Consider the following 72,089-nt stretch of genomic DNA (forward strand, 5'->3'; position numbering starts at 1 on the left):
TTCACAAGTACTTTTTTTTCAAATAGATGCAAATTAATGTTGATATTATTGAAAAAAGAGCTATACTTTTCTGACTAATTAGATATCTCAATTTAGTAAATAATTAGTTGTACCTAGAGCCATTAAAATAACAAAAGATTTATAACATAATTATGAAGTGCCTTTGGTATTTGCCTTAGTTATATTAGCTTAGATAAATTTCAATGACTACAAATCTGTGAAATTTATCTGAAAAGTTAAAATTAACTAATTCTTCGTTCTCTAAATATGAGAAAAGGGCCAAAGAATCATGAAAGTGAGTAAATTCTGAAGTCATTAGGCAGATAGATGTTATAGCGAGGGTTGCTAGAATACCTGTCATTTTGTTGACATTATTCATGTTACTCATTTGTTTACCAAATGAATTAGAAATTTTGATGATTTCAAGAATTCATTTCAATGGTTTCAAAACCATTTAGGTAAAATGTATAAAGATGGAAAATTTTGAATAATCAATTTGAAGATCATTTAATTGAACTTAGAATTGAGATGTTATCTCAAACTCAAAGTAATCATCTCTTGGACACTAATTAAGTAATGTGTAGTTGCTAAAGCGTTATCATAATCAAATGTAAATAGAAATAGCACTATCTTAGCTATAAAATTCTATCATCTCGAAATATAGACTTTTGGGTTGATGATGACATTTTTCTAATGTATCGACATCTTAAATTATTTCCAAAATATCATAAGAACTATCAAATGATAGAAGACCTAATTTACATCTTCATAATACTACTTGAATAGTGCCCCACTATCGTTCTAAAAAAATATAAAGAGAACTGGAACTACGAACTATTAGAATATTTCTAATTAAAGAAATAAAATAATATTATTGATTCTGATAAATGAATATTTTATATTCATTGAATCTGGACAGAATCAATTGCGTAATATTCTATATATGGTCAGATTTTTATATTCATTACCTGATTTGATTTCCTGAATTAATTGTCAAAATATTCTGACAATTAATGTGGCACAGATACTGATGGAGTATCTCACCTATAAATATAGGGTCTCGGTCCCCGAGCTCCTCACTCATTCTGTTCATAACAGCAAAATCCATCTAAAGAGAGTTGAGAGAGCGAGGAAGCCCGATTACCCACATCAACCAGTTTCCTTTGCAGATCAAAGCTTATGTGGGTTTGAAGCTCAAGAATCAATGGTTGGAGGTATTTCGATCCTTATTCATAGTGTATATATATTTGTTTAATTCCGCATTTTATATACACATACATATATTTCAGTTTATACATATAAATTGTCTAACAGTTGGTATCAGAGCGGATTATATATCTCTGCCTTGATTTAGTTTGAGTTTAATATATATATACGTATATACGGTGTTCATATATATATATATTATATATTCGTTTTCGGGTTCGTATATACATTCATATTATATATATATTCATATTATATATATACATTTTCATACGTATATACGTATATACATTCAGTTTATATATATATTCATATACAGTCTATACATATATATAGATATTTTTTTCATTTCATTAGGTATATATATTGTATATATATATATATGTTCATATATTCATTATATCATATTGTTTATATACCTAAATGCTATATATAAATATATACATATATACATTTCATGATTATATATATATACATACGGTACATTATTTTATTTTCTGTATATATATATATGTATATATGTTTATGTATACATTATACATTCTGAATCAATACATTCATATATTAATATAGATTGTTCTAATGCATGAAAACTCATTTTGAAAAACAAAGAAATCTCCAAAAGAAAAAAAAAATTCGGACTCGAAATTTTTGGTGATTTTAAAGTCTTTGTTTTACGTGTTTTCGATACATGAAATCTATATGAATGGCTTAATTTTTTCATTTAGATCATTTTGGAATTGATTTCATGAATTTTGGTCGTCGATGTCGTTTTTCAAGACAGTGCATTTTTCCAAAAAAAAAAAAAGGAAATATTCCGAATTTTTTATAAATTTTTTATTTATTTGGAATATTAATTAGTTTCCTATTTTGTGTTAATTTAGTCCATAAATTGCATTTAGTCAATTTTCTATTTTTGTTTAATACATATATCTAGTATAAATTGAAAATAGAAATTTGTTTTAATTTGGTAATTAATTACATGATTTATTTAGGCATGTAATAATTGTGCAATTTGTATAATTGTGCATCTAATTATTTATTACCAAATTTATGTAATTTATTGTTTAAATTAAAATTTGAAAAATCTGCCATTAAGTACATTCTTTAATTTTGCATTTAATTCATTTCATATAATTAATTGTACTAATTTGTATATTTACCTTATTTATACAAATTAATTATTAGTGCAAATATTTAAGATATTATATGGTCATAAATGCATAATTAATTATATATTATGGAATTAAGCATTTAATTTCTTATCATACAATAATTGTATTAATTTGTATTTATTTGGCAAATTTATGTTTAATGCAATTAATTTAGATTTGTATGATTTAAATGTTATACATAAATTCCTTTTATAGTGCTAGATATATTTAGCAATATTCAAACATTAAGATAGGTTGAATATTTTATTATAGCACATTAAGTTTCATAAAACTTCATAAAATTATTCATAAAACTTCCTAAAATGAATAAAATATGAATAAAATGTAAGTAATTTTGTGGTTTGACATAAGAAAACATGAATTTGTGACAAATGCTCATATCTAGAACGGTTTTTAATGATCTTCGGACGACCACACTAGGAGCATTAATCTCAGTGATTGTCTACTATGTTAATAACGAAATTACTTTTAGGTAGAGCCCAATACCTAATGTCAAAGTGAAAATATAATTTTATATAATTAGGGAGTAGCCACAGCATCCTTATTTGTATAAAATTATATATTAATTAAAATTCACCTTAATGGACATAAGTTGTAATTAATTATATAGGTATAATAATTTTACCCCAAAGGGATTTTATTATATTTGTATAATTAATTAGGATAATATGTTAAATTAAGTTCTCTTAATTTACCCCACAGGGAGTTATGGGGATTTAATTTAATAGTGTTATCACAAATTTAATTAAAGATAGATAATAAATCTTCATTTTCCAAAACTAATTGTTTGATTAAATCTATCATAAAGTTCATCTAATTTTATTAAATTTAAAATTTAGCCCACAGGCAATTTTGGATTTAGTAAAATTTTAATCTTCAGTTTATACTTTGGTGTCTAGTGAACCACATAATTTTAAATAATTAGGGAGTAGCCACAGCATCCTTAATTATATAAAATTATATATATTAAGTGGATTAAGATCACATAATGGACATGAATAATGTGAACATAATAATCTTACCCTACAGGGATTTTATTATATTCACATGATTAATATGTTAAATTAAATTCTCTTAATTTATCCCACAGGAAATTATGTAGATTTAATTTAATAATTTTATCATAAAGTATAAAATTTTGAAACATTTATAAATAATTAAGTGTTTCATACATTTCATTGAGATAGAAATATTAAACTTTAAGTTTTTCATAAATTGTGTAAATCTATCATAATCTACATCTAAATCTAATCTTATTAAATTAAAAATTTAGCCCACAGGCAATTTTTGTTTAATAAGATTTCATATTTAAGCATGTTTATTCATTGGTAAAAACATGATTCATTTAAACCTCAAAACTATATATGTAATTTTATTACATCACTATTCATAAATTTCTTCCATACTCTTTATAAATTTCTTCCATACCAGTAGAAATTTCCAAAATTTATTCAGATAACTTCATCCAAAATGTACAGTTTTTACTGTATAATTAAGAAAAATAAATCACACTTTATTATCACCAATAAATTTTAATTTATTGTGTATGAATACATTCTAATATAGTTAATGTGATTATTAACACACAGTGGATTATTTTAGATTGTTATTCCACATTCATAATTTCTTGCAAGGTTTACAAATAAACCTGAGAAAGTCAGTAACTGTGAGCAAATCTTATCCACAGACAAGATAAGTTCTCACATTTAGAAGTTTAAGGAACAAGCAATATAGTAGTGGCCTTGTTTTAAAATTGGCAAAGACCTTTATGTTCCAAGATTCTATTGAAACTTGATTTAGACACATTTAGAGGTCTTTACTACAAATGATGTCACTCATAAAGATATGTAAGTTCAATCTGACAATAAGAAATGTGTTATTAATAAGAATTCTTCTACATTATAGCACCAAAAATTATGGAACATATCTCCATAAATAGAATAAATGTTAGTAAATGGTGGGGATATTCATTACACTGATTTTACTAACTTTATTTAGAACTTGTGTGAAATTCATTAAGAATATGTATTCTAACAAGTCAAAATCGGTGCATACTAGAATTCTATCATATTAGAAATCATACAAGTCAATTAATTTTGAAGACATGGACTCAAATTTTGCATCTCCTTTTTAACGATTACTCACATAAATAATTTTTCTACAAAAGTATAGATTTATATGTTTCAAAGACATTTAAATCTTAAGTAGAGAAATAGTGCATTTTGCATATTACGATAGTGAGATCAATTATAAAATGGAGAATACTACATTAAAATTCGTGAGTATGGATAAACTCCCAGTCTATTTGCAAAGTTTCTTTAAAAGCATGGGTTCATTGCCCGATACATATGCTTGGTACACCCAAATTATAGTGTGTAACAGATTTAAGAAACTAAGCATTCTTTGGACATGGGGTGGAGCCTACATAGCAAACTCCAATCTTTCCTAAATCTTTGTCTATTGATACTCAACAATGGGGTGTACATATCGAATCGTGTTCTAACCAAAGTTGTTTCTCAAATATATTTTGAGTTGTGATAAGGTTGAAAACCGACTTGATGACATGTACACATTTTATAAATACCCATATATAGTTAGAGTACAATTGTCAAAAGATTTGAGCCCAAAACCATAAATGAGCATATTTCATTTGAAAAGCTATAAGGTTTAAGGGTTACATATTTTATTATCCATCTCACAACACTAGAATTGTGGAATTAAGAATTGACTTGATCAGTGGGAGTGATCAATCTAGGAACCTAGTTTCTGAGAAAGATCATTCATATTTTCTCAAACTTCTACCTCAAGTGTTAGATTAATTATGATTCACAACAACCCTTAAGATTACTGGTTATTGAGAATTCATAACTAATCATTAATAATATACAAGTCATTGGTAAAATTCTAATAAGTTATGTTATTTAGTAATTGCTTACCATTTCTAACATAACATGCTATTGAACCATTTGCTCTTTTAAGAGTTTGTTGGTCCATCCTTAAGATGACTTATTAGAACAATAAGATCAATGTTTTCTAGTGATTACATTTTGTACAATAAGAGTTCAACTACAATATTAATTTGAGACATAAATTAAATTATAGAATGATAAAGAATTGAAGTTGTAGTACAACATGCCATGAATGAAGAAATAAATATCTTAAAGAGCGATTAATAAAGTTTATCTTTAGTAAAGTTGCCTAATGGGGTGGAGAACATTAATTAAGCATAAGTTTTTTCACCAATAATATTCATTAGGCAACATTGAGAAACATAAAGATATAAAAGAATATTCATTGCTAAGAAGTTTATTTTGAACTAAGAATCAATAACAAAGGAGATTTACATTCTCACTTGTTTTTATAAATGATTCTATTATAGACCTTGGCATTTGTTGCTCGTTTCAATTCATTAATCAGTTCCAAACAGTGAACTAGAGGAGAATGTATACAGACTGCCATAAATTTTTCCTCTAATAGTGGTGAACATATGCAAGCTTAAGGTGTCTACCTGTAGATTAAAACAAACATCTCACAAATTGGTATTATATCATCTTTTTCTTTAGGTTTGAAAAGAGAATTATTGAAATAATTATATACCAGAAGGTTAGTGGGAGTAATATTTGTTTTATACGTAGACAATATGTTACTTGCAAATGATGATAAAAGTTTTCTATATAAGTTAAAATAATTCATATCTCAAATTATTATTTTGAGATAAGGAATATAAATAATATATATAATTTTAATTAATTAGAGAGTAGCCACAGCATCTCTGATTAAATAAAATTATGTATTATTCATCTGATATAACTTTTATCTTTAAGTGTGATAAATTCAACTCGAACCAGCATCTGAAAAATGATCTGGAGTGAGAATAAATTAAGAACATTCATTCGCTTCTATTTTAGAAGCCTAATGTATGCCTAAGAGTCTGAATAAGACTTTGCATTACATTTGTTTCAGGATCGTTAAGCAGTATCAGAATAACTAAAGTTAAGACCACTTTATTCTTCATACAAAGTGATGAGGTGTCTTTAAGATACTAACCCTGAACTAAAGTTGTAGTACAACATGCCATGAATGAAGAAATAAATATCTTAAAGAGCGATTAATAAGTAGTATTGAAGTTGTAGTACAACATTTACTATTGCTATCATAAAGGTTTCTAAGAATAGATTGCTAAGCTTCATACTTAGTACAAATTTGTAACAGAAATAAGTAATTATCATGATAATAGGGTATACTTAGAAACTACATTTAGTTCAGAATAGCATTATAGTACCTTATATAGTGGGAGAATTTTTAAGAAACCCGACATACAATACTTTGGAGAAATCAACTTAGTGGTTGGCGACACACGAAATGATGACAAGTTGTTCTGAAAAAATTTTTTTTGATGAAAAGCCATGAAACAAGAAATGGAGTTCAAACACTCTAAACTCAAATTTGGAATCTTGTAGATGTAACTAGTAACTTTGATGTTATTAGATGTACAAGACGAAGAGAAGAGCTGGTGGATATATGTCGAGGCTTTCGTGACTCAAACATTGGGTAAGGCTATTGCCCAAAGAGAAGAAGTTAACTTTATGGAAATTTTTAATTTCTTCTACAATAGCCATAACCGATTAGTAAACTTTTCTTAATTATGGTCAGATTTTAATTCACCATATAATTTATTATCCAACATCATTATCTCTCTTATTAATATAGGGTGCAGGTTTCCAAGTTCAATACTAGTTATTCTGTAAAAACAGTAAATCTATCTAAGAGGAGAGAGCTCGAATGCCCATGTATTTACACTAACTAAGTTTTGTTTTTTTCTGTAGATCAAAATTCGTGTGGGAACAAAACTCAAAACAATCAATGACTAAAGGTATTTTGATGCTTTCTTCGTATTGCATATATGTTCGATATTTTTGCATTCCATAAACAATTGTATATGCTTTATATTTTTCATATAATAATCTTAAAAAAGAAAAAGCAAAAGTTAGCATAATTAATGTGAGTATTTTGTATTGGAAAAGTTATCATGTGTAGTAGTGTCTATTATTTTGGTTGTTAAGCATGGTGACTGCGAATTTCTAAAACTCAATAATACAATTGTATATTTTTTTTTATTGAAACTGATCTAACTGGTTATGTTATTGTGCAGCTTTGCTGTTATTTAATATGTGCTGTTAGGGTACGTTTGACCTGACATGTGAGACCATAGATAATTAAATCAATTAAAGCCCTTATATTCTTTCATATATATTTTATTGAAAATGAAAATGTATTATCACAATTAAGCGTTGACAACTAAGTTTTAATTTGGAAATTCTTCAATCTTGACATATTATTTATGGCTTAGGTCTCTGTTGTTGCTGTTATTTGATGATGCTAAAACTGGAGAGCAAAATCTGGTGTAGTTTAGTTTCACAACTATTGGGATTATTTAAAGTTTCGATCTTGAGGGAGATTCTCAACAAATTTAATCTCTATTTTTATGTAAAGAATTATTAGATCATGTAACTCAAGAATGAAAATACGTAGCTAGGCTAGGATTATTAATTAATTAGTGGCAATTAAGCTTGATTATTTCACCTTTCATAACGGGTTGCACCCATATAATTAATATCAAGTAATAAACATACTAATATATATAGACAATTACAAAAACTTTAACCAGATAATTAATAAAAAGAATGCAAATTAAATCTATTAAACTTACACAACACAGATAAATATGATCTAAAAAGCTATAGTCCCACACAGCAACAACTCTCAACCAAATTTATTTCAGTGTTATTATTAAACCAATATATCCCAGCCAAACAAGTGTACAAATTAATATGAACAAGAAAGATAATAAATATGGTGCAAAAAAAGTTATAAAATTATTCCTTCATGCAACCATTAACTGTGAATAACCTAACATTGGATGTGGAGATAACGGAGAAAGAGGCGGAACATTAAAAATTCCCTTCCCTTCCTCAGACTCACAAACAGCCGTCCAATCTGACGGCGTTAACGGCATGTCCTTTATATAACTGATTGCCTCATCAAACTCCGTTAACTTCTCCTTCTTCACAACCACAACCTCATCTTCATCCTCACGACGTCGTTTAAAGTTTCTCGTTTCTAACGGAAAATTGAGTATGGCTTTGGAGCCACGAAGCTTAAAAGCGGCTCGGTCGTAAGCTTTAGCAGCATCAATGGCTGTGTCGTAAGTTCCGAGCCAAACCCGAGAGCCTTTCCGGTTCGGGTCTCGGATCTCCGCCGCGTACTTTCCCCACGGCCGTCTCCGAACCCCTCTGTAGTGAGCCTGGTCTTCCTCGCTAGCTTTCTCCTCTACAGATTCTCTCGGGTTCGGATCTCCGAATTGAATCCACTGCGTTGTTTTCGAAGGGAGAGAAATCGAAAGCGATGGTTTCCGGCTCCCATGGCTGACTATTTGGGGGTTAGACTCGAATTCAAACGAATTGCTGATCGTTTGATAGATAGGTTGGAATTCAAACTGAAAGGAGCTATGAGTATTGAATAAATGGATCGAGTGTGGTTTGGGTTCTTCAAAATCGTTGGAGCTGGAGGAAAATGAATCAGAAATTTGGCATTGATTTATTTGGTTGAGATTTGAAGCATTATTATTATTAGTAATAGGAGAGAGATCACCAAGAAGAATTTGCTTGATGTATTCAAGCTTAGAAGCATCGTTCATGGCCGCCATGTGTACCAATTAAAGAACCTTTTCTTGTAATTTATATAAATGGTGATTTATTAAAATAGAGAATTTTGACATAAAAAAAAAAACTTAGAATAATTTTATTAAGAATTGGGAGAAGTAGGAAATGAGAGTGGAAGAGAGCTTTATTTATAGAAGAACTGAACAACTTTCTTCCATCTCATCCATTCTCTTAACATTATTATATAATTATCTAATTATATATTAATATTTAGTTCATTCTGCAACCCCACGATTTAATTTGTTGTATTTTAAATATTAGATGAGACTGGAGAAAATATATTTTGTACAATGTTGTGGTAATAAACAACTCATGATTCATTATTTTTATTTATCTAAAAAATAAACAAATAAATTAAAGTATAATTAATTGAATATTAGAATATTTTTATTTATGGAAATTATTTTCTAATTAAGGAAATGATTTTCTATTTAAGGAAATAAATAAATAATTGATTTTCTGATAAATGAATATTTTATATTCATTGAATCTGAACAAAATCAATTATGTAATATTCTATATATGGTCAGATTTCTATATTCATTACCTGATTTGATTTCCTGAATTAATTGTCAAAATATTCTGACAATTAATGTGGCACAGATACTGATGGAGTATCTCACCTATAAATATAGGGTCTCGGTCCCCGAGCTCCTCACTGATTCTGAATCCATTCAGCAAATTCCATCTAAAGAGAGTTGAGAGAGCGAGGAAGCCCGAACTCCAATACCGAAGCTATCGCAGGGATTGAAGCTCAAAGATCAATGGCTGGAGGTACATCGATCCTTTCATTGCATATATTATTGATATGATTACATTTTATTTTCCGCATTTCATATCATTGTATATGCTATATTATATACACTATATATATAGTCTAACAGTTGGTATCAGAGCGGATTTATCTCTGCCTTGATTTTATTTGAGTTTCATATATATATATATACATACATATACTGTTCATATATATACATATTTGTTTCGGTTCTGTATATATATATATTTATATTCATACCATTTATATTATATATACATTATAATCAGTATATACATATATATATATCTTTTATTGTTCATATATACATATATATTATATACTCATACATTCATACTCGTACGTGTATATATATATATTTTATATGTATATATGTTTATATATATATATCGTATATTATATATATGTTTTGTCACATAATAATAATCATAATATTCATTTTTTTATTATGTGATATATACATGCATATATATATATACATGCGTATATATAATCACGATCGGTCCATGGTTTTGTTTTTTCCTTTTTTCATTTTTCGGTGTTTATTTTGAATTCTATATACATTACTATATTCGTATAGTATTATAGATCGATCTAAGCATTGAAAATCCATTGAAAAACTTAAAGATGGAAAAAATTTTCAGTTAAAACTTTTTCGGACCCGATTAGTTTCGTGATATTAAAGTATATATTTTTTTCGTGTTTTCGTGCATAAAATCTATGTGGATCTCTTTATTATTTGATTTAGAACATTTTAGATTTGAAAACACGCAATTTGGTCGTCGGAAACGCAATTTCCGATCGGGTTTGGGTCGGGTTCGACGGACCCGCGTGCAGAAAAACGGGTCAAATTCGACCCGGTTTGGCTGGAGAAGACGACACAAACGACATGTCGTTTGTCAAAAAACGACGTGTCGTTTGTCAAAAAACGACGTGTCGTTTGCCCAAAAACGACGTGTCGTTTTCCAAAAAACGACGTGTCGTTTTTCAAAAACGACGTGTCGTTTGAAAGGCTTCAGTTTAGCTGTCGTTTGAAAAACGACATGTCGTTTTTCACAAAGTGTGAAAAACGACGTGTCGTTTGCATTCATTTTCAGCCCTTCAAATTTTGGAAAAACGACGTGTCGTTTTGCTTTTTGCAAAAACGACATGTCGTTTGGCAGGATGGTTTTTTCATAAAAAAAAAAAAGGAAAAAAAGTCCGAATTTTTTTTATAAATTTTTATTTATTTGGAATATTAATTATTTTCCCATTTCAGTGTTAATTTAGTCAATAAATTGCATTTAGTCAATTTTCCATTTTTGTTTAATACATATATATAGTATAAATTGAAAATGGAAATTTGTTTAAATTTGGTAATTTATTACATGATTTATTTAGGCATGTAAAAATTGTGCTAATTTGTGCATTTAATTATATATTACCAAATTTCTGCAATTTATTGTCTAAATTAATTTTGAAAAATCTGCCATTAATTTCATATTAAGGAATTTGCATTTAATTAATTATCATACATTAATTGTATTATTTTGTAATTATTTGATAAATTTATGTGTAATGCAATTACTTTAGATATGTATGATTTAAATGCTATTCATAAATTCCTTTTATAGTGCTAGATATATTTAGAAATATTCAAACATTAAGATAGGTTGAATATTTTATTTAGCAATTAAGTTTCATAAAACTTCATAAAATTATTCATAAAATATTCATAAAACTTTATAAAATGAATAAAATATGAATAAAACGTAAGTAATTTTGTGGTTTGACATAAGAAAACATGAACCTGGGACAAATGCTCATATCTAGAACGGTTTTTAATGATCTTCGGACGACCACACTAGGAGCACTAATCTCAGTGATTGTCTATTATGTTAATAACGAAATTACTTTTAGGTAGAGCCCAATACCTAATGTCTAAAGTGAAAATATAATTTTTATAATTAGGGAGTAGCCACAGCATCTTTAATTATATAAAATTATATATTAATTAAAATTCACCTTAATGGACAAAACTTGTAATTAATTATTTGGATATAATAATTTTACCCCACAGGGATTTTATTATATTTTTATAATTAATTAGGATAATATATTAAGTTAAATTCTCTTAATTTACCCCACAGGAGTTATGAGGATTTGATTTAATAGTGTTATCACAAATTTTAATTAAAGATAGATTTCATTCCTCCATTATTTCTAAATTAAATACTTCATTAAATCTATCATAAAGTTCATCCAATTTTATTAGATTTGAAATTTAGCCCACATGCAATTTTAGATTTAATAAAATTTTCATCTTCATCATGTTTCTACATTGGTAAAACATGAATTCATTAAAGCCTCAATTCTTTTAACATCTAAATTTTTGTAATCCTATTCTTTATGTGCCTATTTCATCCACCTCTAAATATGCTGAAATCACTAGTGAAATCCCTGAGCTTAGGAGTGACAACTTCAAAATCTGGAAGGAACGAGTTCTTCTCCACCTTGCTTGCACTGACATGGATTATGCAATAAGGAAAGATGAACCAGCTGCTATCACTGATACTAGCACCGCCGCCGAGATTGCACCGCGTGAAAAGTGGGAGCAATCTAATCGTCTCTCGCATCATGTTCATTATGTCCGGAATTCCTATGGGAATGCGTGGATCGGTGGAGCCACCCGAGAAGGTGAAAGACTTTATCAAAGTTATGGATGAGCAGCTTGACACTTCGTATAAATCCTTGTTCATCAACCTCATCCAAGAGTTCTCGTCCACAAAACTCACCGGTGTTAAAGGAGTTCGAGAACACATTTCTAAAATGAGGGACATCACTGCTCATTTGAAGAAACTCGACGTTATCATTCCTGATACCTTCCTGGTTCATTACATCCTTCACAATCTTCCTCCACAGTATGGGCCTTTCAAAATTTCCTACAACACACATAAAGAAAAATGGACTATCAATGAATTGATGACCATGTGTGTTCAAGAGGAAGCCAGGCTCCTACAAGAGCAAGGAGAAAGTGTTCACCTGACCACTCAACCTAAGAAACGCAAGCCATTCAAGAAGAACAAAGGGAAAAAGCCCATGGCTCCCAAGGCTGCCATAAAGAAAGATTCCATCAAATGTTTCTTTTGTAAACAAAAGGGACATGCGAAAAGGGAGTGCAGCCAGTTCAAGAAATGGATGGATGACAAAGGTAATCCAATTTCCTTAGTATGTTATGAATCTAATATGGCTAATGTTAATCTTAACACATGGTGGATTGATTCCGGTTCAACAATTCACATAACAAATTCCTTGCAAGATATTCAAAATCTAAGGAAGCCAGTGGCAAGTGAGCAAAGCATCTTATCTGGAAACAAGATGGGCTCACATGTGGAAGCTATTGGAACATGCAATTTAGTTTTAAGTAATGGTTTTATTTTAAAGTTAGAAAAGACCTTTTATGTACCAAGTTTCTCTAGAAACTTGATTTCGATTTCAAGACTTATACCCTTTGGTTTTTCCTTTACATTTTCGTACAAATATTTTAATTTATATTATAAATGCGAATGTGTTGGAAATGGTATTTTGTCCGATGGTCTTTACCGCCTTAATTTACAAAATAATACCACTAATAATGTTATGCATGTTCACGCCGGCACTAAAAGATGTGTTATGAAAGAGGATTCTGTACATTGTGGCACCTGAGATTGGGACATATCTCCATTGATAGAATTAAAAGGTTGGTAAAAGATGGGGTACTCAATACCTTAGATTTTATCGACTTTGATACTTGTGTGGATTGCATTAAGGGAAAGCAAACCTCCAAGTCTCGTCAAAACCGGTGTCCATAGGAGTTACGAAATATTAGAAATCATACATACCGATATATGTAGTCCGTATATGGAGTCACATGGTCGAAATACTTCATCTCATTCATAGATGATTACTCACGCTACATGTATATCTACTTACTTCATAATAAAAGTGAAGCATTAGATGTCTTTAAGATATTTAAAGTCAAGTAGAGAAACAATGCAACAAGCAAATTAAGATAGTGAGATCGGATAGAGGAGGTGAGTATTATGGTAGATACACGTAAGATGGACAAGCACCTGGTGCATTTGCGAAGTTTCTTGAAGAAAATGGGATTGTTGCCCATTACACCTTGCCCGTACACCCGAGCAAAATGGTGTTGCGTAAAGAAGAAACCGAACATTAATGGACATGGTGCGGAGTATGCTTAGTAGCAACTCTAATCTTCCTAAATCCTTGTGGATCGAAGCATTAAAGACATCCGTGTACATATTAAACCGAGTTCCAACAAAGGCGGTCTCAAAAACTCCTTTTGAATTATGGAAAGGTTGGAAACCAAGTTTGAATCATGTACGCATTTGGGGATGTCCATCTGAAGTCAGAATATATAATCCACAAGAGAAGAAATTGGACCCAAGGACCATAAGCGGATTCTTTATAGGGTACGCTGAAAAGTCTAAAGGTTACAAGTTTTATTGTCCATCTCATAGCACAAGAATTGTGGAATCAAGGAATGCAAAATTTCTTGAGAATGCCTCGATCATGGGAGTGATCAATCAAAGGACTTAGGTACTGAGAAAGATCCTTCAGAACCTTCCACTTCAAAAGCAAGATTGATAATGGTTAACACTCCTGTAGTTCAAACGAATGTTGAACAACCATTACCAATCACTGAAGATCCACAAGTTGGTAATGATAATCCAAGAGATCAAAATGTTCAAGAGTTCCACCGCAATCGTTGAACAACCCTGCCGAACTCCGCCGCTCCCCAAGAGCCTCGTTGGTGAAGTCTTAAGAAGATCTACTAGACCTATCAAACCAAAGATTTACAAAGACTATGTTGTGTATTTATTAGAATCGATATTGGAATTGGAAATGATCCAAACGTTTTTACAAGCTATGAACGTAGAGAATCAAAATTGTGGTACAATGCTATGGATGATGAAATGAATTCTATGAGGTGCAATAGAGTCTGGGAACTTGTAAAGTTGCCTAATGGGGCGAGAGCCATTGGCTGTAAATGGGTCTATAAAACTAAGAAAGACTCATTAGGCAACACTGAGAGGTACAAAGCGAGACTTGTTGCTAAAGGATTCACTCAAGAGGAAGGAATTGACTATACGAGACTTTTCTCTCCGTATCAAAGAAAGATTCCCCGAGAGTCATCTTGGCATTAGTTGCTCATTTTGATTTAGAGCCGGAGCGAGATGGATGTAAAAACCGCTTTTCCGAATGGTGATCTAGAGGAGGAGGTATACATGAAACAACCGAAGGATTCTCCTCTAGTGAAGGTCAGGATTTGGTATGCAAGCTCAAGAAGTCCATCTATGGATTAAAACAAGCATCCCGCCAATGGTATTTAAAATTTCATGATGTCATCTCTTCCTTTGGATTTGAAGAGAATGTCATGGACCAATGCATATACCTGAAGGAAAGTGGGAGTAAAATTTGTTTTCTTGTTTTATATGTGGACGATATTCTTCTTGCATCCAATGATAAAGGGTTGCTACGTGAAGTGAAACAATTTCTTTCAAAGAACTTTGAGATGAAAGACATGGGTGAAGCATCCTATGTCATAGGCATTAAGATTCATAGAGATAGATACCGAGGTATCTTAGGTTTATCTCAAGAAGCCTACATCAACAGAGTTTTAGAAAGATTTCATATGAAAGATTGTTCACCGAGCGTTGCTCCAATTATGAAGGGTGATAAATTAAATTTGAGCCAGTGCCCAAAGAATGATTTTGAAAGAGAACAAATGAAGAACATTCCTTATGCTTCGCCGTCGGAAGCCTAATGTATGCTCAGGTGTGCACCAGACCCGACATTGCTTATTCTGTCGGAATGTTAGGAAGATTTCGAGTAACCCGGGGATAGACCACCGGAAAGCCGCAAAGAAAGTTATGAGGTATCTTCGGGGTACTAAGGATTACAAACTGATGTTCAAACGAACTGACAATCTAGAAGTAGTTGGCTACTCGGACTCGCATTTCATTGGTTGCACCGATTCACGTAAATCTACATCCGGTTACGTGTTTATGTTTGCCGGTGGAGCCGTGTCCCGGAGGAGTAACAAACAAACCTTGACTGCTACTTCTACTATGGAGGCTGAGTTCGTTTCTTGCTTTGAGGCTACATCACATGGTGTATGGCTAAAGAGTTTCATTTCAGGCCTTAGAGTGGTTGATTCCATTGCAAGGCCGCTAAAGATGTTCTGTGACAATTCAGCTGCTGTTTTCATGGCTAAGAACAACAAAAGTGGAAGTCGAAGCAAGCACATCGACATTAAGTACTTAGCTATTAGAGAACGTGTTAAGGAAAATAAAGTGGTCATTCAACACATTAGCACTGAATTGATGATTGCCGATCCTATGACAAAAGGCTTGCCACCTCATAAATTCAAGGATCATGTAGAGAACATGGGACTTGGTTCCCTTATGTAATTTGTACAAATAAAGTTATTATTAATGAAACTCTTATTTTGATTTTTCTCATATTTATGCGCATCTTAATTTTACATTTGAGAAAAATTTCAGAGGACCTGAATAAACATAAGGTTTAGGGTTTATTCACTTAAGTACATTGCCACATAAAGTACATTGTTATATAATAAATGTATTGTAATACATGGAAGATAATACTCGATTCATAATGAGGACATGTCGCTATGATTCGTATGTTTATTATATAATGAGGAACGTTGGGTTTGAATATTTTAGTTTAAATGCTGACCAAGTGGGAGAATATTAGAATATTTTTATTTATGGAAATTATTTTCTAATTAAGGAAATGATTTTCTATTTAAGGAAATAAATAAATAATTGATTTTCTGATAAATGAATATTTTATATTCATTGAATCTGAACAAAATCAATTATGTAATATTCTATATATGGTCAGATTTCTATATTCATTACCTGATTTGATTTCCTGAATTAATTGTCAAAATATTCTGACAATTAATGTGGCACAGATACTGATGGAGTATCTCACCTATAAATATAGGGTCTCGGTCCCCGAGCTCCTCACTGATTCTGAATCCATTCAGCAAATTCCATCTAAAGAGAGTTGAGAGAGCGAGGAAGCCCGAACTCCAATACCGAAGCTATCGCAGGGATTGAAGCTCAAAGATCAATGGCTGGAGGTACATCGATCCTTTCATTGCATATATTATTGATATGATTACATTTTATTTTCCGCATTTCATATCATTGTATATGCTATATTATATACACTATATATATAGTCTAACAGCTAGGTTGACTTTGACTTTTTAACTTTAACATGAATTATTACATTTTGACTTAACTATCAGGTTTTTAACTTTTTTTCTTGCCCGTCGGTCATTCTTGGGCTTACGCGTGATTTGGTTAAAATATGTAGTGTTGTTACTGCAATTAGATTTTTACTACTCCAATTAGTCTTTTCTTTATAATATAATTTTGAGTGTTTTTAATTTAAGTTAATACTATTAGTCTTGTTTCTATAATATAATTTTATTTTGTTTTATGATCCTTATTGGTTAGTCCTTTGATTCTTCTATGACTTGTCATCAAATCGATATTAGTAGTACGGATTAACAAGTTTTTTGCAGCTGAATGTGTTATTAGTAGTGCAGTTACGTACCTTGCACAATAATTGAGTGCTCAAACTAAGGGATTGTGTGAACCTGTTGCAACAGTTTCTATTGTTGTATCTCCTGAACGGTGGAAGAATCCGAATATAGGTGTTCTTAAGGTGAAATGTGATGTTGCAAACTTTTTCATCAGATTTTATTTTAATTTTTTTGTCAAACGATTCGGGAATCAGGCAGCCGATTTGTTGGCTTTTTTTTTTTTGAAAAATTTATATAATAGGGCAAAAGTTTGAAAAATTATAGAAGTACCCTCTCACGAAAAAATCTTCATCTTTACTTTTTGAACTTTTTTATTTACAAAAATATCTCTTCAGTAAAAATAATAATAATAAAACCATATAGAGATGAGAGAGATACCTCTGAGTTTGAATATGTTGTGGCCTTCGACAAGAGAGAGAGAGAGAGAGAGAGAGAGAGAGAGAGAGAGAGAGAGAGAGAGAGAGAGAGAGAGAGAGAGAGAGAGAGAGAGAGAAGACCAAAGAGAGACGAGATGGTGGGTCGTATTCGACTAGAGGGAAGAGACAAGAGGGATGAGATGGGGTGGTCGTAGATGAGGGAGAGAGAAAGAGAGAGACATTTAATAAAATCAAAATTGAGAATTTTTAGGTTTTATGTAGCACGAGAATCGTCAGGTATAGTATCTCCGACATTTAAAAATTATTGGGTACAACAGTTTTCTTAATTTTAAGGTAATACTACTAATATTAAAGAAGATAAATGACCATTTCAAAAAGAAGAAGAAGATAAATGATAGTTAACTTATTAACTATATATATAAATAACTACTTAATGGTTATATTTTTATTATAATCATGATGGTTACATTTTCTTTTTACCTGTAATAGCTGCAGGTTAACAATAACTAAAAATCTCTTATTTAGATTTTAATTAATTACTTTCTTAAAATAATTAATTTTTAATTTAAATATTTAACAAAACCCTTTTAACCATAAATATATGTAAACAAATTATTTTTATAATTAAGTCCTTGCTATAATTTTTTTTAACAGTTAAACCATTAATTAACTATGATATTAATGATAAAATTCTATTATTTTACAAAATTAGAGTTCCACCCTTTCCAAAATATGTTTTTGAATAATTAATTTTTTTAAAAATGACATCTAATTATTTTTTCCAATAACTGCTTGACCTATCTTCCTCTCTTATAAAAAAAAAATCTCCAATTTCAAAACTTAAGATTTCAGTCTGTCTTTATCTAACATCATGTAAATTTTTCACTTCGATACAATTTCCTACATCTCTGCCATAAGCTCATTACTCCAATCCACCACCTACAGTTAGATTTCTCTTTAGTTTTTAGTGATTTGCTTGTTAGTTTTATACTGTTATGTTTATTTGTGAAAAAGAAGCAACAATCTCAATTAATTGATAATTTACTTTGGTAATTTTTTTACAATCTCTAAATTGAAGAAGATGATTTTAACTAGGAGCAAGAATAGTTAACTAGTCTTTAATTTTGTAATTATTATTATATTTTAAACTATTTTAATTTAATTTTCATTTTTTTTAAAAAAAAAACTAATATCTTGATCAATCAATTTGGAATCGACGCACTATTTGGCACTTAAAGACATTGAAAATAAGATTGAGTGTAAAATTAAATATAATTAGAGGTCATTATTCTTACTATTTTTTATTAATTAAAGTTATGTGTGTAATAATTTTAAATTATAAAGAGTTTTGTTACAAATATTTCAATTATTTAAGTTCAAAAAAAATTAATTTCTAAAAGATGTTTACTTTGTAATAAATTGTATAAAATTAATTAATAATTATTAGTAATTTAATTTTAAATATAATTAATTTAATTAAGTTTTTATAAGAAAATAAATATTAGATTACAAGTTATTTATTATTTATTTTCTTTTAATTTTTAAATTAATCACAACCATTTAATAGTGATTTAATAACCACAAATAAATATAACCATAATAGTTATATATTTGATGTAACTATTAAAATCTCAACTCATATATACATTTCTATATAGTTTCTTAACTTTCAAATCGTGATAATTATTATTGTTCAAGCAATTTTGTTGCTTAATTGTAGACGTTTTATTATAATGGAAATTCTACGAGACATTTGACATATAAAAAAAATAGTTTATTTTTTCTTATGGTCGTGTTTGTAGTTATTTAAGACACCTTGCAAAATTTTAAAAAATTCGGAAAAATTTAATACGCTGAAAATAAGGTTTAAACAGTTTGTTGCAGTCATGACTCTTTTATTTTATGCGTGTGTGATATAGATTGTTTAAACATTATTTTTTTATATTATAAATTATTCTAAATTTCTCAAATTTTTGCATGATATCTTAAATAAGTATAACATACACGAATATAAACAATTGGACTAAATTTATTGTTGATTGCCGAAACAGATAAGAGGTGCATCAGTGCACATTTTTTTAAGGGGTGAATTGCAGAATCACCCTATTATAATTATCTTAATTGTTATAAATAATATATGGTAAGTCTACAGTGCATCTCCTGTAAAGGAGTTTTTCAGTAGATAATCTATCTCTGTTTCTATATCCAGGAGGAGGACTTTTTATTCTAAATTATTTTTATGATCGCATACGTTGTAGCTATTTAAAACGACTTTTTTAAAAAATTTCCGAGTACTTTACAATGTTAAAAATAAAATTTACATATTTTTTTCACACGCTACTATTTTTCGTATATACGTGATAAGTAACTATTTAAACCTTATTTTCGATACTATAAATTATTCAAAATTTTTAAAAATTTATAACAAGTTATCTTAAATAGCTACAACGTATGCGCTCATGAAAAAAAAATACTAAAAGTGAACCAGATCAATATACTAGAAAGACGGGCTCATATTTTTATATTTATCAGCAATTGAAATAATGTTAAGAAAATTATCTTTCACTTTCATTTTATTTTTTCTTACTCTTCATTTGAAATTATTTTATAACATTAATTAATTACGTTCTCCGTTCAAATAATAATAACGTGATATCTATATATATATAGTGAGATAAAACTAAAAGTAGGAGATACATGCACATGAAAATCAGTCAAAGTTTGGACGAAAATAATTAATGTCAAATTACATAATATTAATTGACATTTTCATAAAATGATACACGATCACCTCAGCATGCGGAGTGGAATTAAATAAATTAATAGGAGACATGTTCAACTATCAAACTTCCTTCTTAACATTCTTCATCCAAAATTTGCATTGAATAATTAATTAATTAAGTATATATAGTGTGTCTGATCTATGCCAAATTAATAAACGACTTTCTTCATCGTTGAAAAAATCACTGTGTGATCAAATCCATATAAGAATATTTTTATTTAAGGAAATATATTTTTATTTAAAGAAATAAATTTTTATTTAAGGAAATAAATAAATAATTGATTTTCTGATAAATGAATATTTTATATTTATTGAATCTGGACAAAATCAATTATGTAATATTCTATATATGGTCAGATTTCTATATTCATTACCTGATTTGATTTCCTGAATTAATTGTCAAAATATTCTGACAATTAATGTGGCGCGTATATCGATGGAGTATCTCACCTATAAATATAGGGTCTCGGTCCCGAGCTCCTCACTCATTCCGTTTATAACAAAGAAAATCCATCTAAAGAGAGTTGAGAGAGCGAGGAAGCCCGATTACCCACATCAATCGGTTTCTTTTGCAGATCAAGCTTATGTGGGATTAAAGCTCAAAGATTCAATGGCTGGAGGTATTTCGATCCTTAAATTATAGTACATATATGATTTATTAATTCCGCACTTTATTCATAATCATGTATGTTTTAGTCTATACAAATAAATGTCTAACAGTTGGTATCAGAGCAGATTATATATCTCTGCCTTGATTTAGTTTGAGTTTAATATATATATACGTATATACGGTGTTCATATATATATATATATTATATATTCGTTTTCGGGTTCGTATATACATTCATATTATATATATACATTTTCATACGTATATACCTATATACATTCAGTTTATATATATTCATATACTGTTTATACATATATATAGATATTTTCTTCATTTCATTAGGTATATATATTGTATATATATGTTCATATATTCATTATATCATATTGTTTATATATCTAAATACTATATATAAATATATACATATATACATTTCATGATTATATATATATACATACGGTACATTATTTTATTTTCTGTATATATATATGTATATATGTTTATATATACATTATACATTCTGAATCAATACATTCATATATTAATATAGATTGTTCTAAAGCATGAAAACTCATTTTGAAAAAACAAAGAAAGCTCAAAAAAAAAAAAAAAATTCGGACCCGAAATTTTTGGTGATTTTAAAGTCTTTGTTTTACGTGTTTTCGATGCATGAAATCTATATGAATGTCTTAATTTTTGCATTTAGATTCATTTGGAAAAAAAAAAATTGGAGTTTTTTGTCCGTTGGTTGTTTTATTTCATTTATCTTTTTTCGGTGTTTATTTCGAATTCTATATACATCACTATATTGATATAGTATTATAGATCGATCTAAACATGTGAAAAATCATTGAAATTTGAAAATTAATTTTTTAAGAACTCATACGGACTAGAAATTTTTTATTAAAATTAAAGTCCAATTTTTACGTGTTTTAATTGCCTAAAACCGACATGAATCTCTTTATTTATGCATGGAGATTCAAATGGGAGAAAGGAAAATTCCAAATTTTTATTTATTTGGAATATTAATTATTTTCCTATTTTGTGTTAATTTAGTCAATAAATTACATTCATTCAATTTTCATTTTTAATTTAATACATATATTTAGAATTAATATGTTATTTAGTATAAATTGAAAATGGAAATTTGTTTTAAATTGGTAATTAATTACATGATTTATTTAGGCATGTAATAATTGTGCGTTTAATTATTTATTACCAAATTTATGTAATTTATTGTTTAAATTAATAAAAGTTGAAAAAAAAAAATCTGCCATTAAGTATATTCTTTAATTTTGCATTTAATTCATTTCATATAATTAATTGTACTAATTTGTATATTTACCTTATTTATACAAATTAATTATTAGTGCAAATATTTAAGATATTATATGGTCAGAAATGCATAATTAATTATATATTATGGAATTAAGCATTTAATTTATTATCATACAATAATTGTATTAATTTGTATTTATTTGGCAAACTTATTTTTAATACAATTAATTTTGATTTGTATGATTTAAATTCTATACATAAATTCCTTTTATAGTGCTAGATATATTTAGAAATATTCAAACATTAAGATAGGTTGAATATTTTATATAGCACATTAAGTTTCATAAAACTTCATAAAATTATTCATAAAATATTCATAAAACTTCCTAAAATGAATAAAATATGAATAAAATGTAAGTAATTTTTTGGTTTGACATAAGAAAACATGAACTTGGGACAAATGCTCATATCTAGAACGGTTTTTAATGATCTTCGGACGACCACACTAGGAGCACTAATCTCAGTGATTGTCTATTATGTTAATAACGAAATTACTTTTAGGTAGAGCCCAATACCTAATGTCAAAGTAAAAATATAATTTTATATAATTAGGGAGTAGCCACAACATCCTTATTTGTATAAAATTATATATTAACTAAAATTCACCTTAATGGACATAAATTGTAATTAATTATATATGTATAATAATTTTACCCCACAAGGATTTTATTATATTTGTATAATTAATTAGGATAATATGTTAAATTAAATTCTCTTAATTTACCCCACAGGGAGTTATGGGGATTTAATTTAATAGTGTTATCACAAATTTAATTAAAGATAGATAATAAACCTTCATTGTCCTAAACTAATTGTTTAATTAAATCTATCATAAGGTTCATCTAATTTTATTAAATTTAAAATTTAGCCCACAGGCAATTTTGAATTTAGTAAAATTTTAATCTTTAGTTTATACTTTGGTGTCACTACTACAAAAAGGAAATTTAGCAACAGTTATGTAGCAACACTACAAACAAAAGTGTTACTAAATATGCTATTTTTTTAATTATAAAGACTTGTTTGAAAAAAGTGTTGCCAAATCTCTATTTAGTTAGATTTTTCATTTATTTATTTATTTTAGTAGTTTATTAAAAATATCAAGTACAACACTTCTAAATAAGCGATGCGATTTCAATTTACACCATTAAAATAGCAACAGTTTTTATAAAAGTGTGTCTAATGATATTTTTAAGTAATTTTTTTTCTAATAATAATTAATAATAATATATTTTTTTAAAACTAAATTAAGAACACGTACTCAAGTACATATTCTAATAACTGCTCATACTTCTTTCGTGCTAAATTTCCCATTCCTGCGCATAAAGAACTTGGTTTCCTCTGGTTTTTTTTATGCTGCTGGTAAGCTCTTTTGAAAGTTTTCAAAGCTTCATCCTCACTCTCCCATCAGAATTGAAGGTGAGCTTCTTTAGAAAGGTTGAAAGGTCACTCCCATTCAACCCTTCTCTGGTTTTTAAACTTTTTCTTATTTTCTCGTATGTCGTATGCTTAGGGTGTTCTACTTTTTAGTTGAAAATTGTAAGTTTAATATTTATAATGATTACTTATAATTTTTACTAACCATGGTTCAAAGAGACAGTGCTTCTATATTTTACGAGGACTATTGAGGAAAGAAGAACAAATTAAATTTAAAGAATGAGAGACAATAGAGCAGAGTAAATTTCAAACCAATTAAAACTAAGCAAGGTAAACCCTTAAGAATAAAGCTCTATATATCAACTTTTTCTTGTCGAAGTTATAAATTTAGGACTATTTGAATTTCTTCTTACACAACAACCATTTTGGATTTTAATTATGTTTTAGTTTCTGCATTTATTTTTCTTAATAATTAATTAATTATTTTTCTCCATGATTCATTGATCATTGTATGATTAATTGATTACCTCATTTTTTTTCTTAAAATTGTTCTATTTGATGTATCTATTAGTTGCTTTCAATATATACATATGATTGACTTACTGTGTACTTTTCTTATAAGCAACATTCATTTATTCAATTTTTGAAAGTAAATGCATTTTCCATGGCGGCTTCACTTGACTATTAGTCGTCCATTTTATGCAAAATAATGTGTCTAAATTCTAATAGTGAAATTTATTATAATCTAGTGTTTTGATGGATGACTTGTTTCCTACTTTTTGTTCAATAAAGAAGTCATTCTAGTTCTTTATTTAATATCCATCGAAATGTGCCCTTGGATCATGTTAGATTAGGAATGACTTTTTCTAGCGTATTATGTTCTTAAGTACAATATATTGGCTTACCATTAATGTGGTAACATGTCCACTAGATTTCATACTGTCAAATGGTAAGTAATACATAGTAGCTAAAAGTACTCAGCAAACTGAACTATCAAAAGGCTGAATTAACTATTTCATCCATTAGAGATGGCTTTCTCTAATGAAATCTCAATATTAGTTCATGTAATCATAACAAAAATCAATATCTATCAATAGGTTCAACATTATAATTTAAAACTAAGAAATACACTCATATAATCTATGAAAATAATTTTTTTGTGAGAAGTGTCAATAATATATCAAATGAAATAAAAAAAAATGGCATCTTGACCATTTATGCTTAACAAGCCTACTTGAATATTATTTTCTAGTTGATTTATATTTTGTTCGTACTTTGTTCTTTAATTAATTTAGTCTCATTATCTTTTCTTTTGTTTTCTATGAAAAGAAAATTATATTAAACTGAAAATTTCTAAAAACAGGGCACAAGAAAACAAGTTCAAGAGGATATGATATAATCCACCTCCACAGAGTTCAGAAAAATCAAAGAAAGACACAACAAAGCCCATGCAGCAAGCTTGTGAGCATTTACATTAAGAACTCTATATTATCTTGGTATATATGCTTGTTGAATGTTGTTTCAATATTGTCTTCATCAGTCTAAGTGGTAGCATGGTATTATAATTTATACATTTTTAGAAATTGAAAGATGGACAAGGATAGAATTCTAATTATGAAAGAAACATAGAAGTTGTAATTGAGAGATTGATAATTATAGTAAGGAGCTAAGTTAATTTGCTTCATATAACATTCTAGATTGTGTTATTGATCAGGGAACAAACACTTAAGGGATAGAAGGTGAGGAGCTCTAAACCTGAAATTTCGTTAAGTATTGTGAAATAAATTCATAAAAGAAATAAGGATATACTAGTTGAAGTAAATTTATAATGTTTAGATAATACTTAAGATTTTTAATTTTCTTAGAGTACTACGTGATTGGCCACTCATTGAAATGACATAAGAACCCCAAGCTTACTAGAACTGTGAATCGAACCTCCTCCTAATATAAGTTTCCTCTGTTTCTAATTTTATTTAAAAAGAAGTATATTTTTGCACCATGTTGAAAAATAGGTGAATTTCTTTCTTTGTGATTATGCATCTTGTTTTAATTTCTCTATTTATTATGTATTTACACATATAGTTCAAGTCTTAGTCGAAGAAATATATTTCTTTCGTCAAAATATATTTAAATAATATACATACTTGTGTGCACTGTCTTTTTGACTCTTTTTGTGTATAATAACTCACCAAGTGTCGATTATCTTATTGAGGAACATTACGATTTGTTGCAATGATCTATTATAAGACGGCATGTCGAGTGATTCTTAGAACGTGCATGTCGAGTGGTCCTTGTAGCATGCATGCTTAGTGACTCTCGTAGCATGCATATTAAGTGGTTCTCGTACGATGCCTGATGAGTGACCCTTGTAGCTTGCATGCCGAGTAGTCCTCATAGCATGTATGTCGAGTGACTCTTGTAGCATACATGCTTGGTAGCATGCATGTCGAGTGGTCCTCGTAGCATGCATGTCAAGTGTAGCGTGCATACTGAGTGGCCCTTGTAGCATGCATGTCGAGTGACTGTGCCAACATGCATGTTGAGTCACTCTTGCAGCATTCATGTCGAGTGAGTCTTGCAACATACTTGCCAAATGACTCTTGTGGCATGCATGTTGAGTGACCCTCATGAGCATGCATGTCGAGTGGCTCGTGAGCTATATATATATACATGCCAAGTGTGTACAGTCATACCTAACTTTGGAGGCTAATCTCGGTAATCTTTAGAATAAATCATTAGCTGATCTCGAAAATTGTCTTTGCTAACTTTTGGGGTTAACCTACACACATACATATATCTTACTTTTTTTCAATTCTTCAATCATATATTTTTACTATTATCTTTATAAAATTATAATTATAATTTTTATTTTTATTTCACATATTTATATATTTAATAAATAATTTTAATTTATTCTCATATATTTATTTATGTTAAATTTATATTTTTCTTTTCTATAAAAATAGATATAGTTTTTTTATTAATGTAGAAAAGAAATTTTTGTCTCCCACTGTAGATATATATATCTTTTACTGGTTGATCTAAATAATTTATCTCTAATAGTAATATGTATTGTACGTTATAGTCAAACTTATTATGGTAATTGATCCCAATGTTTGTACTGTAGCAAATATTAAAGTAAAATTTCTAGCAATGACAGATTAAAAATGTATGCTATGATGAGATATTTTTATATGTACTAAACATGAAATCAGATTTAATTATACTTGATTCCAGATTTAATATTCTTTTAATGCATTTATATCACTATATAAGTTACTAATAATAAATATATTTTTTTTTGTGCAGTGCCAGTGATTCGGATGGACTAATTGCAGTTTGATGAAGAGAGTGGACAACACATTATTTCTATGAATTTTTTGTTTTTATTTCATTTAATTGTCTTGCAAATCAAAGTGATAAATTAGAAATTCACATTGTCGATATACACAATTTGACATATTTACTGTCTTCATTGTAATAGTTTATGTAGAGCTTTGTAATACTTAAATAATTTTGTATTAATTTTAAACTATGCCCTATAACTTTTACATTTAATGCGAAAAAATTTATGCAAATTCTATTTGATGTACGTATTTGATTTTTTATTTATTGTTTTCTTTTATATATATATATTGGGTGGCAATACTAATACTAATGTATGCTCGGTGAAAAATTCAAATTTAATTATATAATAATTTTTATAATACAACACTTAAAGAAAAAGTGTTGTTGTATGCTATATTCCATATTGCAACGTTTTTTAAAAAAGTGTTAGCTATATATGTTTATAAAAGCATTAAAAACTAGGGAAATTTTATTTACACCCCAAAATTTTCTAAAGGCACCCTATTTTAATAATTTTTATTTTATATAAAATTTATATCTTTAATTGTACTAAATTTTTTTAACTTTTTTTTTCCAATTCATATTCTTAAAAAATATACATATCAAACAAAAATAAATTATATTTTAAATATTATGAGAAAAAAATTAAAATAAAAAATTATATGAAATTTTCTTAGAAAAAATTAAAAAAAAATATACATGAGTTAGAAAAAATTATGAAAATAAAATCAAAATAAGTATTGAAATTAACATGAAATAATGTGAGAATTTTTTTTAAAAAAAATATTAAGAGTAATTTTTAAAAATTATTTAAGTTTATATTTTTTTTAATAATGGGGTGTACTTATCATTTTGTGGGGTGTAAATAGAACTCCCCTAAAAACTATCTTAAGACAACACTTATACAAGTGTTGTCTTATGTTCTTATTTTTTGGCAACGGTCTAGGAGGTAACACTTTTAAAAGTGTTGCTATTTAGATTTACATAGTTAAAAAAAAGTGTTGCCAAACATCATTTTTCTAGTAGTGTGTCTAGTGAACCACATAATTTTAAATAATTAGGGAGTAGCCACAGCATCCTTAATTATATAAAATTATATATATTAAGTGGATTAAGATCACATAATGGACATGAATTATGTTAACATAATAATCTTACCCTACAGGGATTTTATTATATTTACATAATTAATATGTTAAATTAAATTCTCTTAATTTATCCCACAGGAAATTATGTAGATTTAATTTAATAATTTTATCATAAAGTATAAAATTTTGAAACATTTATAAATAATTAAGTGTTTCATACCTTTCATTGAGATAGAAATATTAAACTTTAAGTTTTTCATAAATTGTATAAATCTATCATAATCTACATATAAATCTAATCTTATTAAATTAAAAATTTAGCCCACAGGCAATTTTCGTTTAATAAGATTTCATATGTAAGCATGTTTATTCATTGGTAAAAACATGATTCATTTAAACCTCAAAACTATATATGTAATTTTATTACATCACTATTCATAAATTTCTTCCATACCAATAGAAATTTCCAAAAATTTATTCTGATAACTTAATCTAAAATGTACAGTTTTTACTGTATAATTAAGAAAAATAAATCACACTTTATTATCACCAATAAATTTTAATTTATTGTGTATGAATTCATTCTAATATAGCTAATGTGATTATTAACACATAGTGGATTATTTTAGATTGTTATTCCACATTCATAATTTCTTGCAAGATTTACAAATAAACCTAAGAAAGTCAGTAACTGTGAGCAAATCTTATCCACAGACAAGATAAGTTCTCACATTTAGAAGTTTAAGGAACAAGCAATATAGTAGTGGCTTTGTTTTAAAATTGGCAAAGACCTTTATGTTCCAAGATTCTATTGAAACTTGATTTAGACACATTTAGAGGTCTTTACTACAAATGATGTCACTCATAAAGATATGCAAGTTCAATCTGACAATAAGAAATGTGTTATTAATAAGAATTCTTCTACATTATAGCACCAAAAATTATGGAACATATCTCCATAAATAGAATAAATGTTAGTAAATGGTGGGAATATTCATTACACTTGATTTTACTAACTTTATTTAGAACTTGTGTGAATTTCATTAAAAATATGTATTCCAACAAGTCAAAATCGGTGCATACTAGAATTCTATCATTTTAGAAATCATACAAGTCAATTAATTTTGAAGACATGGACTCAAATTTTGCATCTCTTTTTTAACGATTACTCACATAAATAATTTTTCTACAAAAGTATAGATTTATATGTTTCAAAGACATTTAAATCTTAAGTAGAGAAATGGTGCATTTTGCATATTAAGATAGTGAGATCAAAAATAAAATGGAGAATACTACATTAAAATTCGTGAGTATGGATAAACTCCCAGTCTATTTGCAAAGTTTCTTTAAAAGCATGGGTTCATTGCCCGATACATATGCTTGGTACACCCAAATTATAGTGTGTGACAGATTTAAGAAACTAAGCATTTTTTGGACATGGGGTGGAGCCTACATAGCAAACTCCAATCTTTCCTAAATCTTTGTCTATTGATACTCTTCAATGGGGTGTACATATCGAATCGTGTTCTAATCAAAGTTGTTTCTCAAACATATTTTGAGTTGTGATAAGGTTGAAAACCGACTTGATGACATGTACACATTTTATAAACCCATATATAGTTAGAGTACAATTGTCAAAGAAAAGATCTGGGTCCTAAACCATAAATGAGCATATTTCATTTGAAAAGCTATAAGGTTTAAGGGTTACATATTTTATTATCCATCTCACAACACTAGAACTGTGGAATTAAGAATTGACTTGATCAGTGGGAGTGATCAATCTAGGAACCTAGTTTTAGAGAAAGATCATTCATATTTTCTCAAACTTCCACCTCAAGTGTTAGATTAATTATGATTCACAACAACCCTTAAGGTTAATGGTTATTGAGAATTCATAACTAATCATTAATAATCTACAAGCCATTGATAAAATTCTAATAAGTTATGTTATTTAGTAATTGCTAAAATAACATGCATATTGAACCATTTGCTCTTTTAAGAGTTTGTTGGTCCATCCTTAAGATGACTTATTAGAACAATAAGATCAATGTTTTCTAGTGATTACATTTTGTACAATAAGAGTTCAACTGCAATATTAATTTGAGACACAAATTAAATTATAGAATGATAAAGAATTGAAGTTGTAGTACAATATGCCACGAATGAAGAAATGAATATCTTAAAGAGCAATAAAGTTTATCTTTAGTAAAGTTGCGTAATGGGGTGGAGAACATTAATTAAGCATAGGTTTTTTCACCAATAATCTTCATTAGGCAACATTGAGAAACATAAAGATATAAAAGAATATTCATTGCTAAGAAGCTCATTTTGAAATAAGAATCAATAACAAAGGAGATCTGCATTCTCACTTGTTTTTATAAAAGATTCTATTATAGACCTTGGCATTTGTTGCTTGTTTTAATTCATTAATCAATTCTAAACAGTGAACTAGAGGAGAAGGTATACAGACTGCCATAAAGATTTTCCTCTAATAAGTGGTGAGAATATGCAAGCTTAAAGTGTCTACCTATAGATTAAAACAAACATCTCACAAATTGGTATTATATCATCTTTTCCTTTAGGTTTGAAAAGAGAATTATGGAAATAATTATATACCAGAAGGTTAGTGGGAGTAATATTTGTTTTATACATAGACAATATGTTACTTGCAAATGATGATAAAAGTTTTCTATATAAGTTGAAATAATTCATATCTCAAATTATTATTTTGAGATAAAGAATATAAATAACATATATAATTTTAATTAATTAGAGAGTAGCCACAACATCTCTGATTAAATAAAATTATGTATAACTTTTATCTTTAAGTGTGATAAATTCAACTCGAACCAGCATCTGAAAAATGGTCTGGAGTGAGAATAAATTAAGAACATTCATTTGTTTCTATTTTAGAAGCCTAATGTATGCCTAAGAGTCTGAATAAGACTTTGTATTACATTTGTTTCAGGATCGTTAAGTAGTATCAGAATAACTAAAGTTAAGACCACTTTATTCTTCATACAAAGTGATGAGGTGTCTTTAAGATACTAAAATTATATTTATACATATTTTGTTAAGATGAATTGACCATCTGAAAATATAGTTAACCAATCAGATTGTAACGTACTTCACTGGTTGTATTGATTCACGTAAATTAATATTTTATTACAACCTTAAGATTACCAGTAAGTTATATTGTAGAGAATCTTGATTGTTATTTCCACTATAGAAGTCAGATTCATTTATTGTTTTGAGGATACATCTCCTATGATGTATTATAGAGTTTCATAGTAGGCCTAGAGTTCAGAATTACAGTTTCATTAGGCCATTAAGAAAATTTTGCGATAAATTCAGCTACAATATTTATGGCTAATAACTATAAAGTACTGGTCGAAGCTAGCATATCGACATTAAGTATTTAGCCATAAAAAGGCGTGATAAGTGGTCATTAATCACGCAAACTGAATTAGGTGATCGCATATATCCTTGACTAAAGGCATGCCGCAACACAAATTCAAGGATCATAAAGTAAATATGGGATTCAGTTAACCTATATGCAGTTTTTTATATTTGTACAGCCAAAAATTATTCAATGAAACTCTAATTTCGATATTTTCTTATATTTATGTGCACCTTAATTTCATCTGAGAAAATTATCGTAAGAGGACCTGAATAAACATAAGGGTTAGGGTTTATTCACTTAAGTATATTGCCACATAAAGTACATTGTTATATAATAAATATATCGTAATACATGGAAGATAATACTCGACTTATAATGAGGACATGTCGCTATGATTCGTATGTTTATTATATAATGAGGAACGTTTGAGTTTGAATGTTTTAGTCTAAATGCTGACCAAGTGGGAGAATATAAGAATATTTTTATTTAAGGAAATATATTTCTATTTAAAGAAATAAATTTCTATTTAAGGAAATAAATAAATAATTGATTTTCAGATAAATAAATATTTTATATTCATTGAATCTGGACAAAATCAATTATGTAATATTCTATATATCGTCAGATTTCTATATTCATTACCTGATTTGAATTCCTGAATTAATTGTCAAAATATTCTGACAATTAATGTGGCGCAGATACTGATGGAGTATCTCACCTAGAAATATAGGGTCTCGGTCCCCGAGCTCCTCACTCATTCTGTTTATAACAGCAAAATCCATCTAAAGAGAGTTGAGAGAGCGAGGAAGCCCGATTACCCACATCAATCGGTTTCTTTTGCAGATCAAGCTTATGTGGGATTAAAGCTCAAAGATTCAATGGCTGGAGGTATTTCGATCCTTAAATTATAGTACATATATGATTTATTAATTCCGCACTTTATTCATAATCATGTATGTTTTAGTCTATACAAATAAATGTCTAACAATCCAAACACTAAGTAAAACACACAACTAAATGACTAGTACATATCTACAATTAACATTTATTACCTTTCATCACCCATATATAATTTAGTTAAATCAATCAACAAATATAGTACTTTATTTACTTTTTCAAAGGATTTAACTTTATTAAATATTAGTTTACATTTAAAAAAAAAACAAAAAACAAAATCAATTGAGGGGAAGCCACAAATTACATACTACGTATATATTATTTGCATAAAGATTGCCGATCTATCTCCTTCCAAAATAGCTTTTTTTCAAGAAAAAAAAAATAGTCGAACGAGTTTATAATATTTTTTTTTATAAAATTAATGATATGATTGATTGTTTAACAATTATTTGTATAGTCTTAATAATGTAAGTTAAGTTATATTCTTGACTTAATTTTGGTAATTATGTAATAGATAATCATTCTCACACAATTGTAGTAGCTATATTATAAGGGTGAAAAATCAAGGAAAATTATGCTCCCCTTCAATATATGTACACTATATATAAATGGATAAATATTATTTTGGACCCTGTGTTCTGCAAAAGTTACAGATTGGACCCTGTATTTTGTTAAATGATAAAATAGACTCTGTATTTTCTAAAATAGTAAAAATAAGACCCTAAGCTTAATTTTTGACAACTTTTTTTTTAATACAACCAACTCGAAGACAATGCTTAATACGAACATATACAATAAATGTAAATAATTTTGTCATAACACTTTTAGATCGGATTATAATTAAACTTTATTTTGACAAAAAATTAATTCAGGGTCCTATATGTACTATTTTAGAAAATACAGGGTTCATTTTGTCATTTAACAAAACACAGGGTCCAATTGGTAACTTTTGTAAAACAGAGAGTCCAAAATGGTATTTACCCTATATAAATATACTTATGTATAAGTTTTTTTTTCTTTAAGCAAGCAAGCTAATGTAATTTCATATTGTTTGTTTGTCTTTTTGTACGTTGTTAATGTTATATTTTTTTTTTCTTTTATAGGGTGTTATTTAATGTTACTTTTGATGGTTTTTTTGGAGATTATTTTTCATTTATTTAAACAGAATGTATAACTCTACTTATAGTATTGGATTCGGCTCTTATTATTGGTCTTTCTTTATATTTTATAGAGTCACAGTGTTTAGCCGTTGTTAATGCGTTTTCTAAATGTTCTTCCTTCCTTAATGAACTTTGTTCTTTATTAGAAGATTTAGCAATAGTTTAATGTCAAATTTTGTTAGAGTGTTCGTAATTTAATTTATGTACATCGAACAACCATATAAGACTGCAAATGAATTATCTCAGCATACTTTCCAAGTGAATATAGAGAGCTTATATGGTTTGAGGAGACTTCTTTTATACTGAAAATTTTTAATAAAAATTGTATAAATTTATTTTTCAATAAAATTATTCATTAATGCTAAAATATATATAGAAAATTCATTCTCGGAAGCGCATGTAACAATTATATATACATAATTTACACACAAATAATTATATATGCTAGAAAAATTAACACACTTATTGAAAAAAAAAAACAGAACACTAATTATTACTGCAATAGTTTTAATATTTTTTAATATAACCTTGTATAATAGCACTGAACAAAGAACAAAACATGATCAAACTATCTTACACTATCAATCGTATAATTAATTAAAAATTACTCAAATTTATTAGTCTATATGCTAATTTGACTTTAAATAGTTACTCCAAAAATCAGATCGATCAAGATCAATGGCGAGTTATTGAACTAATAATTTGAAGGGAACATTGTTATTTATAATTGAAAACTAGCACATGCATGCATCTCCGGATAATATAATATTGTATATATATATATATATATGGGTATCTGTAAAAATTTATGTATGTGGGGACGTGTAGTGCATGCGTAAATACATACATTTTGTTTATATGTTTGTTACATCATCATCATATACAGGGTAGAGTACGACTAAAGACTAATTGATTAGATCCACTCAGAATTTTAATAATAATTTATTTCAAAACGAGACTGAATACCAGCTTGTTTAATTCTTCAATTGTTGTATTATTACTATTTATAAATATGTATGTTACGACAGAAAGAAAATATAAAAATATGTGTTATTTAATAGGGACAGGAAATAGAGAGTTCTTAAACAATTTTACTCAATCATTCTCTCTCCGGCGGCTAAATGATATTCTATGGATCCACCAATATAAAATATCCAGTATTTTCCAACCCATTCAATTATCATATGTAATAATATAATTGTTGTTGGAACTTTTTTGAAAGTTAATAATTTTCTGATAAAATGAGATTATATGTGAAATAGAATGAGTTTGACACGGGATATATGAGCAATTGTTTCCAAGAATAACTTTGGTACTTGAATTTTATATGAATGGGTGAACACATACACTTTATCCACCACACACGCGTGTGCTGTCCGAGTTAATTAAACTGGTTGGTGTGGTAAAAAACTTAGTTTTTACTATATAAAATTCCATCTGTGATACTTATTTTAAGGGTGTATTCGACAGTTCGTTAGTACAGTGGTATTTTGATACAGTGTATAAAATTGGACGATTTTATCCTGGAAATGACCTGCAATTTCTGACTCCTTGCATAATCCTGAGCAAGAACGTCTCAAAGAGAGCAATTTGTAACTCAATCCAAAAAATTTATTCAATAATATCATTTCTAGTTTATTTTTAGTAACAATCTGTATAACAATTGTAGTATATACACGTATATTCATAAAAATAATAATTTGTTGTACATTTATCTGCACGTATAGATCTGTGTATAGTGTACATGTGTTTAAAGCAAACAAAGAAGCAGTATAGTCTCTTAAAAGTAACCTTTTACTTTAATCTTTCTTTGGTTTATTAATCTAAGTAATAATCAATACACACTGTATGATGTATTCTCAATTTTAGCTATTTTTATTTATTTATTTATTTTGCAAATACATTAACATTTTATTGAAGAAGTTAAACATCAACAACGTCAATTAATTTAATAAAATAGTTTCACTTTTTTTTTCTTCTTCATAAAGTTAACAACAGATAAAATAATAATAGTCTATTATAATACCAAAAATGATATTCGAATTTTCCAAAATCTATACAAAGATATACATTTTATCATAGATATATATTGAAATATTCTTCGCGGCGTACGAATAGTGGTGTGTATGACTTAATAAAATGGCTAGCTAGGGTCAAAATTTTGACAATACTAAATGTCAATTTAAGCATAAATTTGGAAATTTTCCTAATATTAATATGATGTACAAGCGGAGCTGAAATTAGTTAAAAGGCTTTTTCAACTCAACGGTCCTAAATTCCAATCATGAATATTAGTCTCAACCTCCATTTATGAGTGTCATTATTATTAGATTCACAAACTACATTTTGGTTTTGGATCGTTGCAAGTTGAACATATATATATTTTTATTTATTTATTTATTTATATATATGCATGAGAGAGGACTCGTTCACGCCTTGGATTATGCCTCGCCGCCATATATAAAGGAAAAAAAAAAAGTTATTATAATTTATTTTTTTATATGCCCATAATTTACATTATAGCTATAGTAATATTTTAATAGTTTTTAAATTTTTTTGAATAATTTAAGATATTAAAAATAGAGTTTAAATATTCAATTATACAATTAATTTTTTTTTTCACATGTGAAATTGAATGATAATTAACCATTATTTTAACACTATAAATTATTTTAAATTTTTAAAATAAGTAAAATATTTACTATAATTATAATTATAACTATAATGTACATAATTATAAAAATAAAAATTGAATAATAATTTCTCCTAAAAATGTAAATGTCTCTATAAGTGTTGTCTCTAAAATTTTTATATAATTACGAGTAAATACTATTTTAGACCTTGTATTTTGCAAAAGTTACAGACCCTCTGTTTTATTAAATGACAAAATGGACATTAAAAATAAGACTATAAGCTTAATTTTTTACAACATTTTTTAATATAACCAATTTGAAGACAATTCCTAACACGAACAGATTCAGAAAATATAAACAGTTTTGTCATAACACATTTAGATTGAATTTTTATTAAATTTTATTTTGACAAAAAAATCAATTTAGGGTCCTAACACACTTAGCACACCAAATCTCCCCTAGCTAAACCACGAACACACCTAACACAGACCATCTCCCTCTCGTCGTCAAACCCCCACGAACCCTGAGTGCCCCCCTCTCATCGTCAAACCCCCCACTAACCCTGAATGCCCCCCTCTCGTCGTCTCTCTCTCTCTCTCTCTCTCTCTCTCTCTCTCTCTCTCTCTCTCTCTCTCTCTCTCTGTCTCTATTTCCGTCTTTATTACAGGTCGAACCCTATCCTCAGACCTGACCCCGAATCCTAGACTCAGACTTGAACCAAGGTCCGACCTCGAAGTTTGAGGATGGGGTTTGGATTTGACCCAAGATTTGTGGCCCGGAGCCAAAGATGCGATCTAGGTCTAGGGCTGAAGTCGAGTTTATGGTAAAAATATTATAATTTTATACAACCTATTAATATAAATTAATACTAAATAAAATATTTTATTAAATAATGCCAAATAATACAATAAAATTCAATACAGTACAATACAATATAATATGTTGTACAAAATGAGCTTTCATGTATTCTTTATGTTTGACAGTAAAGGCCAAAAATTGGCAGCAAGGCCGAGAAATTAAGTACTTGAAATTCATGTTAAGGAGACTTGAATTAGGATTTGATCCCAATTTACACTAGGAGGTGTGAATTAAGGTTTGATGTGCTTAGGCGAGCAATGACAGAATTTTTTTTAATAATTTTATTTTTTTATAATTTTTAATAATTTTTTAAATATTTTTATATTATAATAATTAAAATTACCTAGGCTACTAACAACATGCTAAATATACACATTTACAATCAAAGTTGGCATTTGGCAAGTATTAAATACCAAAACAAAATCAAAATTTGGTAAGTTTAGGTGTCGTTTGGTAGCACTTTTGTTTTTTAATTTTTTAATCACAAAATAAAAGTAAAATTTTTGTTTTTAAAAATTTGTTTTTGAAAAACAAAAATATTTTCTGTAACCACTTTTGTTTTTCAATTTTAAAAACAAAAAGTAAAAATGTAATCTGTAAAATTCATTTTCATTTTTAATTTTTGATTTTATTTAAGTCAGGTGTAAAGACCGCTTAGTTTAATTTGGAAATCAGCAGTTAATTATGTTTAATTATGGAAAATTATTTGTAGCTATTTAAATAATTATTTATGCTGTTATTATTGAATTCTGAAACGCATTTTATGTCATATAGTGAATTTCATAATTTTGCATTTTCGGTGCCCGGTAACATGGAACTCGGTGTTTGGCTCAGTAAAATCACAACTTAGTATGTTAGTATTGTGGGACGGTTATTTAGACATTGGGAATGTCGGGATTGGCCGGGAATTTAGAATTTCCCAAAAATACCCTTTAGTGCCTTTATGTTGTTTTAGCATGGAGGGGCAAATTGGTCATTTTGCCCCATTGCTGTTTGTCCTTTAGTGGACTTTATTTTAAGTTAATAAGTTGTTTCTATGTGATTAATATGTTGATTATTAGTTGTAGCTTTATTATTTCTTCATTTTATCAAAAATCAAAGAAAAGCAAAATTTCATATTTTTCATTCAAGAGCTCTCTCTCTCTCTCTCTCTCTCTCTCTCTCTCTCTCTCTCTCTCTCTCTCTCTCTCTCTCTCTCTCTCTCTCTCTCTCTCTCTCTCTCTCTCTCATTCGGCCATGCTTGGGAGCTGCTAGGGCTGTGTTTCTTTGCTTAATTCAAGTGATTTCCATCAAGTTTAGAGTAATTCTAGTGGAGGTAATCCTTGTTCTTGCTTCTCTTTTAGTTTCTTAAAATTTTAGAAAAAAGTTGAGTATTGCATGCTTGTGTTTTGTGGTTGTAGCTGCTGTTAGTTGTTGTTGTTGTTTTCTGTGGATTAAAAATGTTTAATTAAGTGAGTTGAGATAGGTTTTGATGCATGCTAGTTATCCTTGCTCAAGTTTGTGAATTTTTAACTCAAAACTATAATTTTCAAGGTAAATTGATGAGTTCTGTTGCTGTGTTTGTCAGGGTCGATTTCCTGTGTTTTTAGAAGTTTTATATGCATGATTGAGTGGATTTAATCTGGTTTTAATGCTTGTGGGTGAGCTTTAGCCAAGTTTGAGTTTTGAACTCAAAGCTTGGAGCTCACATGGCATTTTTAATATCTGTGTGTTCTGGATTGTTTTGATGCTTTGGATATGTTCTTAGGGGTATTTAGAACAGGTCTGGAAGTTTTGGTGTGAATTGGATTCGATTTGAATGAGTTATGGATTTTTGCATGTTTCCTGCGAGGAACCGGAATTTCGGTTGTGCAACCGGAATTCCGGATGGGGGTTTCAGGAATTCCCAGAACCGGAATTCCGGTTGCAGAACCGGTCTGCTGGTTGGGAGATTTTTAGGAACCCTAGTTTTTCTTGTTTTTATGTTATTTGGGGTATTGCCATGCTTTTTATCGATAGGGAAACTTTTAGTTTCTAGTTTAAGTCCCCGGGAAGTGATTTAGCGTATCACTTATCAGTGTTGTGATTGTTATGGTTTAGGAGCCTGTAAACCGCCGTGCAGTTTGTTCCACTCAGGTTGACCGACACACCTGAATTCAGAATCGAGGTAAGATTAGTATAACAGTATGCATATGTATTACATGTTTAGCGTGCATGTAGGAAGCCTGTTAGATTACATTAGATATGTATATTGGCTTCGTACCATCCGACTGTGTCACATCAGTACAGGCTAGAGTATGACTAGCAGCTGGAGTATGACCAGTGTACTGAATATAGGCTGACACTGTATCACATCGGTACAGGCTAGAGTATGACTAGCAGCTGGAGTATGACCAGTGTACCGCGTATAGGCTGATACTATGGTTGGTGGTACTGTACTATTTGACGTATCACATCAGTACAGGCTAGAGTATGACTAGCAGCTGGAGTATGACCAGTGTACTGAGTATAGGCTGATACTGTAACACATCGGTACAGGCTAGAGTATGACTAGCAGCTGGAGTATGACCAGTGTACCGAGTATAGGCTGTTACTTGTCAATAGTACCGTCTTATGAACGTTTAAGACTCAGTATCGTGTAGGACACGGCCATTAGGGTTATGGTCAGGGGTATGGGCGTCTAATCATAACCCGGGATTTATGTATGATTATTATTATGCTTTTCTTACTGAGTCTGTCGACTCACAGTGCTATGTTCATGTGTAGGTAAGGGCAAGGCCAAGGCTGAGGAACCGTGAGAGCGAGCCGATGAAGATTGTACATGTCGGGGCGGTTAGGCCTGGAGCGTACGATCATCGGGACAGCAGCGCTTTTGTAATTAGTCGCTAGGCGACAAGTATTTTGTATTAGACAATAAACTTTTGTAAAGTGTTTTGTAATCGGGATCCCGAGTATTTTTGTATAAAATATTATATAAGTTTAATTAAAAAGAAAAAATTTTAATTAATCACGATTTCCATAAACCTCGTTGATTAGCAACGAGCTGCACAGTACGTTTGAAAAATCATGTAATACGCCTATGCTAGTTAGGGTGTTACATCAGGTTTTAAGTTAAGGGTTGAATTCGGGTTCGGATCAGAGGCGGGGTTCAGCGCCAGCGCCGTGGGAGAATTTGGGTCCAGGTCTGGTCGATGTCCAAAATATTGATTAAGAAAAAAAAGACTGTTTAAAAAAATGTTGAAGGTGACTTTTTTTTTTGTTTTTAAAATGTTAATTCTCAATTAAAAAATTGAAAAGTGAAAACAGTTTTATAGAGCATATTTTTGAAAAATATTTTCACTTTTCTAATTTTAAAAACAAAAAACTGATTAAAAAAATATTACCAAACATCACAAATTAATAATCGGTAAATATTTGGAGCACAGTTCGTATTAGAGAAAAATATATAAAATTATAAATGTGTGTTATAGGTCATTGGATATATTAGGCCTGAATGGCCTTTGTCTTTCTGTATTTTTAAGCTATGAAAGTTTCATTACAATTCAAAAAAAAAAATCGTCATTATAATTATTTTGCCTATGATAACTTTTGAAAAAAAAAAATTAATTATAACTCTCAAGTCTCAAGTTTCAAATGTGTACTACTACCAATCTCCTTATGTCTATGTGCTTTAAAACACATGTCACACTATTTTTTATTCAAAAAGTTAAGCTTATAATTTACTTTTTTTTTTTTTTGAGAAAAAGATTATAATTTACTTTATCCAAAATAAGTTTGAAATTTTTTCAAAAATTTAAAAAAATAATACTATAATTATAACGAATAAATATTGCTGTAAGAAAAATATTCTGATTTCTAATGTAAAAAGTAAATCAAAATCAAAAGGTGACAACACAAATGAAATCAAATTCTCTCTATTTTCTTTAAAAAGAATAAACGAATATCGAAGCCCAAATATACAAAAATAACTGAGGACTTAAGAGACAAAAAGTCAAATTAAAATTCCATTTATACAACCATTAACTGTGAGTAACCCAACGTTGGATGTGGAGATAACGGCGAAAGAAGCGGCATATTGTAAACCCCGTTCCCATCAGACTCCCAAACGGCCGACCAATCAGACGGCGTCAACGGCATGTTCTTCAAATAGTTAACGGCCTCATCAAACTCCGTTAACTTCTCTTTCTTTACCACCACCACTTCTTCTATTACTTCTTCCTCCTGACGACGTCGTTTCTTATCGATTACGTCACTGTTCTTATAGTTCCCGGCTTCCAATGGAAAGTTGAGTATGGCTTTGGAGCCGCGAAGCTTGAATGCGGCTCGGTCGTAAGCTTGAGCGGCTTCAATGGCGGTGTTGAAGGTACCCAACCAAACCCGTGAGCCTTTCCGACTCGGATCTCGGATCTCCGACGCGAACTTTCCCCACGGTCTTTGCCTGACACCTCGGTAGTGCTTCTTCTCTTTCTCGATCGATTTCACTTGTACGGAGTCCTTAGCCTTAGGAGCTCCGAATTGAATTATTTCTGTTTTCGCAGGAAGGGAAATCGTCAAAGATGGCTTTCGGTTCGTTTGGCGGACTATCTGAGGTTTGGATTCGAATTCGAACGAAAAGCTGTTCGATTCAGAGGTGGAAACTCCGAGATCGATAATTTCAGGTTTAGATTCGAATTCAAACGAACCAATACTCGATTGAGAGGTTAGCGTAGTATGGGATTTGGCCCATTTAGGGGTTTTGAGATCAAGAATTTCGGGTTTCAATTCAAAATCGAAAAAATCGTTTGGATTTGAACTGAACTCGAAGACTTCGTTGTGATTCAAGTAGTCTGCAATTTCAATGGTGGAGTCAGAGCTCGAGGTTTTGGAGCAGAGAGAATCAGATTTCGAGGTGGAGAAATCGGTATTCATTTCTGAACTCCATATTTGATCAAAAATTGAAAGCCCACCAATTGGAGAAAGATCACCAAGCAGGTGTTGCTTGATGTATTTTAGCTTTGATGCATCGTTTATTGGTGCCATGTCTGAAACAATTTTCGTTTTGCTAATTTGAATTGAAATTTGAAAACCTTGAAAAGTTGTTCTTGAGAGAGAGAAAGAAGTTTATTGAATTGGTTGAGAGTAGAAGATGAGAGTGGACATGTATTTATAGATGGGAAAAGCTTTTAAAATTCGGCTAAGGATGAAAAGGGAAGACTTTCAACGTGAGTATCACAATGTCGTTAGTAAGAGGAAGCATCGTAATCTTTGAAGGCTCCAATACCGTTGGATTGTATTTGCCTTTGAATAATTTTAGATCAATCCTACGGCTCTAATTCCAAGGTAAAATCTTTTGTCGTATTGTTTCTAGTGTTGATGATGATTTTGTATTCTTTTAGAAAGGCGCTCCATTATTGTATTTACGTTAATTCTAATATTCTCTATTTTTGTATTGGTTGGTGTACTTCCTAGCTGGTTCCGGCCCAAAAGTTCATATCTTTGATTAAGATAATACAGAGAGTTTAATGGAGCATGTGGGGTATATCCATTCTTTTATTATTGGGGTTATAATGGAGCATGTGGGGTATTCATTCATTTCATTAAGATAATTTCTATTTCAGAGTTATGTCCTTGTTTGTATAATTTAATAATTGTTATATAAAAAAATCATTAACCAGTGTTAGCAACTGTTTATCCAAATTTTAAGAATGAAGAGGTGTCAAGAGTAGCAATACAAGACACACAAATAATAGAATTAAATTAATGAAAAATATGTAAAGTCATAACCGTTGGGATAACCGTCAACTATGAAAGGTAGTTATAACAATTAGAGTAGAAGTCAGACGGTCACTCTTACCCCTAGCTTGAGTAGACGTCTCCAAGAAGGGAAAACGATGGGCTAACACCTTCGTAAGCGGAATAAACAATGACCATCCACACCTACGGGAGTCAAACTAGTCTAAGGAGTATATGCTACTACCCCAACCTCAATTGCAATGATCTATATGGGGTTTAGTCTAGGGGTACCCCTAGAGGGTTAGTCTAGAGGTATACCCCTACCCCCTACACCCTCAGGGTACAAGTCATGTATTTTACCATATACACAATGACATTCTCAAAGGTAAACGGGGACATCCACATTACATCACAACTACTCACAACGAACGAGGGTCGCCCAACGGTGACGGTTGTCACCCCCCTCAAGTTGGGTTCTGGAGGGTCACCCAACGGTGACGGTTGTCACCCCCCTCAAGTTGGGTTCCAGAGGGTCACCCAACGGTGACGGTTGTCACCCCCCTCAAGTTGGGTCCCGGGGAGTCACCCAACGATGACGGTTGTCACCCCCTCAAGTTGGGTCACGGGGGGTTACCCAATGATAACGATTGTCACCCCCCTCAAGTTAGGTCTCAGGAAATTACCCAACGATGACGATTGTCACCCCCTTCAAGTTGGGTCTCGAGGGTGTTGCCCCAAAGTATGGGCTTCATCCCCAAAGGTGGTTGGCAACCATGTCACACCCATAAAAGACCCTTGTTTGTTAGTAACTCGTTCAAATGTTCAAAACCCACGAAAGGCTCAAAGACAGTTGTCAACCCACGAAAATAGCAGGATATTATTATAAAAATCAAACTTCAACTACCTCCAAAAATGAAGGAGACGGTTGTGGTAGCTCCGCGTTGGTCGCGTTTCATGAAGCAAGAAGCACCGACCCTCTACCCTATATAAGAGGTCATCCATGACCTAGGATGGGGATCCACAATTTTTAACACTTAAAAAAATAAACATTTTATCATTCTTTTTGTAATCAAGAGTCTGTTCTTGACTTTTGCAACTCAGATTAATAAAATAAAAGGGGAGTAGGCTATTACCGACATCTGGGGTCGAACCTCTTTGAATTCTAGTGTCTTTTATTTACATTTATTGTAAGTTCCAGTGTTATTAACTGTATTTATTACTGTGATTTTGATTTAAATCTCATTTATTACGACTCCGCGTCAATTGTTTAAAAATTCAGTCAATAGCACCAATAATGCTTATTATTAGTATTTGTTCTTTTATTAATGGAGTTATGAGAATTGCTTAGGTAGGATAAAGTTATATTTTAATAGCATTCTTATTTGGGATTAAAGGTGTCCAACACTATATAAAATTGGTTAATGGTAAATTATATTATTTGTTAAATTAAATATACGAAATTCAATATTAAAATAATTAATAAAAACTGCTCATATGGTTATAACAATAGAGCATGTGGGGTATTCATTCATTTTGTTATTGGTGTTATAGTAATATTAGTTATATCCAGTGTCGGTTTTAAGTGTAAGCGGGCTAAGTTCGCGCCTAGGGTCTACTTATTTTAAGAGCCCAAATAAAAAAAAAAATACTTTTTAAAAAATATACATATTTTTTTTAATAATTTTTAAAAATACCATTTATCTTTATAGTAAATGTTTAATTTTTTTTTTTTTGGAATAATTACAATAGGCACTATTTTTTGTAAAATATTTACATTTTTACGTTCAAAGAATATTTTTTTATATTTTTACGATTTTCCAAAAAATAACACGAAAACAACAAAAAATCAACAAGAAAACAACATAAAAGTAACATCAAAATAACAACAAATAAACAACAAATGAACAAAATTTCAACATAAAAAGACCGTATTTTATGTAAATAAAATAAAAAAAATCGTAAAAATATTTAAAATTCCGTGAAACCGTATTTTTGTTGTTTTTGTGCATTTGTGAAATTAATCCTTTTTTTTTACTTACGGCCCATTTTAATTCAAGGCTAACTCTGGTTATATTCATATCATACGAGTATACGAGTAGATCATGCAGTAAAAACAAATTGCATGAAAGAAGATTTGAATTTTGATAAAAAAAAAAAAATTCTTTTTCTTCATGGTTTCATATTTTATTTGTGAATTGTGATTGAAGCCATCATAGGATTCTAGAAACACAAAATGTCAAAAACTATTTGACGTACAAGCAACTTCTTTCATCTTCTTCTTATTTAATTCTGATAAAAATAATAAGTTGGAGGGTGACTTTTACAATGGCAGTTTATTTGGTTTGCATATCTTTCCAAGTCTCTTGAAAGCTAAACAAAGTATTTATTTATTTATTTATTTTTTGTTTTCTTGTTTCTTGTTTCTTGTTTCTTGTTTCTTCCAGACTAATTCTGACTTGCATACACCTTTTTATTCTTCTTAATTTTGACATGTTCATGATTAATCCGGATTTATGCCCTTGATTTGCTCTAATAATGAAATGGTCAGATGGGGTTTTATTTTATTTTTGGCTTTTGCAGAGTGTAATTTAGTATATGTATGTACCTTCTACTTTGATGGATTAATTTTAATATTTACAGTTTCTTGTTTACGTTCAAACTCAAACATTAACTATTAAAGATTTTCAAGCACTTTTTAATATAAACTTGTTGTACTCTTGTTCACGACATTACATGTGCTACCATTGACCTTTTATTACAATTTTTTAGTCAATTTTTATTTTTGAAAATACATATTAGAATATTTTTTTTCCAAAAATATCGGTATTCATTATAGTTACAACATCACTTTTATAAATTTTTAAATAATTACCGTGACGAAAAATAAATTTAAAATTTTTTAAACACACATAGTAAATTAGAATATCAAAAATTTTATTTTTAATTATGTAAACTATTCAAAAAAAATTACAAAAATAATATTAAAACTATAATGAATATAATTATAAAAAAAATATTTCAATATATAATTTTGAATATGAAAATTAACTTAAATATTGTAATTAGAACTTCCTCTCCCTAATGACATTACTCTAGTAGGTTTGGTGTTTGGCGTCATAGCATTTAAATAAACCAACGAGAAAGTTGAAGTAATTAAGTTTGTGCATAAAAAATCCTATTGTATAAAGGAAAAAACAAACAGAAGCAGCGAAGAATACTATTTAACCATTTAAAGCAATCTGGTGAGGAAGAAAAAGATGACAAAAAAAGTGCATTAATTTTCGTCCTTTGCTTGACCTGACCCCAACTTGAACAGCAACTTTTTCTAATTTGAACAAGTTCAGATGACAAATTAAGAAGAAGTCAATGGTTGCAGTTCGATATTATATATATTATTAACTCAAGTCTTTAGTCATCACACACAACCACTGAATCATTAAATAAGGGAATCCCCTGATTATTGTCTTATTTTTGTTTTCTTTCTTTTAATATTAATTAATTAACGGGTGAGCAATTTTAACTGGAGCCATTATTACTTAGTCCAACAGCTTTGCCAGGTCTTCAACGTAGATATAATCAGTAGAAAGAAATCTGCTTAATATTGATTATTGAGAAGATCCAATTCAATAATTGTCTTCACTATCACAAAATTATAGATGAAAGCATGGATTTTACAATTTACAGTGGTAAGGCAAGATTATAATAACTTCTGTGCTTAACGAACTTGGCTTCATATAGAATCACAGTCATGGCAGTGCCATGCCATTACTTATCACTTGTAAACTCTTGTGGTGCCTAACTCATGCATTGTTGCTGTATTTCCATTGTTTTTTTGCACTTGAGGAGAAATTTAGAGTCTGCTTGACTGTGTTTTCAATTTTTAAAATTATGTTTTCAAAAATGACAATAGAAAATAGTTTTTTGACAATTTAAAAATTTAATTGTGTTTGACATAAAATTTTTAAAACTAATTTTAGATTTTTTTCTTACTAAAAATATTAATATTTTAACACCATACTATCATGAACTCAGGTCCGAGTTCGGGTTTGATTCCTGATCTAGAATCCGAGTATGTGAATAAAAATATAAAATATAATATGTTAAACAAAAAGAAAATTTATTTTTAAAAATTAAAAATAATATTTTGATGTTTTCTGCTTTCTAGTTTTAAAAAAGTATTTTTCAAAAATTTTGCCAAACGATCGTTTTAATTTTAAAAAATAGAAAATAATTTTTAAGTTATCAAACCAAACAAGCTCTTATAGTTCTTCTAATAAAATTTTAGTTTGATTCTTTCATTTTCAAAAGATGTAAGCTTTGTCCCATCTTCTTATTGTTAAAACGGTATATAATGCATAAATTAGTGCATCTAAACTCTATTCATTGGGTTGCCCCAAACTGGTAGAATTAAGGTTAATGTAGACGCGGCTTTGTTTTCGGATTCTCAACAAGTTGGGATTGGTTTGGTGGTGCGGCATAGTCGAGGCTTTCTAATTGAAGGGAGCACAAAGATCTTTCAAGGCCATTTCCCTCCTGTCACAGCCGAAGCAATGGGAATTCGGGAGGCCCTCAGTTGGATCAAGGCGCGACACTGGATGGATGTAGACATTGAATCTGATTGCCTCACAGTTGTTCAAGCCTTACGAAGCCCAGTTGACATGGTTTCCATGTTTGGTCAAATTGTTAAAGTTTCTAAGGAGATGCTCAAAGATTCAAATAATGTTGTTATTTATTTTGTTAGACGATCAGCTAATACGGTGGCTCATAACTTTGCTAGAGCCTCTATATTATATCCTGATTGCAGTTTTAATTTGAAGTCTGTTCTAACTGGTTTGTTGCCTGACAGAGATGGTGATTTAATAAAGTTATTATTTTCATTCAAAAAAAAAAAAAAACTCTATTCATTGTGATCCGAAAATTTTCAGTAGATATTAGATGAGCTATAAGAAAATTATTATTATCTTGTAAACTTTTTATATGTGTATAATATTATTATATTTATACATGAAAAAAAAAAAAAACTAATTTTCATTAATCAACAAACAAAAACTAATAGCATTTACAACCAGCCACACAAAAACAACCACTTAAATTACATTTTGTAAGAAAAATTTCTCATAATCATTCTTCCTATAATATAAGTACCACTATACAATCTATACTTTGCTTTTTATATCCCTAACAATAAAGGAAGCTGAGCAGGAGCAACTCTCATAAATACACCAATTCTTGTATGTTCCACAAACTGTAAACAACTGCAGCAAGAATAGCATTTACAATTGCAGTTCTAGGACTCGAACAATCTGTATTAATCCACCTTTGCCATTGTAAAAAAAAACTGTGGCCAAGCTGAGAAATGAGAATCCAACCTAGCTAAACACCAACTCTACCACCATGACAGACAATCAATCAAAAAACAAATGAGCATGACTTTCATTCAGCAAGCCACACACAGGACAAGAAGGTCCCTGGTTAGTAACTGAGTATTGACCATCAGCCACAAGATGAACATGTGCTTCGGTAAGCTTAATCGACACCAAACTGTTTTTTGATAAGCAACCTGATTATGATGAAGCATAGTGTTGTAGAGAATGGAAGCTTTAAACTTGCCATTCTTGCTGGCATATTGATTGTTCCTCTTATCAAAAGTTTGTCCTAAATGACACAATTTTCTCTAATAAGTTTTGATAATACATCGTTATAATATGGCTAATTAGGAATTTTACTCCCTAAACTTTAACATGTACCAAATCATGTCTCCTGAATTTTTTTGACCGTTAAAAATTCCCCTTGACCTATTGAGATTGTTAGATTTAAAGACTTTTGTCTAATTTCATTCAATTTTATCGTTTCAGTAATTGTTTATGTAATAAATCATACTCCTCAGACTTTGATATCTACCAAATCATACCCTTCTAAGATTGATATGTACTAAATTATGCTTCTTGAACTTTCATTCATGTTAAATTTTTTTTACTAAAATTGGACAAAAGTCCTTAAATTCAACAATCTTAATAGTTCAAGGGACATTTTTATCAAGGACATAACTTGGTACATGTCAAAATTCGGAAAAAAAATTCATAATTAGCCTTATAATATTATTAAAAAAGCAGTATAGGCACTTATTAACTTTGAGCTGTTATTTTTACAACCAAACATATTTATAGGCCCAACAACAGTATATTCTCATTCAAACAAGCATTTCCAATTCTCGAAGTAACTCTTCAGCAAGCCAAATTCTCTTCTTCTTATTCAGCATGTGTAATTTCTCAAAGTTACTCTCGATATATTTTGCTCTTGGTATCATGACATTTCAGACATATATGGGTATAGACATATATGGATATATATGATTTCAGTTTTTGGTGTACTCTCATCAATCATAGTATATATTAGCATTTAGTTGAATTAGTATCATTTCATTTTAGATGATATTTTTATACCATATCATGACCTCCAGCCATTGAAGATAGCTTGCAAAGATTTGGAAAGTGGAGACGAACTAATTAAAACTTCTTCAATAGTCTAAATGAAGGTGATAGAATTGCGTTCTTTAGGTTGTTATTTTTTTTTTCTTTCCTTTTAGAGTTGATTGCATTTAAGATTTAGAGATTTTACATATATATAAATGTTAGGGTTTACATTATTGATTTTCATAAATTCAAAACAATTAATGATAGTAAATCTCTATATCAACTTTTACAATTTTCTTCCCATTCTGTAGAATTGGTTCTGTAAAAGAAAGTTTAGGATCGCTCTAAGAAACCTTACCTATTGTAAATGTCTTACTGCTGCTACAAATTAACTTAATAATCCTCTTGTTCTACTTCATCTGAAACTCAATTTGCATCTAGTTTAATTATCAGAAACAATATCCCCTATTTTAATTGCATCAGCAATAAGATCAAGACCTGCAGTTTGATTCTGACCATCATCTTTACAATCAACAATTCTATGGTTGAAGGGGGTTCCAATCGATTGACTGGCTTTTTAACAACTCGTTTCTTCTTAGCCATGGAAGAGAGAGGAGCAGTCATGCATGCCTTACTAATCTATTATATTTTATTCTTCTAAAATAAATTATTTGATTTTACTTAAATAATGTTGTGATATAAAAGTTTAAAGTAATATTGAAAATATATATATATATATATATAGATATATATAAGTTTTGTGATATATTTTGAAGAATAGAGTAAACGATAATGAGAGAGGAAGGGAGATAATATTCGATTATATTTTCTTGATAAGGATTTGCTGGAGGTGTTTGCCTGTAGTTGGTTGAAATCCAGTTCACTACAAGAAAGGAGACTTTTTATCTCACTTTTTATTCTTAACAAAAATAAAAAGTGGGATAAAAGATATGTTACAACTTTTTATCCCACTTTTAGATTTGGCATCTCAAAAATAATATATAATATTTTTTTAGACAAGGGCCCTGTTTGGTTGAACATTAAAAAAAAAAAAAAAACTATAGTAAAAAATGAGTTAAAGATTGAATTTTTATTTACCAACCAAACAAGCTCCAAATGACTTATGTATATCAAGGGCCTTGTTTGGTTGGTAAGTTAAAAATCTATTTTTCTCTCTTAAAGTAGGATAAAACAATAGCAAGTACCAAACAGGCTTTAGTTAAACCCTTTTATCCCGGTTTTTTTGCTAAAAACCGGGATAAAAGGGTTTAACCCAAAACCCTTTAATCACTTTGGACAGACCAAAAAATCGGGATAAAAGCTTTAGGTAAATAAATTGCCTCTTAGTCTCACACCATAACACGCTGCCGTCAGACCATTTTTAACCCTAGCCTCCTCTCAATCGCAGGTGCAATTTTTGTTCTTCTTCTTCTTCTTCTTCTTTTTTTTTTTTGCATTGGTTGTACAATAACTCTTTTTTTTTTTTTCAAGTAGGAAGGAGAAGACTCATCTCCTTCAGCATCACTAAAGGAAGAAGAAACATATTTTCAGGTACAATAACTTTCTCTTTTTTTCATTTTAATGACTTTTTTTTATCAAAAAACATTTTTTTTTGCTTCTATCTTTACTTTGAAATGTTAAATATACCAATAAAAATCATTTCTTTCATATTTTTAGGAAGAAAAAAAGTGAGTTTTTGAGTGGTATGATTGAGTCCGAAAATTTAAGAAAATTTTAAGTGGGTTTGTGAGTGGGTATGATTAAATATTTGTTTGTTTATTTTTTTTTAATAAAATACATTGAATATTATTTTTTTTTTGTTACTTTTTATTTATTTCTTTTTTATTATTGTTGTTTGTTACGAAAATTCTGTTTATTACGCAAGTGTACGTATCAAGTAGTATCTCACGCAAGTGAGGTCGAACCACAGGGAATTGGATTAAGTACTACTAAATTATAATTATGATTCTATTTGGTAAAATAATAAGTTGCAATTTTAAAAGTAAATAACTCAGAAATTAAAGAGAAAATAAACGAAGATTAATCAAGATGAGAGATTAGGGAGGTGAATCCTGTTGATAAGTTACCTATGTTAATGCCTAATTGCTATCCTTATCTCAATGTGAAAGACAGATTATAAATTAACCTAACTCTTTTCAGATCTTTTAGGTTCTAAATAATATGTTCTCTAATTAACTTCTTAATTAGATCAACACAAAATCAGCATTAAGCAATAATCTATTAGTCACTAGGCTATGTAAATACTTTCGTTTTACATCAAAACCTAGACTATCCAAATTTTAGCATTCCTAATTCTCACTTTTCAGATTTCGAATTAGGATCATAGAGCATGTAAAAGGTGATCAAGCTTGCACATGAAATTAAACACAAATAAAGATAGTATTCACACATAAGATGAAGGAATGGCAATTATTTATTAACTAGGCATAAACTTAAACAACATTCATCATCCTCCCTTATTGGGAAATTTAGTTCATAATAACTCTAAAAACATCCATGATTAATTCAGAAATAAAAACAAACATAAAGAAGAATAAAAAGGGTAAAAGAAAGAAACTAGAAGGTGGTATCGCTCCGGGTCTTCAAGATAGCTTCCTCTCCACTTTGCCTCCACTATTAGGTCTGTTTTTGCTTCCTTTGACCTTCAATGTCGTATTCCTTATATAGGGATAAGTGGTGAGCCTCCAATTGAGTGAAAAATCAAAATTAGGTCAAATCTGCGATTTCCGTACATAGTCGCGACTAGCATTTAAGCTGGTCGCGACTACAGGCAAAACTCGAAAAACCGAGTTTCTGCCTAACTTACGAAGTCGCGACCAGGGTCGCGACCAGGAAAAAGGGTCGCGACCTGGCTCTCTGGAGGTCGCGACTACTGATGCTTCAGGAACCGAATTTTCCAATTTTTTCCAAGTTTGTCCCAGTTTTTCGCCATTTGACTGAATTCGAACTTTAACACCCCGGGAACCTGAAATAATGAAAATCAAGCGTAAAACTGCTCCAAAAAAAACACCAATAGACGAGATAATGCTAACTTTAAAGACCCGAAATATAGGTTAATTATAACCTAACAAATTCCCCCAAAGTAGATTCTTACTCGCCCCCGAGTAAGATAAAAAAAAAACTAACTACTCTATCAGATAATCACTACACTGCTGACTCATGCTCTGTTTCCTTCCTTGCATAAACTAGAATTTTGATCTTACTAACTCTAACAATTAACTCGGATGCTCAATTAATAACACTATGTACAACTGCAACAATCTACTCAAATATGAAACTTTGTTATAAAAGTTTTACTCTTTCCATTAGTTCCACAACCCGATAGCTCATAAGCTTGCATGTTTACCTTTCTCCACTAATGTTGACAGTATTCTTTGGAATCATTAGGTCTTTTCAAGGTTTAGGTGATATGGCTCAGATATTCAGGGATAGGCAAAAGATAATTTTGGCTCAAGATATCATAAGCACACAAACAGAACCCACAAGCTTCTTACTTTTTTTCAATACCCCATAGCGTTCCCACATCTACCAAGATTGAGAGAGGATATATTTACTATTTTCCAACATCACTGAAATCATATACTTTATTTGTTTATTTTTCTCTTTTTTTTCTTTCTTTTTTTTCAAGTATATTTTTTTTTTCAGTGACATTGAATTACACAATTTTTTTTTCTTTCTTCTTGTAGAAAATAGTGAATCGAATTATCTTTGTATTTCATAGAATAGTACATATTTATATACAAAGCTAGGAGACTAGGAAATAGGAAACTACCAACAAAATAGGAAACTACTAAATACAAGTTACCCTAATTCTTTTACACCTAATATACAGCTAATTCTCTAACACTCCCCCTCAAGCTGGAGCATAGATGTTAATCATGCCCAGCTTGTTACAAAGATAGTCAATCCGCACCCCATTCAAAGCTTTTGTAAAAATATCTCCTAGTTGTTCTCCGGTTTTCACATATCCTGTGGAGATCAGACCTTGTTGAATTTTCTCACGAACAAAATGACAATCGATCTCAATGTGCTTAGTTCGCTCGTGGAATACGGGATTCGAGGCAATATGAAGAGCAGCTTGATTATCACACCATAATTTTGCTGGAATAGAAGTCTTAAACCCGAATTAAGTCAAAAGCTGATAAATCCATATTACCTCACACACGGACTGGGCCATAGCTCTATATTCTGATTCAGCACTGGATCTAGATACAACATTTTGTTTCTTACTCTTCCAAGAGACCAGATTGCCACCAACAAATACACAATATCCTGAAGTGGATCGTCTATCTACCTTGGAGCCTGCCCAATCTGCATCAGAAAAACACTCAATCTGGGTATGTCCATGATCCTTGTAAACTATACCTCGTCCTGGTGCTCCTTTTAAGTAACATAAAATTTGTTCTAATGCTGCCCAATGATGAATTGTTGGGGAAGACATGAACTGACTGATAACACTAACTGGAAATGCAATATCTGGACGAGTCACAGTTAAATAATTCAACTTTCCAACTAACCTGCGATATTTCTCAGGATCTTCAAATGGTTTCCCATCACGTGTAAGATGCACAGCTGGATTCATTGGAGCATTGCAAGGTTTTGATCCCAATTTCCCTGTCTCAGTTAGCAAATCAAGTACATACTTTCTTTGAGACAGAAAAATACCTTGTTTACTCCGAATAACTTCAATCCCCAAGAAATACTTGAGTTCCCCTAAATCTTTCGTGTTAAACTGGGTGTGAATGAAAGACTTAAGGGATGAGATGCCTTCAGTATCATTTCCAGTAATAACGATGTCATCAACATACACCACTAACAAAATGATACCAACAGTTGATCTTTTATAAAACACAGAATGATCTGACTTACTTTTCAACAAACCAAACTTCTCAACAGCCTGACTAAATTTACCAAACCAAGCACGAGGGCTTTGTTTCAATCCATATAAAGATTTGCGAAGATGACAAACTCGCCCTAACTCCCCCTGAGCAACAAACCCAGGAGGTTGCTCCATATATACTTCTTCCTCAAGATCTCCATGAAGAAAAGCATTTTTAATATCAAGTTGATGCAAAGGCCAATGATGAGTAGCTGCCATGGAAATGAACAGTCGAACAGATGTGAGTTTAGCAACAGGAGAAAAAGTATCACAATAGTCCACTCCATAGGTTTGAGCATAACCCTTGGCAACAAGACGGGCCTTTAAGCAAGCAACTGTGCCGTCTGGATTGAATTTAACCGTGAACACCCATTTACACCCGATGGCCTGTTTTCCGGAAGGTAAATCAACCAAGACCCAAGTACCATTCGCAACCAAAGCATTCATCTCTTCTATCATTGCAGCAAGCCAACCAGGATGAGACATCGCTTCTCGAACAGTTTTAGGAATAGTGATAGAATCAAGAGAAGCAATAAAAGAACAAGAAGAAGAGGAGAGATGATTATAAGACACAAAAGAAGTAATAGGAAAAGTACATTGACGTTTACCTTTACGTAGTGCAATGGGAAGATCATCTGAGATGTCCAGATCTGATGACGAAGATGCAGGTGCAGGACATGAAACAGGAGGTGGAGGAGGGGGGCGCCTGGTGTACACTATAGGAGGCCGAGGGAGTGGTGGAGGTGGTAGAGGTGGTGGAGGTGGTGGAGGTGTAGACATTGTGGGGGTGACGACCGAGGCAGGTGAAGGAACAAGAGACCCGCCAGAACATGGAGCAGGCGCATAGGATGTGACAGAATAAACCAACAAATCATCATCCTCCCCCTGACTAGTAGAAGTAGTGGAAGATGAAAAATAAGGTGTATTTTCTATAAAAGTAACATCAATAGAAACAAGATATTTGTTGAGATCAGGACAGTAACACCTATACCCTTTCTGAAGACGAGAATAACCAAGAAAGACACACTTTAGTGCCTTAGGGTCTAATTTGGTGACAGATGGACGGACATCGCGAGCAAAACAAACACTACCAAATACTCGCGGAGCAACTGGAAATAATGACTTATTAGGAAAAAGAATTTTAAATGGAATTTCACCATTAAGAACAGAAGAGGGCATGCGATTAATAAGAAAGCATGCCGTGGAAACTGCATCGGCCCAAAAAGGTTTAGGGACTTTCATTTGAAACAAGAGAGCACGTGCAGTTTCAAGAAGATGTCTGTTTTTACGTTCTGCAACACCATTCTGAGGTGCCGTATCAACACAAGAAGTTTCATGAAGCATGCCATTAGAGGTCATATAAGATTGAAATTGAGCAGACATGTACTCTTTGGCATTATCACTTCTCAAAGTACGAATAGATACATTAAATTGAGTTTGAATCTCAAAGACAAAAAGCACAGAATATAGAAAACAACTCATAACGATTTTTCATTAAATATAACCAAGTTAAACGAGAATAATCATCCACAAAAGTAACAAAATACCTGAATCCAGGTTGAGACAAAATAGGAGAAGGACCCCAAACATCAGAATGAACTAACTCAAAAGGAACACTAGCACGTTTATTGACACGTGGACTTAAACTAACACGATGATGTTTGGCAAACTGACATGACTCACATTCTAACGAAGATAAACTACTATATTGGGGACACAGTTTCTTGAGCAAAGGAAGGGATGGATGACCTAAACGACAATGAGCCTCAAAAGCGGAAGCAACACTCGAACAAGCAATAGAGGTTGGCGGAAGTGGGTCAAGAACATACAAGCCACCAGATTCATGTCCTTTACCAATAATCTTCTTCGTCATAAGATCCTGAAACAAACAATGATCAGGAAAGAATGAGATGCAACAATTTAGATTACGAGTGAGTTGACTAACAGAAAGCAAATTAAAGGACAAATCAGGTAAATGTAAGACTGATGATAAAGATAGCATAGGTGTAGGAATAATAGTGCCAGATCCAAGAACAGACGTTGTTGACCCATCATCTAAGGTGACAACAGAAGTGGGACTGTGAGACTGAAAAGTGGAAAAGAGACGGGAATTACCTGTCATATGATCTGTGGCACCAGAATCAATGACCCATTTCGAGGATTTGGAAAGAAGGCATGCATTAGAGTTACCTGAATCAACAATCGCAGTGACAGAAGAAGATGAAGACTTAAGTGTTTCCTGATACCTTGAGAACTTGGCAAATTCATCAGCAGAAATAAGGACCGATTTGTCAGATGCATCACTAGTGCTTGCAATATTGGCAGAGTGTTGTTGTCGATTCTTAAATTGTAACTTCCTACACTCAAACTTGGTGTGGCCTGGTTTCTTACAATAATTGCACATGATGCTCCCAGAATTTGGTGTGCGGTTATCAGGTCCTTGTGAATTACCTCCTTTAAATCCACTTGGAGTAGAGTTTCTTTCTGGTGCAGAATTATTACGACTCACCAAGGCGCTACTAAGAGGAGTTGAAGAGGTAGTCTCTGTGCGAAGAACACGAGTAAACACATCTTGTAAAGAGGAGACATCGTAACCGTAGAGAACTTGTGACTTTGCAGAGTCAAATTCAGATGAGAGTCCTGCAAGAAAACTCATAATAGCCATCTGTTCTCGTTGGCGCTGTTGAACTTTTACATCAGGACTAAAGGGTAATAGCACATTAAGTTCTTCATATGTTTTCTTGAAAGCCATAAAATAATTCATAAGAGACTTATCTTGTTTTTCGGCGCGATAAAAAGCTTTGCAAACATCATATATGCGAGAGATGTTGTCTTTGCCAGAATACAGAAACTCCAAGTAACCCATTAGTTCTTTAACCAATTCACAATGATTAATCAAACTAATTACCTCATTATCGATAGAATTTCGAATTTGAAGGAACAAGCGAGCATCCTCACGGAGCCATATTTTCCTTGAATCGTTTGTTTCTTCAGGAGGATCGTCAGTCAAGTGATCATCTTTGTCAATACTCCTCAAATACAGTCGAATCGTCTTACTCCATTCCAAATAATTCGAACCAATCAACTTATGGTCCGTGATTTTAGACATCACGGGTAGGGCTGAACATCGGGTGGGTTTACCGGGTTTCGGGTTGGCGGGTTTCGGGTTCACGGGTTTCGGGTTCAAAAAAATGAACCCAAACCCGGACCCGAATAGGGCACAATTTGGTGGGTTGGCGGGTTGGCGGGTTTCGGGTTGGCGGGTTTGGGTTGGTCGGGTTTACTGGGTTGGCGGGTTGACCCGGTCAACTCAATCAACTCGGTCAACTCTTTAAAAAAAATTTAATTTTTTATTATTTTTTTATTTTTTTATTTATTAAATTAAACATATATAAATATAACAATTTGTTTATATACTATTGAAGAGAAGATGCATTAATCAATCCAACCAACAAACAAACAACCTATTCATCAAATCAAATCAAAGTTCATGTTATTGTTCATGAATCATGATAAAAGTGAAAACTAAAATATTTCAAAATACATCCATATCCAATATCCATATCTAAAGTCCATAAAGTCCATAAAATCTATAAAGTCCATAAAATAAAAATCTAAAGTCCATAAAGTCCATAGTAATGTCTCAATACTAAAAAAATGCTTATAAATGTTGCAATAGTAAAACCACTACTACTTCTACTATAGTACCAGCTTTTTTTTTTAATTTTTTCTTTGTCTATTGTACATTTTAATTTTAATACAGAACAAAAGAAAACCAAAAGAAATATATATATATTTGTTAATTAGTACAAGAGTTCTCAACCCAAAAAAGAAAAAGACTATGGAAATTAACAATAAAATATGATAATAAAACCCCATTAAACAAAATATATAACCGTGATCAGATCATGAGCATAACCTGTAAGAAAGATAAAGACAAGAGAGAAAGAAAGGGAGAGATTGTATGGTACTACAGTCAAAATAAAACTGTTGAACTGAGAGAATTTGAGGAGTTACCGTGGTGACTGTTGGTGCGGTGGGACTCGAGCGCGAGTGGACGGAGTCGTGGAGGAGCCGAGGAGGAGGAGTCGCCGATCTTGGAGCCAAGAGGAGGAGGAGCCGAGGTCTTCGTCGTCGATCCCTCCCCTGCGTCTTTGACTCGTCGTCGGTCGTAGCGTGGGTGGTGACTGGTGAGGATCGTGGCTGGTGGCGGGTGGCGTGGCTAGTGGCGTGGTCTTTCTCTGGCTGGGTCTGGGTGTTGTGGTGTGGCCGTGTAGTGTGCGTGGGTGTGGGTTTTTTTTAGGGTTCTGATAGTGAATGAATGTAATGTAATTGTAAAATGTAAATTTTTATTTATTTAATTATTAATTTAATATATATAGATATAAAAATAGTAATAAAAAAATAAAAAAATATATAATATATTTATATTCGGGTGGGTTGGCGGGTTGGCGGGTTCAACCCGAAACCCGGTACCCCTAAAATCTCAACCCGCCAACCCACCCGAATGGTACCGGGTTGAACCCAACCCACCCGAAACTTTTTTAAAATTTTATTTTGGCGGGTTCACCAATTCGGGTTCGGGCGGGTTGCTCGGGTTCGGGTCAAACCCGCTCAAAATGTTCAGCCCTAATCACGGGAACCACATCAGAAACAACGATTGACTTCGAATCTGATTTTATCTCTGCCATAATCTCGAAACCAAAAAAAAAAATTGACAGAAAAAAGGAAGAGAACAAACTCAAAGGAATAGATACCCAAACACAAAGAAGACAAAAGTATCAAACCACAAAATGCGAAGAACCGCCGAAAACCGAAGCAAGGAGGACGAGAAAGGAGCAGGAGTGGGACGGGCGAAAAAATGGTCACTCCAAATAGGGTTTTCGAAAAAACAACCCTAAACTCAAACCCTAATATTTTTTTTTTTCCAGAACCCTAATTTCGAATTTCGAATTTTGAATCACAATGCTCTGATACCATGTAGAAAATAGTGAATCGAATTATCTTTGTATTTCATAGAATAGTACATATTTATATACAAAGCTAGGAGACTAGGAAATAGGAAACTACCAACAAAATAGGAAACTACTAAATACAAGTTACCCTAATTCATCTCAATCTTACAAAAAATTTTCTCCCTCTCACTATTTCGTCACACTAAATGTTTCTTTTCCCCCAAACTAATCATATAGCTTATGATATCATGGATAATCATGGTGAAAACAAAGAGTAATAGTGTGGTTGCAAAATTTCAAATCAGTGGGTGAAAACTCAACAGGTTAAGGCTCAAAAGGGTAACTAGGGATACACATTATGGTAGGCTTGAAAGGCTCAAACTATCCAACAAATGCCTAAGTCATATTCCAATTGAACACTATCAAGGATTTCGCCTCAAAAGAATAAACATGCAAGTTCTAAGCTATCCTGTCAATCTTACCACAAACCATAGTAAAACAGTTATAACAATTTTCACAACTTGAGTATTTGCAGAAAGACACAAGTTCCTAAGCATCCAAACTAATCCAAAGAGTTAACAAAATCAAGCACACAGTTATTTTGCAGTTTCAGATCACATCACACTCATCAGCAGTATACAACTATCATCAAGCTTATTGCCAAACAAAAACTAAAACAGAAAATTAACATGCAGAAATTAAAGTGCAGAATTTAAATTTTTTTTTTCTTAAGCCTCTCCCCCCAAACTAAATATTACATTGTCCCCAATGTATACAGTAAAATGCAGAGAGAAGAACTTACCTGAGACCCTTTCAGAAAGGGTTGGGTGGTGGCGGCTGGTCATAGGGATAGAACCGAGGAGGTTGTGCCAAGTAGTTCGGGTCATCAATCCCAATGTTCATTCTGTTGATGAGAGAGTTGAGTTGCTGAACTTGTCCCTCATCATAGATACTCCTCTGCACCATGTATTGTTGCATGTGGTTGTTCTGCTGAATTATGTAACTCAGCTGTGCATGAGTGTATTGTGTTGTGGGATCGATGGGCCCAGGCAATTGAAGTGTTTGCTCCTCTTCTTCTTCTTCAACACTAGGCTCACGTTGCCGCCTACGCCCTTGCGGTGCATCAGGTGGTGGCTGCCCATAGGGGTGTGGCTCTTTCAGCCTGTTGACAAAGGCGATGTCCATCTTACGAAGTGGCAACACCGTGTTGTCAAACTCTAACTGGGGAACTTCATATGCCCCGCAGAGTTCTGTGATAACCCCTGCCAAACCGAAACCACCTCCCGTGGCTCCTTGCACGATTTGGTCAATGCTCTGCCGTATGACTTGTCCAATGTTAATGTTGTACCCTTTCATTATGGCATACACATATTTAAGGCGATCCATTTGGACATCGGAAAAATGCTTGTTAGGCACTAACCGAGCACTCACAAAGTACAGCCATGTTTTGGCCACCGGGTTAATCTCACACCGGTACAGAATATTGGGCGACCCCTCGGTACCATCATTGTCATGGAACCTCAACCCAGGAAATCCCACTGTCTCCGCGACATCCACCATATCAAATTGCTCTTCCTCCTCAATAATTCGGAGGCGTTGCTCCTCCCTAGTGTAATCTGGGACAGAGAACATCACATTGAATGCGTCAGCAGTGGCGGGAACCTTCTTTCCACGAACCTTTACTTCCCCATTTCGACGGTCGGGCCAATTTGCAAGGAATTCACAGGCCATAGTAACATTAGCCCGACCCCGAGTATCCACAAAACTTCCCCACTTCATTCTTTCAATTTGCGCTCTGATTGTCTCAAACCGAGGTTGGCGCCTCAATGGATTTTCAGGGAATTCAATACCCCTATCTTCAATATAGGCTCTATTCTTCAACCTTACGAAGCGATTGTGAGCCTCGATACTACCAAAGCGGGTTCTATCAAAACCCGTTGGTGGTGGGTTCGAAGACGAACCTTCTTCAACATTCCTTGTCCTCTTTGGTGCCATTTTTGCTTTCTTTTTTTTTTCGAAATTACTTTTTTTTTCTGAAACTTTTTTTTTTTTTTCTAAGAAAAATTGGGCAGCACCTCCCCTTAAATTTCCTCTATCCCAAAAATACAAAATTCACTCAATCAATGTTCCTAACCACTTAATACCACAATACAATAATAATAAACCCAATATCATCAATTTTTACACCACACACAATTATATCACTCAAAATTTAAAATAATTAATCAAATTCTTGAAAGAATGAAGAAAGTGATACTTACAACCCGAAAACGCTTTACTCCACCTCCATTGTTGAATGTTCTTGAAAGCTTGAGTTTGAGGGTGACAACAATGGTGATTTTTGGTTTTGGGTATTCTTTGGTGTGGGTTTTGATGATATGTGTAGATTATTGAGTGAAATTGGGTTTTTGATTGGATTGGGTTTAAGAAATTTGAGAAAAGATGAAAAGATTGAAGTTTGAAGATGAAAAATTGAATTTTTGAGAGGAAAATAGATTAGGGTCGGCTGAGAGGATTTGAAATTTGAATTTGGTTTGTGTAGGGTTGAATGAGGGGGAAAGTGTGAATTTATAGAATTTTTGGTCAGCAAGTCGCGACCTGGCCAAAGGCTAGTCGCGACTTGCTAACGAGGAAAATTTAGGTGTTTCTGGAAAATCAGCAAGTCGCGACTGAGGTCGCGACTAGGCTTAATGCTAGTCGCGACTTCTGGGCTTCAGGTCGAAAAAATAATTTTTTTTTTCACGCTTTTCACGATTCAATTAAAAAGAAATAATGTCTGGTACTAAACTAAAAATTGAAAATACTAACAAAACAATCAAAACAAAATAATACTTGGGCTGCCTCCCAGAAGCGCTGTGTTTATTGTCATGCAGCTAGACGCTGAGCCTTGGACTTCAAAGTGGCGCCAGGATCATGGCGGACTTGGCTTGGTCAAACTGACCTCCCAAGTAGAGCTTTAACCTTTGTCCATTGACTTTGAAAGTTGTTGGACTTTCACCTTTTAACTCCACCGCTCCATAAGGAAACACCTTGACCACCGTAAATGGCCCCGACCATCTTGATTTCAGCTTTCCAGGAAACAGTTTCAGCCTTGAATTGAAGAGTAGCACTTGCTGTCCTGGGTGAAACTCTTTCCGTATTAGACCTTGATCGTGCCACTTTTTAGTTCTCTCTTTGTATATCTTGGCGTTTTCATAGGCTTCGTTCCGAAACTCATCTAACTCATTCAGCTGTAACAGTCTTTTCTCCCCTGCAGCTTTTAGTTCCATGTTAAGAGTCGTCATAGCCCAAAAAGCTTTATGCTCTAACTCCACCGGTAAATGACAAGCCTTTCCAAACACCAACCGATATGGGGACATGCCAATCGGTGTTTTGAAAGCTGTTCTGTATGCCCACAGTGCGTCATCCAACTTCCTTGACCAATCTTTCCTTGATCTTTGCACTGTTTTCTCCAGAATCATCTTAATCTCTCGGTTAGAGATTTCAGCTTGGCCATTACTTTGGGGATGGTATGGTAAAGCAGTTCGATGTCGAACACCATATCTTGAGAGGAGTGCTTCAAACTGCTTGTTACAGAAATGGCTCCCTTCATCGCTTACTATTGCTCGAGGAGTACCAAACCGAGTAAAAATGTTCTTTTGTAAGAAGCGGAGAACTGTCTTTCCATCATTCTGAGGTGTAGCTGAAGCTTCGACCCATTTAGACACATAATCAACAGCCAAAAGAATGTACTGATTGCTAAAGGATGAAGGAAAAGGACCCATAAAGTCTATTCCCCATACATCAAACAATTCAACTTCTAAAATTCCTGTTAAAGGCATCTCGTTTCTTCTTGAGATATTACCTGTTCGTTGACAACGATCACATGCCTTTACAAAAGTAGTAGCATCCTTGAATAGCGTTGGCCAAAAGAATCCACTTTGCAACACCTTTGCAGCTGTTCTATTTCCACTAAAATGTCCCCCACATGGTAAAGCATGCTAGTGATTTAGGATAGAATACATCTCCTCTTCAGGAACACATCTCCTTATGATCTGATCGGCGCAGTGCTTGTAGAGGATTGGTTCTTCCCAATAGTAATGTTTCACCTCAGAAAAGAATTTCTTCAATTGTTGACGCGAAAGCTCGGGTGGAGTTATTTTTGCAGCCAAGAAATTAACATAGTCAGCGTACCAAGGTACCATCAGGTTTTCCCTCACACTAAAGAGTTGTTCATCAGGAAATTGCTCATTTATTTGTACCTCCTTTGTATTCTGACTCTCTTGCAGCTCTAATCTTGACAAATGGTCTGCTACCAGGTTCTCGGTGCCCTTTTTATCTTTTATCTCTAAGTCGAACTCTTGAAGTAAAAGTACCCACCGAATCAGTCTTGGTTTTGCATCCTTCTTGGTCATAAGGTATTTGATTGCTGAATGATCTGTGTAAACAATTACCTTATTTCCAATTAGGTAGGGTCGAAATTTGTCACAAGCAAACACTATTGCCAGCATTTCTTTCTCTGTAGTGGCGTAGTTTAATTGAGCGTCATTCAGAGTTCTACTAGCATAGTAGATTGTGTGGAATACTCTGTCAACTCTTTGACCCAGAACCGCTCCAATGGCATAGTCACTAGCATCACACATCAACTCAAACGGCAGTTCCCAATTTGGTGAAGTTACTATCGGTGCTGTAATCAATTTCTCCTTTAAAATCTTGAAAGCTTTTAAACAATCTTCTCCGAACTCAAATGGAACTCCATTTACAAGTAAGCTCGATAAAGGTTTTGAGATTTTAGAGAAGTCCTTGATAAATCTGCGGTAGAAGCCAGCATGTCCCAGGAAACTCCTCACTCCTTTTACAGAAACTGGAGGTGGCAAATTTTCTATTGTTGAGACCTTTGCCTTATCCACCTCAATTCCTGCTTTTGAAATTTTGTGCCCAAGAACAATTCCTTCTGTTACCATAAAGTGACACTTCTCCCAGTTTAACACCAAGTTAGACTTCTCGCACCTTGTTAGTACTTTTTCCAGATTTTCCAAACAATGATCAAAGGAAGAACCAAACACTGAGAAATCATCCATAAAAATTTCAATACAAGATTCAATCAAATCTGAAAAGATAGCCATCATACACCTTTGAAAAGTGGCAGGGGCGTTGCACAAGCCGAAGGGCATTCTTCTGAAAGCAAAGGTACCATAAGGACATGTGAAAGTAGTCTTCTCCTGATCTTCAGGTGCTATAGCTATCTGGTGGTACCCAGAATATCCATCAAGAAAACAGTAATACTCTTGCCCCGCTAATCTGTCTAGCATTTGATCGATGAAGGGCAAAGGGAAGTGATCTTTTCTTGTTGCTTTGTTGAGTTTCCTGTAATCGATGCAGATCCTCCAACCGGTGACTGTTCTTGTAGGAATCAACTCATTCTTTTCATTCTTGATCACCGTCATTCCACCTTTCTTCGGGACCACTTGCACCGGGCTAACCCACTTACTATCTGAAATAGGATAAGCAACTCCAGCATCCAACCACTTAACTACTTCTTTTCTGACTACTTTTTTCATGGGTGGATTGAGTCTTCTTTGAGCATCAATAGTTGGTTTGGCGTTGTCTTCCATGAGAATTCGATGCATCACTGTTGAAGGACTGATTCCTTTAACATCTCCTAGTGTCCAAGCGATTGCCTTGTTGTGAGCCCGAAGTACCCTCAAAAGTCTATCAGTTTCCACATCAGAGAGAGAAGCTGAAACAATAACTGGCAGCTTTTTATCTTGACCCAAAAACTCATACCTCAAGTGACTAGGAAGCACCTTCAATTCAAGTTCTGGGGGCTTTTCAGTAGATGGCTTCAGCTCTTTTGGAACCGCTCCCAATTCCTCAAAGTATCTTCTGTTCAAAGGCCCATAGGAGTCGAGCCACTTCACATACCCCATGACCTCTTGTCCTTCTTGCTCCGTCAATTCATCTTCAGTTAGACTTAGTTCAAGAGGATCATCTAGCAGCTTTTTCTCACTCACCATTTCATCAATCAAATCAATAAAGAAGCAGTTATCACTTGCCTTTGGGTACGTCATAGCCTTTAGCACATTAAAGACCACTTCTTCTCCTTGGACTCTCAGCTTTAATTCACCTTTCTGAACATCGATTAAGGCTTGGCCAGTTGCCAAGAATGGTCTCCCAAGAATAATTGGGACATTGCTATCTTCTTCCATATCCAAGACGATGAAATCAGCTGGAAAGATGAACTTATCAACCTTAACTAACACATCCTCAATGACTCCTCTAGGATGGGCTAGTGATCGGTCCGCCAATTGGAGAGTTACTGTTGTTGGCTTTGCTTCACCCAACTGCAGTCTTTTAAACACCGATAGAGGCATCAAGTTAATGCTAGCTCCCAAGTCACAAAGTGCATTTATTCCCTCAATTTTTCCTATAGTACAAGGAATAGTGAAACTCCCTGGATCTCTGAGTTTAGGAGGGAGTTTCTTCTGTAGGATGGCACTGCACTCTTCAGTTAGAGCCACTGTCTCATAGTCCTCCATCTTTCTCTTCTTTGACAGGATTTCCTTCATAAACTTCACATAACTTGGCATCTGCTCTAAAGCTTCAGCAAAGGGAATGTTAATGTGAAGTCTTTTGAACACTTCCAGGAATTTGGTGAACTGCTTGTCTAGACTTGACTTTCTGAGCCTCTGAGGATAGGGTATTTTCACATGGTGATCTATATTAATTGGTGGAGACTGCTGTGGCTGTGGTTGACTATCAGTAGCCTTCGTTGGAGTGGGTGTTGGGGTCGACATCGGTTGCTCTTTATTCTCCTTTTCTCCATTCACTAGTTGTGGCAATTCAGGACCATCATAATTTTTACCGCTTCTCAGGGTAATTGCCTTGCAGTTTTCCTTGGGGTTTACTTCAGTTGTGCTAGGCAAATTCCCTTGAGGACGGGTTGCTACTTGAGTTGCTAGTTGGCCCATCTGTGTCTGCAGGTCTTTGATTGAAGATCTAGTTTCAGTCATGAATTGAAGCAATAAATCTGTCTGCAAACTAGAATTTCCACCAGAGGTTTGTTGCTGATTAAACTGTTGATTCTGATTCTGGTTCTGATTTCGTTGCTGATAGAACCCACTGTTTCTTCGGTTGTTACCCTGGTTGAACCCATAATTGTTATTGTTGTTCTGTGAATAGTTTCCAATGGCTTTAGCTTCATCCATTGGCAAATCATCCACATCAGCTTGGCATTCTGAAAAATGATGGCTTCCCCCACATAACTCACACACAACTTGGGCTTGTTTAGCTTGCCCTGCAATTATCTTTGTCAATGCCTCAACCTGTGCTGTCAACTTGGTGATTGCATCGACCTCTAACACACCAGCTACCTTCTTTGATTGACTCCTCTCAGTTGGCCACTGTTGATTGTTTAGAGCCATCTCCTCTAATAGATCATAAGCCTCATTAGCACTCTTCCTCATAAAGGCTCCTCCAGCTGCAGCATCTATTAAAGTTCTTGTATTTCCTACCAACCCATTGTAGAAGTTGTGGACCAGCATCCACTTCTCTATACCATGGTGAGGGCACTTTCTGATCAGATCTTTAAACCTCTCCCAAGCCTCATGGAGAGATTCATTATCTTGTTGGCAGAAGTTATTAATTTCTCCTCTCAGCTTTGCAGACTTGGCTGGAGGAAAGAACTTTGACAAGAATTTCGTTGCCAAATCATTCCAGGTGGCAATAGAGTTGGGTGGCAAGGAGTTTAGCCAACTCTTGGCTCGCTCTCTAAGAGAGAATGGGAACAGTCTCAGTCGAATAGCATCATCACTAACTCCATTAACTTTAAAGGTTTCACAGAGTTCCATGAAGTTAGAAAGATGCAGATTAGGATCTTCAGAAGGGAGGCCACCAAACTGAACTGAAGACTGCACCATCTGAAGTATGGCAGGTTTGATCTCAAAGTTGTTTGCATCCACTGCCGGTGGCCTGATACATGACTGCACTCCCGTCAGAGTAGGGAGAATGTAATCTCTCAAGCTGCGGCCATTAGCTTGATCTTCTACTGCGCCACCATTGTTACCGTTGTTGCCTCCATTGTTTGCAGCATTGGCAGCCATGATGTCTGAAGTTTCGGCGATTCTTTGAAACTCCCTCTTGCCTCTTGTTCTTTCGGTTTCTCCTACAAGTTTTCTCGATTTCGGGATCAACTGGTAATATCACTGCTTGTCCTTGACGGCGCATACACTTATGATTCCTGAAATAGATCAAGAAAATATTGCAAGAAAAAGGTTAGAAAAATCAGCAAGAGAAAATATACCAAAGTAGAAGTTAGTATAATTTTGTGTAATATCAATCTTTAAACAATTCCCCGGCAACGGCGCCAAAAACTTGTTACGAAAATTCTGTTTATTACGCAAGTGTACGTATCAAGTAGTATCTCACGCAAGTGAGGTCGAACCACAGGGAATTGGATTAAGTACTACTAAATTATAATTATGATTCTATTTGGTAAAATAATAAGTTGCAATTTTAAAAGTAAATAACTCAGAAATTAAAGAGAAAATAAACGAAGATTAATCAAGATGAGAGATTAGGGAGGTGAATCCTGTTGATAAGTTACCTATGTTAATGCCTAATTGCTATCCTTATCTCAATGTGAAAGACAGATTATAAATTAACCTAACTCTTTTCAGATCTTTTAGGTTCTAAATAATATGTTCTCTAATTAACTTCTTAATTAGATCAACACAAAATCAGCATTAAGCAATAATCTATTAGTCACTAGGCTATGTAAATACTTTCGTTTTACATCAAAACCTAGACTATCCAAATTTTAGCATTCCTAATTCTCACTTTTCAGATTTCGAATTAGGATCATAGAGCATGTAAAAGGTGATCAAGCTTGCACATGAAATTAAACACAAATAAAGATAGTATTCACACATAAGATGAAGGAATGGCAATTATTTATTAACTAGGCATAAACTTAAACAACATTCATCATCCTCCCTTATTGGGAAATTTAGTTCATAATAACTCTAAAAACATCCATGATTAATTCAGAAATAAAAACAAACATAAAGAAGAATAAAAAGGGTAAAAGAAAGAAACTAGAAGGTGGTATCGCTCCGGGTCTTCAAGATAGCTTCCTCTCCACTTTGCCTCCACTATTAGGTCTGTTTTTGCTTCCTTTGACCTTCAATGTCGTATTCCTTATATAGGGATAAGTGGTGAGCCTCCAATTGAGTGAAAAATCAAAATTAGGTCAAATCTGCGATTTCCGTACATAGTCGCGACTAGCATTTAAGCTGGTCGCGACTACAGGCAAAACTCGAAAAACCGAGTTTCTGCCTAACTTACGAAGTCGCGACCAGGGTCGCGACCAGGAAAAAGGGTCGCGACCTGGCTCTCTGGAGGTCGCGACTACTGATGCTTCAGGAACCGAATTTTCCAATTTTTTCCAAGTTTGTCCCAGTTTTTCGCCATTTGACTGAATTCGAACTTTAACACCCCGGGAACCTGAAATAATGAAAATCAAGCATAAAACTGCTCCAAAAAAAACACCAATAGACGAGATAATGCTAACTTTAAAGACCCGAAATATAGGTTAATTATAACCTAACATTGTTGAATTAATATATTTAGTTCTAATCATATATATGTATTTTTTTGAGTAATTTATTTTATTTAAATTAGAATGTTATAATTACCCACAAATAATGTACACCTATGCTAGAAATTAAAATTTATTTTGCACCTAGAATTAGAATATGTTACAATATTATTTTTTCAAAAATAAAAAAAAGAATGTTGTAGTTAAATAATGTGTAGGTAAATTAGAAACTAAAATATATTTTAAAAATAATTTTTGTTTAAAAGAGTGATTAGTTTTCAATTGCTCTACTATATTGATATTGAGAAAGTCTTAGTAACTATAGTCTATTAATTATATAAATAATTTTATTTGTGCTTGTTTATACTTAATTGTAGATATATTAAGTGATTTTGTGGTGATTTTTTTTTTATTTCTAAGAGCTTCAAGAATATTATTTTAAGTAGTTACTAGTTACTATTCTTGTTTAGTTGGAAAAATCTCTAGTACTTTTTTATTTTGTATGCTAGAACTTTGTAAAAAATTTAAATTATTTGAAATTGTATTAAATAATATACAATTATCTTAAACTCAAATAGATTTTAGAGAATTTTTTATCTAAAAGAGTAATAGTTTTCAAAAGGATATATTGTTAGACTTTTATTTGGGCTTACATTAAATTTTATTGGTTTTATTAAAACTTGGGTTGATTGGATAGTTCTTTGCTGTGTTAGCCCATGTTGTTGGTGATCAATTGTTAATGGGCTTAGCATCTGTGTGTAAAGTCTAGGTGAAGCAGAAGTGTGGGCTTTTCTAGTTGACTGAAGCCTTTGATGAGCAGGCCCAGCCCAACTAGGGTTTTGTAGCTAAGTCCCCTCCCTAACTCTATAAATACATATTGTCTCATCACAATTGTATACCTTTTGATAATCAGATAAAATAAACTGCTTCTGATTTAGAGATCTACGGAGGAAGACTTAGTTGATAGTATTGCACTATCGAATTGGAGTAACTGCTGTGGATCAATCAGAGATAATTGCTATGGATCAATCAGGTACACATACCTAATTATTATATCTTATTATTGTGTTCTATGTTATATACAAATAGATCTTGGGTTAATTGTTAATTTATTTAACATGTGGTATCAGATTGCCTATTGTATATGATTTAGAACCTATAATTAGTATAATTAATTTGTATATGTTAATTATTCATAATTTCATATTAATTTCGTTATTATTTTATGTTGAATTTTTTGTTTTTAAATCTTAAAACTTTAGGGGTTTTTTTTATTATTAAATTCTCGTTCTATTGATATATTATATGCATGAAATCATTGTGTATATTAAGAGAATTTTAATTTTAAAGTTTTAGGGTTTATATGATTATAATGTGAAATTATAATTGTGTATTTTGATTTTATTGTTTTTAATCTAAAATTGATTATAGATATCTCATTATTAATTGTTTATGAATGTTCTTAAATGATTAATTTTGTATTTTGATTAAGATTGATATTCCAAATCAATTTTTTTTATGTTCTTTATTTTTGGATAGCTTTTCTTTAGATCCATTTTTTTTTAGCAATTAATAGCCGAAATTAGAGACATAGATTGACTAGAAATTCAATCCCGAGCAAAACCATCTATTTCTCGAATTTTTCCGTCGGTTTTTCGCCGGTTTTTTCACGCCAGACCCGACTGGAGGCAACCGGGTCGCGTGACCCGACTGAAGACCCGCCCAAGGAAGAAGATGACTCCCAGCCAGCGAAGCCCACTCGCGGCAGTGGCGCGTGGGGGCGCGTGCGGCCACGTGGGGCATCGTTTTTCGACGTTTTTTTTTCCAGCGTGCTTAGAATTTAATTTCTGATTTTTCTATGATTTTTAATTATTTTTTTGACTCCGTTTAATAATTATTATTATTTTAATGATAATTATGTAGTTAAAAAATTATTAAAAATAATTTTTTGATGATTTTTCGAAATCTGTCGATCATAGAAATTTTTTTGAGTTTTTTCTCGTTCCATATGACATAGTCACTCTCTTATTTAATTTATTTTGACTATGTAGTCTCCACCAATTTTCTTATATTCACATCTTTTAATTATTTGTTGTTCTAAATAAATTATAAAACTTGGTTGTTTGATCCAAAAATAATGTGTTATGGTGGACACTTTATTTTTTGCTTATCAATATAATAAAAGCAATTATATATCTCTTTTGGAAATTTGGTTGAAAATTATTAATTTTCAATGATTGTTTTATCACCAAATTTCACATGTTGAAGAAAATATTATATTTTTGGTTGACTATATGTGTAATTACTTGCCCAAAAGGTAGTATTTACATATATTAGTTCACATTCCATGAAGTGAGTTAATATTAAATGTATATATTTTAATTATTTGCCCAAAGGTAATAATTTAAATATATAAATTTATTATTATTTTTTGCTTGAATTAATACATATTTTTAAGAAATTTATTTGCCCAAAGGTAATAAAATTCTTAAATGATATGTATTTTTTCTTTGTTGTTAACTTCATGAAGGTAGATCATGTGTGTGTTATATTCTCACCCCAAAGGGGAGTTTATAATGACCAGTTGATTCTACAATATTTTCTAATACATTGCTCATATTGCTTATTCAAGTTTTAATTTTTGAATTTTTTTTCAGTCTCCTTTTCTGTGAACAACAATAATGCTTCCATCCATATTTTGAATGCTTCCAACTACAAGACATGGAAACGAGATGTGAAATTTACTTTAGGCATAATGGATTTGGACTTGTGCCTACGAGAAGAAAAACCTGCTGATCTTACTGACTCCAGTACAACTGCCGAGAGAACTCATCATGCACAATGGGAAAAGTCAAGTCGACTTAGTCTTCTTACTATGAAAAGATCCATTCCTGAACATCTATTGAGTGGTTTGCCAGACACTACAAATGCCAAAGAGTTTTTCAATGCTGTAGAAAAATTATACGACACTGGTGAAAACGCTGAAGCTGGACATCTTATGGATGAAATGACAATCATTAAGTATGATGAATTAAAAGGAGTGCGAGATTTTATTCTGAAATTGGTGAATGTTCAGTCCAAGTTGAAAGATCATAATATTCCTCTTCCTGACTCTTTCATTATTCATCGAGCTCTTCATGCTCTTCCTGCCTCTTTCAGCCTAATCAAGACAGCCTACAA

General features: G+C 31.8%; 2 protein-coding genes, 1 long non-coding RNA gene and 1 other non-coding gene across 4 annotated transcripts; 2 read left to right on the forward strand and 2 right to left on the reverse strand.

Annotated features, from left to right (window-relative positions):
• Positions 1 to 8,105: 8,105 nt before the first annotated feature.
• Positions 8,106 to 9,350, reverse strand: LOC115715982 (ethylene-responsive transcription factor 5-like). The gene has a single exon (XM_030644663.2). The coding sequence runs from the start codon at positions 9,085 to 9,087 to the stop codon at positions 8,266 to 8,268; it is 822 nt and encodes a 273-aa protein (XP_030500523.2). The 5' UTR covers positions 9,088 to 9,350; the 3' UTR covers positions 8,106 to 8,265.
• Positions 9,351 to 23,891: 14,541 nt separating this feature from the next.
• LOC133037682 (uncharacterized) lies at positions 23,892 to 27,483 on the forward strand. The gene is made up of 3 exons (XR_009687734.1): positions 23,892 to 24,316; positions 25,350 to 25,447; positions 27,296 to 27,483. It is a non-coding gene; the product is annotated as an uncharacterized LOC133037682 (long non-coding RNA).
• A 13,767-nt stretch (positions 27,484 to 41,250) lies between these two features.
• On the reverse strand, positions 41,251 to 42,498 carry LOC115717279 (ethylene-responsive transcription factor 5). The gene has a single exon (XM_030646250.2). The coding sequence runs from the start codon at positions 42,369 to 42,371 to the stop codon at positions 41,361 to 41,363; it is 1,011 nt and encodes a 336-aa protein (XP_030502110.2). The 5' UTR covers positions 42,372 to 42,498; the 3' UTR covers positions 41,251 to 41,360.
• Positions 42,499 to 66,865: 24,367 nt separating this feature from the next.
• On the forward strand, positions 66,866 to 66,972 carry LOC115718320 (small nucleolar RNA R71). Its single transcript, XR_004011899.1, has one exon. It is a non-coding gene; the product is annotated as a small nucleolar RNA R71 (small nucleolar RNA).
• The last annotated feature ends 5,117 nt before the right edge of the window (positions 66,973 to 72,089 follow it).

Source organism: Cannabis sativa, chromosome 5 (genome assembly GCF_029168945.1).
Source record: "Cannabis sativa cultivar Pink pepper isolate KNU-18-1 chromosome 5, ASM2916894v1, whole genome shotgun sequence".
NCBI lineage: Eukaryota > Viridiplantae > Streptophyta > Magnoliopsida > Rosales > Cannabaceae > Cannabis > Cannabis sativa.

Bases quoted from the DNA above. Each gene is read 5' to 3' on its own strand.
- LOC115715982 (XM_030644663.2), bottom strand. From the start codon at position 9,087: ATGGCGGCCATGAACGATGCTTCTAAGCTTGAATACATCAAGCAAATT.
- LOC115717279 (XM_030646250.2), bottom strand. From the start codon at position 42,371: ATGGCACCAATAAACGATGCATCAAAGCTAAAATACATCAAGCAACAC.